Source organism: Oryza brachyantha, chromosome 5 (assembly GCF_000231095.2).
Source record: "Oryza brachyantha chromosome 5, ObraRS2, whole genome shotgun sequence".
Taxonomy (NCBI): domain Eukaryota; kingdom Viridiplantae; phylum Streptophyta; class Magnoliopsida; order Poales; family Poaceae; genus Oryza; species Oryza brachyantha.
Window position 1 is genome coordinate 10,366,993 of NC_023167.2, and position 71,855 is coordinate 10,438,847.

The window sequence follows — 71,855 nt, forward strand, 5'->3', positions numbered from 1 at the left end:
GTTGCAGAAATTTGAATCCGATGAGTTAATTTTGGGGTTGAATGTAATGATCTTCTTTATCGCGATTTATTTTGTGATATTTGACTTTAAATTGTTATGGACAAGTATTATTTTTGGTTGCTAAGTTCATAATTAGTTATGGGTGAAACGACACGACGAGGCTGCATCGTTTAGTGCTTAAACTATATGTGATCTTGTTAGATCAAAACATCTACTGTGTTGGACAGTACGTAGTTACGATACCACAGGTTTCTGCTTCGCCAGTGACTCGGACTTCCAGGGTAGCTCGTCTTTTCGCTTGGAAGGAGCCTTATCTTTTCGCTTCTGTTTCTTTTTATATGATAAAATTTAATTTTTAAATATTAAATTTAGAATTCATTTTAAGATTTTTTATTATAGTTTATTTTCTAGCTTTGGCTTTAAAATCGTTAAGAACACGTATATAAAATTTTATTCACAAATTATTTTTTATTTGTAAATATGTCGTTTAGCTTTTTTTTTTTCCATGAATAACCTAAACAACCACCCCTTCGTTTATATTTCTCGTTCCTATAACAAGATTGCAATATATTGTTTTATTTGATATAGTTAGTTCTCTTTAGCATAAAAAAGAGTTTGTGCTCCTGTCATAGTTCTAACAGTGTAGCTACAGTTATATTCCCTATGTCATAAAATATAAGTTTTTTTTATTTTTTTAAGGAGAGATTAAGGGCGCGTTCGAAGCTAAGTAAGCAACCAGTCTAATCAGCCGCACGTAAAACGGAGAAAGTCATTAGCATATGATTAATTAAGTATTAGCTTTTGCAAACTTAAAAAATGGGTTAATCTGATTTTTTAAACAACTTTCATATAATTTTTTTTTGCAAAAAATATACCATTTAGCAACTTGGGAAGCGTGCCCACAGAAAAAGAGGGAAAATTTACTCTCCTTGGTGGGTTGCAACGGGTCCTAAGAATAAGAATAAAGAGAAGGTGACGACATCCCTTGTGAAATTGAAGAGTGGTTGAAGCAGGGTTCCCTTTACCGTTCATTCTTCCCACAAAAAACCATGGTACCGTGCTCCCACAGATCCCGCAAGGTAACCGTAAAAACCACGGTGAATTTAAAAACAAAAAATTTGAATTCAAAACCGTGCTGTTTTTTTAGCCAAAACCACGGGTGTGATGTCAAATGCAAAAAAACATTAAAAAATCTTGAAAATACATGAAAAATATGAAAATATTTTGTGACTATATTTGTGAGTTGTGACATAGGAAAAATAGAAAAATAAAGCATGTTTAGGGAAAACAAGAAATATTTTCACATGACATTTTCTAAATTCTTGATATTGCAATATACAAACATACATCGTCATATCACTCTTCATCAAATAATTCACACAATAACAAGTAACAACAACTTTATTTTGATTGTCGCGTCACAAATATACCTACTACCAATTATTACTAACGTGCACGTATAATTTTTCTCCATACATATTTTTCATATATTCATTGTTGTATATTTGTATTTCAACATTATGTACCCTAGTGTCTAGTGTAAATTAATAATGACTTAACAACAAAATATTCTTAACCATCTTCGTATAAAATATTATTTGCAATAGGCTATTTTCTAATTTTGTTTCCTGAAATTCTCGTCTATGATTTTTAATTACACCGGAAATATATTTTTTTCATGAATTTCTTTGACAAAACTGTAATATATATCAACATATACAACATGTATTTTTTATTAAATTTTCTTATTTTTTTAAATTCTCCTCAAATTTAAATTCATTACCGCGGCTTACCGAAACAATGCCTACGCGGAGGGCGTGGTTACCGCGGTAACGCAAACCTTGGGTTGAAGAGCCTTTCAGTGATTATGGTTAAAATTGGACAATTGGTAAAGATTAAGCAGGGGCGACGTGTGGGTAGATATAAAAATAGAAGGGAGAGGGTGCACGAAATTTAGTACATGATTATGAACATGATTGTTATTGTACACATGCATTTTATTCATCGTCCACTCCGTCCAAATAATCACGTACTATATTTAACTTGTGAAACCAGTAACTGATGACGTTATTGTGTTACGAGCTGTTTCTATGCAAATGTTACGTAGAGAAACGTGATTATACGGATACAATACCCTAGAACCAGGGAAGCTAGGTAGCGGCGGCGGCGCGGAGGCCGGACCGAGCAGTCCCCGTCGACAGTACGCTGGTGCCGTGAGATTCACGTCTTTGAGAGGGAGGGAGCCCAATGGATGGATGCCACCACAATAGTAGTGCCAAAAAACTGGGCCCTCGACAAAGCTAGCTTTCTCCTTTTCCGTTTCTTCCGGCCGGATAGAGAGAAAGCAAAGAAAGAGACTATATTTTGCCCGGATATCAGAACGTTTTTTTTTTACACGAACGAAAGAACGGATATCACAGCTCGTTCGGAAATCACGAGATAAAATTTTTTAAGCATAATAAATTTGTCATTAGCATATGCGAGTTACTGTAGCAATTATGACTAATCGTGGACTAATTAGACTCAAAAGATTTGTCTCACGATTTCTCCATCACTATGTAATTAGTTTTTTTTATCTATGTTTAATGTTTGATTTAAATGTCTAAATATTCGATATGATGTTTTTGATAAAAAGAATTTAGAAGCTAAATAGTATATGTGGTATAAATGAATACATATCCTCCGCAACTACTCCAATAACCAGTGAGGCCATATATGTCAGCAGCTGTTACTACACGATCCTAAGTGCAAGCAATTTATGTAATTATGTCCACCCACGGTGGACAGTGCAATATACTTCCGGTGTAAAGGCAGAGCTGAGTGATGAGCGGGTCCAGACACTCGGCCTACAAAATTTTTAAGTTAGAGTTCATAGTTTAGCCTGATTTAAATTTATCAATTGATGAATGGATATAATTTATATATATCCATATGAATCTAGGTAAGACTAAAAAATCTTATATTGTGAAACGGAGGGAGTGAATAATCATCTCAGTACAAGCTTAAACATCTGTAGCTGTTTAAACTTATTTCAAAATAATTGAGTGGTACCTCGTTATATTTCGTAGTAGCTTCTCGTGCTTGTTCCGATGCTTGCTGTTTGGTGTGGTGAGGGCAATGTAATTAACCAGCTGGCCAGCTAGCCTAGCTAACTAACGGTAGTTCTAGCTAATTAGCTTAGCTGCGTCACCGTCGCGCGCCATGCTGCACGTCATTTTCGCTACAGGCTGGGATCAAAACACACACGTTCGTACGTACGTTCGACAGGCGCCTATCCCGTACCAACTTTGACTAGCTAGCGATATTTAATAATATTATTATAGGAGACAAACGATCCTTCTAAATTAACCTATATATAGTATATAGTAGTACTATGTACATATTGAGTATTATTTGACCAGGCCTAGCTACCGCTAATTAACACACTGAGGCCGCTTTCGGCAGGGTGAGACGAGAGGGGATCAAACGCGGAAAAAACAGTAATATATTAACACATAATTAATTAATTATTAATTATAAAAATATATATAATATATATAATATTATTTTTAAATTAACTTTCATATATAAAATTTTCGTAAAAATACATAATTTACTCAGTGTGCACAAAAAAAATGATGGAATCTGGGTAAAGAAGGGGCAGCCGAACACAGCCTGAGGCTGCGATTCTTCACCATCCATTACCGACACAGATTCCCACGTTGTTTGCAAAAAGATTCTATAGAAAATTTACTTTACAAATATATTAATTTATTTTATAGTTTTTATAACTAATAATTAATTAATCATTTACTAATCTATTACCGGGTAACTTCCCCTCCGCCGAACACGACATGAATGACAAAATATATTAGCAATACTACTCCCGTATTTAGCCTCTAGGTTGGGCCCATCTTTTGACTTTTGCTTAGTATGTTTATAAGCTAAAATTTAAATTTTTAACGTAAATTTAGAGTTGATTTGAAGGTTTTTCATCATAATTATTTTATAGCATTGACTTTTAGATCGCTATGAGCACGTATACAAAAGATTTATTCGTAAATTATTTTTTATTTATAAATATGTTATTTGGTTTTTCCGTTCAAAATGCGTAAAGATGACCACTTGCACACTGCGATCTTCTATCCATCTTATTTTTATCTTTTCTATTGACTTTTATATGTACATTTTCTGAATTGCTAAATGATATGTTTTTAAGAAAAATTATATGTATGTATAAGTTTATTATCTCACGTTTACAAAGTAGATTTTTAACTTAGTACTCCTAATTCCATTCTTTGTACCATTAAATAACTATAAAATTTATTTTTCATCCTTCATCAACAAAAAGAACACAACCTTTTAAGTTAAGGGTGTACTCTTTTAGTGATCGCTTTAGAGAACTCCTTGACTTAAGGATGCGGTCTTTTATAAGGAATAAAATTGTGAATAAACATGTTGTATGATTTTCGTAAAAGCTGTTTATATGTATTTTTAGAAGACTGTTTTGAATCTGTTTTTTTCAGTTACAATATTTAGTTTATTTGCTTTATACCCTTAAATAATTATCATAAATTATGCAGCTATTTAGCACAAAAGGACATGCGCTGTTATAGTATGCATTTTTTAGATATAAACGCAAATATAAACGCTCAAAAGAATCCTTAGTGGGCCTAGAAAGAAATCGGTAGTGGGTTAAAAACCAGAAGCCTCAATGGGCCGACCTCACAGAAGTACAACTACAGCTTCTTCTGAATTTGCTTTCTTAATTTAACTCGAATAGTCCAAGATGGTACAGCCTCAGCGCAATAAAACTCGCTTTACGACGAATGAATCTGAAATTTACACGATGGCACTGTAAAAAAAAGGATTTTCGTTGATGACCCACGCAATAAATTCTGGACGAAAGTTTAAAGAGTCTGTTTGCGAGGTGGTTAATTACAAGAGAACACGTAACTCGTACGTGAAAACTTATTATTGTATGCAGACTAATAATAGGGCTGCCTGGAAAAACAATGGTATTGTTGCAGGCAGGCCACTGGGAGGCTCGTATGGAAAAAGTTGTTATTGCAGACAAGTCTCTTAATGGCCCACTGCAATAATACAAATTTTAAAATAATATATATTCGCACCTAACCTTTTCATATAAAGTTAGAAAAAATACGAACTTTATATGAGAAAGGGAAAATTGTTGGTTTTGACGAGATCTAGTAATTGACATTTTTTTTCTTTGAGAAGTTTTACAAGCCCAAATTTTCAATATAATACCTCATACTTTTTTTACAAAATCTCAAAGCAATGTTTCAAATGACTTCAAATGAAGATATGATATGTATGAAAGTTATAGAACTTGACTACATCTATAAATATGTAATTGATTACTTTTTATTTAACATAATTTGTAGATTACAAGTTTAGAAGATGTGAAGTCAAAATAATAGCACCTTGTTTTTAAGCAACAAGTGCTTCCTAATGTGGTCGTATGGATGAGTATAAATACAAGGTTTTGGGTTTGAATCTTGTAAACAACACATGTGCATATGGTTATTAAAAAACATGATTGGTAATATACATGAGTGCGTAAGGTGCCTACTAAAACTAAAAATATTTTTTTTGTTTTGTTTTGACACCTTAAAAAAATAAAATACAAAAATTCATTTTCTTTTCAGGCAGGTGTGTTAAGTGACCGCCTAGAAAGATGCTCGTTATTACAGACAGAAAGAGCTAGGTCAGCGAAGTAGCCCGCCTGTGAAAATGAGTTTTTATCATCTGCAAATATGTTCTCTACAGTAGTCGAGGATAATTGGCCTACGGAAGGTCACAAAAGTAGATCCATGTTAGAAAAAGAAAAGCAAGATATATGTAATAAGGATTCATAAAACACTGCACACTTTATTCAGAAAACTGATCCACAAATCAGATATATGTAATATATTATTATAAAGATTCATACCTCATCAGAGTAAATAAAGTTCTTGTGCTTCGCTGGCAGTATTGTAAACTTGTAGTTAGAGAGAGGCCTCCCATTTTCTAGCTATGCGAGTCACTATGTTGTTGCCATATGGAACAAATAGATCCTTGATCAAAATTCTTGGTTTCTAGAGCACCATAAACTTCATCGCATATGTGTGGTGATCATTCATCCAAATGATAATTACAAATGGTAAATTAATAACTGAAATGATCATTCCTGCAAATGATAATCAAAAATGGTAAATTAATAACCGCAATGATGGCAAGGTTAATAAAAATAAAGTGCAACTTTTTACAAATGTATACAATGGACTTGAGACTTGCACATTGGATTGACAAGGAAAATAATGTTGAATTGAATCTAGTCATGTAGAACCAAGTTAAAGTGTTCTGTCATATCAGTAAAAAAAATTGAATGTGATATGGGGATAAAACTTAGAAAATTGGTTTCCTGACATTGAGCACTAAAAGACTAACTACACCGAACAAGTCGATATGATAAATTGTTAAGTTAAACAATACTTGTACTACAGTTGCACAACATAAGTATGTGCAACTCATACCAAAATTTGTTGCAATCGATGAATAAAATACTTTCGCTGCATCTACACGTTAGTCCTAAAAGTAGTAATCAACATATATAGGGGGTGAAACAACATATTTGTAAATAAAAAAAAATTTATGAATAAAATTATATATATTTGTTATTAGTGATCTAAAAGTCAATGCCGAAAAATAAACTACGATGAAAAAGCCATAAAATCTACTCCAAATGTAATATTAAAAATTCAAATTTTGGCTTATAAGCATAAACAAAAGTGAAGAGATGAGTGTGACAGAAAGCAAAAGTGAAATAATTGAATAAGAGGAAATTTACTAGTTAAAATAGTACTTGCCCCTTAATTTGATTTAAAGGTTCCTCTCGGTATATGATATCACCTTAATTCATTTCTGAACTTGTACAAGACAATCCATGCAATGTGCAATGGTAACGAATGTGAAAAAAGATCAACCCTAGAGATTTAACGGTTGATACAACTTAGAATATGACCATAGTGAATATGAAAAAGATGATAAGAAAAGCTTTAGAACAAACTAGCAAAGGTGTTTGAAAGAGACGTAACAGCAACCACATTTTAAGCTTATTATGTAAAACAAAAAATATAACTCTTTGTTACACATCACATATGTCGTAAGTGCACTGAAGATAATATATAAACTGAAATTAAACAAAAGTGCAAGGTATTGAACGTTTAGAAAAAAATGTGTAACATATTTTTGCATTTTTTTGTCACAATCTAAATTAGCATTTGTTTGGAGAACATTTGGAGTCTAAGCTATGTAATACTGCAAAAAAACAAATAAATTTTGATGTTAAGTATATGGTGAATGTCAACTCAAACAACTTGGTTGTTGTGCAGCAAGACCCAGGACATACTGGACAAAAGAAAAGACAACATGATATATCCATAGTTTCTTAAATCAATCGATAAAGAAAGAGCTAACTCATCTGTTCTTATGGAGTAGCACTAAAGAACTCAAAACACTAGAGTTGGACAAAAAAGAATATATAACTTGCTAGAGGATAAGTCCATGCATCGATTTATAAGTAATGCCACATCTAGATAAGGTCGGAACAACAATTTATCTTATTTATTGAAATTCACACCAGAATATAAGCAAAAAGATTCATAAGTGTATGGACTGACACACCGTTTAACTCACAAAAAAGCTCAAGACCAAAAAAACCAACAAGGTGTAGAGATGTAACATTGTGTTGCACCCCCAAAAGTGCCATCAAGATCAAATTTTCATTATTCGATTTACCCAAAAATAACTCAAACCAACATGGCAACATCAAACATCAACATATCAATTGCTCCACATCTTTTTGGGAGCATTCTGTCAAGCATGTCACATGCATGATTCAAAACCGCCCCCTCTCCCCACTTCAACTACATATGTCGAACAAAAATACATATCCCCAAGCTCCACCTACACACCCCTTCTCTGCATGTATTGATGGTACATCAGCCACGTTTGGCGCATCATACTCTTGTCCCCCAATTTCCACTAAGATGATAACTTGGCAAGTATAAAAATCTCCATCCGAAATTGAAAGAAATCTAAACTCCCAACCCAGCCAAAAAAAAACCAAAATTTGCATGTCTGCATAGGCCCTAATCCGACAAAAACACAAAAATGTATCTTTCTCCAATCTCACAAATAGACAACACAAGTGAATCAGAACAATTACTTAGGGACCGTGGTGGCATCGCAGATTTGCCATTCATCTCAAATCAACGATATGTCCATGAATCATCAACAAAAGTCCCAAATCCCCGTGGCCTTTTTGCCATTTACTGGGGAAAGATCACCTGTGAACTCCTTATGTTGTATTCATTTGGAACTAAGAAGGAGCAATGTTTTTTATATTAAAGGGGGGTAACAAACCAACCCGTTGGCCCAATTATCAATTCACAGAACCATCCACGTTTGAAGAAATGGCTAATGTTTTGTGAAAAAAACAAGCAACTGCTTGATAGCAAAAACCTTTTCTTTTATTAAAGTAACATTAACATTATATTTTGTTTTGCTTTCTATCTGTAGACTTAATTTAATCATACAAGTTTGCAGAGTAATTGATTGATGACACAATAGTTTTATATTGTCAATTCTTCTTGCGACCGTCTTATAATTATTTAGGTTGCAGTGAAGAAAATGGTACAACCCAATTCCATAGGAAGCCACTAGCTAGAATCTCGATTGTATTTAGGCCCAACCCATCTACCTCCTCTAGATCCAACAACCCAAGACATCATAGATTTTTTTCATTTCCATTATTTTATCTTTCTATGCAATTTTAATTATACAAGTTTGTCGAGTACTAGATGAAACAATGTAAAGTGTGTTGTCAACTATTTTCATGATTCCTTTCATAATTATTTAAACTGTATACTATTCCCCCACCCCCCCCCCCCCCCCCCCCCCCCCGCAAAAAAAAAACCAAAAAAGAAGAGCTAACTTGAGGATCCAAATTTATATTGAAATATACCTACATCTATGCACATCATTTTGACCATTCACAAACCAACAATCATTTAATTTTTCCACATATTTTTCATCTCAACCATCCTTTTATATAATCTCACCACATTCTTATCCTGGATACCTCAAAAGTATAAAGATATGTATATATTTTGAGCTGAGAGGAGCAGCCATATTGATACAATCTGAATCCACAACACGTCATTGGGGTAGTCTCATTCGCATTTTAATACATTCTTGATGGAGGGGTGATGCACCACTTGTCAATTGATATAGGATTACCACATTGGCATTCATGTGGACGTTATGTTGTATTTTGGACCAATGTTAGTAGCTTATAAAGATATATTTTTTAAGTCTGTGGACTTTGGTGACACCAACAAGCATGCTAACAACCTGTGTGTACATAATTTTGTTATTAGGGTTTAATTTTAGATGTCCTAGATGATGCACATCCAGGACATCCATTCAACAAAAACTTGAAAGTTCTTATCTCTAACATTTGTCTTTTCAAGCATATTTTTAATGATATGATCATCACTACTCACATGATGTGTGTACATGCAGTGTGAATAACAAATATGTATGTGTATCTTTTCATGCCTTTACTATGAAAAAATGGATAATCCCTTCTATACCCCTGAAATTTTAACTAATCTTGTCTATGCCCCTGAATTTTGCTTACTTCCTTGTATACCCCAAAATTAGATTCCATGCCCCTCCCATCAGTTGACCGTCTAATTTCTATAAAATCAACCATTTTATATTTGATGAACATACAAATTTATAATTACATTATTGAAAATGTAAAAGTTTATCGCATGAGACTATTAATAGTGATAGCTATGAGTTTGTTGTGCGATATATTATTTACGACAAAATATATTTTAGATCAGAAAATAAAAATGTGTATTTATTTTATTTTTTAAAAATCATAAAAATGAGGAGCGTTCATACAAAGAAAGGGCTACCAATGCTCACGATATTTTTTAAGAGTGCTCCCGATTAGAAAAATAATTTATTATATTTTTGTTTTTAAAATTTATGTCAAAATTTTCTGCACCAATTATTTAGTCTCATTAGTTACATAAAATGCACATATTATGCACTCAAAAAATTTCAATCGTTTTTCAAACTTATATTAAAACCTAAATCATCGAGGACATTAAAGACATTTTTCACAAACTTAATAGTAAAATAAAGAAAAATGTATCAGCATGGGTATGGAAGTGATCAAATTGAAATTTTAGGGGTATACAAGGAATCGGGTAATTTTAGGAATATAGAAGGGATTGAGTTAGTTTTTTAGGGTATATAGGGAATTTACCTGAAAAAATTTATATCTTCTCTGCGGACATAGGTAGTGTGAGAAAATAAAATTGATACAACAAACCAATGAAATGGCCACATGCATAACCAATTGCAAAGTGACCTTTCACAAAAAAAAATTACAAAGGGACAGTTGCAATGCACGAGCCTTGACAATGCTAAATCAAGCGCTCTCTTCTTGCATGCATTCCTTTTCTCCGCGCTCCTCTCCCCCTCTTTCTCTCTCTTTCCAGAGTTGTATGGAAGCCGGGTACATTGCCCGATCGGTGGATCCAACACAAGAAAGGTTAGGTGGGGAATTGATCTTGAAGGAAGGGGCGGAGTCAGGGGAGTTCATCGATCATGCAGCAGCAAATGGCGGCAACGGTGGAGGAGCAGATGATGGTAAAGGCAATTAGGGAGGAGCTCCCATGGGAGAACCTCCCCAAGCGCATCCAGGCCGCCCTTGTCTCCAAAGACGACTGGAACCGTAGGTATGCAACTTTCTGCGTTCTATCCATCCTAATTCCTAAGATTAATCTTTGGATGATTTTAGCTCCGAATCCGGTTATATGATTCTGCATGCAGGTTTAATTTGTTTGTTAGATATTTGGGTAAGTATCAATTACAAATTTAGGACACCATCTAGTGTATTTGAGAATATAGATGGCTTAGTTAACGTATTTATAGGATACTTGTCAAACAATTCATACCATATCCACAATTGCCAACCAAAATGTTTATATCCTAAAATTCTATATCTTCTCAATGATGCATGGTTAATAATATGATTTGGCTAATAATACTATTAAGTATGATAATGCAGTTCCATACAAATACTTGAACATGTGTTGCTTCCGAAGCTTAGCATGTACGGTTTGGCCAGTTGTTGGCAACATGTTTTCTACGTATAGTAGTAGGTCTAGTTGATGATCCATAGTCACTTAAGCAAACAAGTAGATATTGATCATTAATAAAGGATAAGTGCTAGCCCATTATCTTTTCTCATGTATGCATGCGAGAGTGTGCACTGTATCACATGAAAAAGTGTCTAGATTGCCCATCCAACCATGTACTCCCTCTATCAAAAAATTAATTATTTTTTGTTCGAATCTAGTGATAGCATATGTCTAAATTCAAAAACCCAGAAATTTGTTTTTTCTTGGCTGAATGGGGTAAATGGCAATTAACAAATCTTTAACTATTCTTAGAGATTAGAGATTGTTGTTCATTACATCTAACATGGCACTAATGGACATCACCCGTGCTATCTAGGTACAAGACATGATACTCATGGTATCAAATTTGGATCTCGAAGATGATATCCATTGGTATAATATTTGATATGTGTTATAAGTATTGAACCTAGTAGCTATGCATCAAACATGATACTTATTGGTATCAAAACTTGTGCCTACGCATCAGATATAATACCTATGGATATCATATATAGTACCAAACTTGGTACTTATATGTAGTACTAGTCTACTACCTTGTATCATTGGTATTGTTTGTATCATCCTAGTACTTACAAGTATCACCCATGGTGTCTTGGATCACTTATACATATATGTACAATATCACCACTGATGCATCCAAGTACGTATGAGTATTATCATTGATACCATTATATCACTAGTTCTTTGTATCATTGGTATGTACATGTATTCCATCATGTGTCTAGTTAATTTTGATGTGCTAGCACCATTTCCATAATGATAAACAATAAATTAATATAGAAACAATATAAAGTTCCAAACCTTGCTCGCTCCCTTAGAATGCATGCATAAGCCACCGATGCATGGGTGCTTAGCTTCAAGGCACCGATTCATTACTCCTTATGTGGCTCACCTCCTTACGTCACATGTCTATGAACACTTAATTGTTGGCTACAACACATCTCAATTAGTTGCTCCTCTCATCACTTAAAAAAAACAGTTAATCGTAAATATTGGATCAACTTACGTCCGTATTACAGGGACCAAAGACTTCATTAAACTATATTGTTTGGGCTTTTACTAAAATTTATGAGCAACAATTAAGCTTTTTCATGTATAGGGATAGCAAATTCCCTACTGGGGGCAGGGACCCACCCCAATGGGGCTCGGGCCGGGGACAAATATTGCCCCGCAGGGAATTGGGGCTAGGACCCCGGTTTTCTCGAGGTTGGGGTCAGGATCGGGGTCGGGGGCAAGTTTAACCCGCGGGGCCCTAGAATATTAAAAAAATAGAAAAAACATATTGGGGCCAGCGTGCCAGCCAGGCCCATAGGCCATAGTGAACAACCACAGTGGATGGAAAGAGCAAAACTGTAGTTTTCTATTCATGCACGGACACACCTCCTGCTCCCGCATCTCAAATCAGCTCGGCGCCTCGTCGTCTCCTCTTTGCGGAGCATGGAGTATGAACCCCGCCCTCCGCCGCCCTCCTCTCCTCGCCCTCTACTTCCCTACCATCCTTAGGCCACACAATGCCCTCGGCCGCCCGCCGCCCTCACCGGTCAGCCCGCCAACCGGCCACTGCCCTCCAAACCTCGTCGCCCGTTGTCCCCACGCTGGCCCGTGGCTGCCCTCCGCCGCCGCCTCCCAACACGGCAACACCGAGTCGCCGACTAGGCTCAACTGTCTAGTTCGCCCAGGGCGGTTCCACCCGACGCCGCCTGTGGCCCGTCTCTGCCCGACACCGGCGTCCTGCGACAGTGCGACTTCAATGACGTGCTCCCTCCGCCCGATGCAACCGAGGCGCCGATCTATTCAAGGATTTTGAGGCCCCGTTCGGGGGTGGGGGCAGGGGCCATTTTCCCCCGGTTTCCATTTCGGGGACAAGGTCAGGGCCGGGGGTGTTCCAGCCATCCCTGTTCCCTCCCCGCCCCGTTGCCAACCCTATTCATGTAGCACAATTCTAATAAACATAACTTGTTAATTAACTTTGGGTAAATACCAATAAAAAAGTTGAATTGCTTTAGGTTGTCGAACTAATTGCTATACTTGCGAACTGTTTTTCTTGTGTAATGCATTTGAATGTTTCCTAATTAAAGATGCATGCCTAACTACCATTTTACTAAATCCATTGTTGGCAGGATTGTAAATTATTGCATACGGAAACGATTGCCATGGACCTCCTCTTATGCGCGCAAAGTGTGCAAAGAGGGAGAATATTATGAGGATTTGATGCGGTATCTCCGCAAAAATCTTGCAGTATGTTGTACAATCTTTTCTCATTAGTTCGTTATTGTTTGATAGTTACTTTCTAGTAGGTTATTTGGAAATAGTTTTCTAAAGTACTCACGAAAATCTTATGCATATTTTTCGTTGTCATTTTTTTAATCTGTGAAATGGCATGTTATTCACTTGCCACCATTTTTGGTAATATTTTTTCTTCAACTTGTATTGTGCATTCCTCTTGTACCCATAACAATAATTTGTTCGGCTAGTGTTTTTAGAAAGCTTTCATGACTATTTCTTTTTATTAATTTTTTGTAGTTATACCCATACCATCTTGCAGACTATATCTGTCGAGTAATGAGGATATCACCCTTCAAATATTATTGTGACATCCTTTTTGAAGCTATGAAGAATGGTAAATACTTATTACTATAACATTCCACCAATTTGCATAATGCTAAAGTGTTATTGCTATAACATTCCACCAATTTGCATAATGCCAAAGTGTTGATTAACAAGCCATCATGAAAAGGTCGCTTTTACATTATTCTTCCAGAAACAAAGCTCCACATGAGTGATAGGATATACCTCACTATTTCTACAACAATATCTAAGATCCATTTATCTAGTTAGTAGTTTTGATTTATTTTTTACTCATAAGTCAAAACTCACTCTAAATAATTTTCTGCTCACCATGATAACTAAAGAGGAAATGATGTGTTTTTATTTTGGGTAAATTGACTATATACCCCTGAAAACCCACTCAATCCCTTCTATACCTCTGAAATTTACTCGATCCCTTATGTACCCCTGAAATTTCAACTTGATCCCTTCTATGCCCTCGCCGTTACATTTTTCTTCATTTCATTGTTAAGTTTGTGACAAACGTCTTTAATGCCATTGAAGATTTAGGTTTGAATATAAGCTTAAAAAAGATAGAAAATTTTGTTTGAGTGCACAGTATGTGCATTTTATGTAACTAATGAGACTAAATAATTAGTGTGAAAAATTTTGACATAAATTTTAAAATAGAACAATATAATAAATTAAATTTTTATTTGAAATATAATAGGACAATAGTTTTTTTTTGTCGGGTGCACTCTTAAAAAAATATCGTGAGCATTGGTATTCCTATCTTTGTATGAACACTCCTCATTTTTATGACTTTTGAAAAATAAAATAAATCCATATTTTTATCTTATTATCGAAAAATAATTCTTTTATAAATAATGCATCACACAACAAACTCATAACTATTAATAGTCTCATGTAAAATTTTCACTAATGTAATTCATAAATTTTTATGTTCATCCAAAGGGTAAAATGGTTAATTTTATAGAAATTAGACGGTCAACTAATGGTTATCTGATGGGAGGGGCATGGAAGGGATCAAAATCAAATTTTGTGGGTATACAAGGAAGTAAGTAAAATTCAGGAGCATAGAACAGATTAGCTAAAATTTTAGGGGTGTACAGGAGATTATCCCTTTTATTTTCTACTTGACTGTGAATCGGAATCAATTATAATGTGTAAGAATATGTACTAAGTTGTAACAATTCCTATTTATGAACCTGTTTTATTGCATGTCAATTAGTGTTGTTCATTCAAGTAAATATAGTTTAGTGAAAATTTCAATTTTGATATTCCATTTGACATAATAAAAAATATATTATTATATCGCACTTATTTTCATCCTTTGGTTCTTGTTATTAATGATGCAAAATTATCAATCAATTGGCATTTGGAAGTTTAATAGAGTAAGTGTTTGGCAATGTTCAGTATATCTTTTTTTGTGTCTTCGTCTGTGTGCTTCATTATTGGGAAATTATCAAAAAAATATTTTCTTTTATAACTAGACCGTTTTTTCATATGACTCTTACTAGTGATATGAGTTTTTTAATTAGTATAATATATTTTGTATATGTGATTACTGTACAAAAAATTTACAATTCCTTGTACTAAATACTATTGCAGATTATCTAGTTACACCAACTAAATAATGTCATCGTGGAGACATATGTTTTGTATCGTTAATACTTCTGTTTACATTTATATCTTTTTTGATAACATTGGCAGAGCAACCCTATGACAGTATTCCAAACTTTAGTGCTGCTGATGCCCTGAGGATCACAGGTGTTGGAAGAAATGAATTTATCGATATTATGAACAAGTGTAGATCAAAGGTATCATTACCTTCCATGTCATGGTCTGTCAACTATGACAATTGTAGGTGTTATATTCTAGTAGGATACAAGAATTAATTAGGGAATCCATGAGAATATTTTAGTATTATTATTATTATTATTATTATTTATATTTGTGTTGTTGGAATGGACTAATATTTGAACTAAAAAGACATGATCCTCTTATATTCATAAAATGAACAAACCTAACTAGTTTATTCATGTTATATATTCACTAATTCAATCATGCATTTGAAAGATTATGTGGAAGCTTAGCAAATCAATTGCAAAAGAGTTATTGCCTGCACTCCCCGTAGACCAAGCAACAGAACCATGGTGGACCGTTCGGTTTGTCAACTTCACATTGGAAGAGTTTAAGGTCAGATTCATTAGTGGCAAGGTTTCATTATGCAATATATAATATAGTGCATTTATTGTTTCTTTTGCTTTCTTACCATGAAGTGTTTATAAGTTTTAGTTAAACACATTTCTCTATAGGATTCAATAGTACTTTGTATTTGTGGAAATTGATAATATTACTTTACTATAGAAACTTTCAGAAGATGAGACTTCAGCAATAGATAAAATATCCAAGGAGGAAGTTAATTCATATGTCCTATTTGATCCAAATGTTATAGATGGTCTTTACAAGAGGGGAATGGTATACTTTGATGTGCCGGTTTATCCCGAGGACCGTTTCAGAGGTATGCTTTTAAAGAAAGCTATGTTCTTACATAATTACATAGTATTTCTATTATTAGGGTTTAGTTTGAAATTGTTGGAAGGTTAACTATAATTCATAGCATAGTTGCTTCAAGCTTTTAAAGATAAACTGGTGATGAGGAAAATATTAGTTAGAATGATATAATATTCTTACAGGCACTCACCATGTATGCAAGTTGAGGGTATTATTCCATAAACAATAAATTGTAGTACACCCAATTCTTCATAAATTCAAATAATATGTTTGTAATCCTTGTATGTACCTACGGTTCAAATATAAAATTATCTCATTATTTCAGTATCAAGGCTTGAAGGTTTTGTGTCAAATAAGGATCAATCTTACGAAGATCCAATCGAAGAGTGAGTACTTGCCTTGATTTTTTTTTGTGTAATGAGACTCATCCCATGTAAGACATAATGAGTTGCAAGAATTGTCTGCAGCTATTAATTTTTTATGTATGCTTTGTTTGCAGGCTATTGTATGCTGTATTTGTTGTGTCAAGTGAAAATGCCACAGTTGCTGAATTGGCTAAAACTTTACAGGCTGACCTATATCAGCTTCAAGCAGCGGCATCATTTGCTTGTCGATTGGGTTGGGCTGTAAAGCTTATGGATACCGAGTCTATTCTTAGAGATTCAAACTCATCAACAATACCTAGTAATATTCTTACTAATGACGATGAAGGTTCACATATGAGTATCAACTCAGAAAAGTCAGGTCATGAATTGCTCAACAATGATTCTGATGGGCCTAGGACAATATCCGGGGCTTCTTATGTGGGTTTTATTGTTGATGCCAATGTAACTTCATACTTGATGATGGGTTCATTATCTCCAGGTTAGATTGCATCATTACTCCCTTTTGTAACTGTAAACAAATAATCATTCAAAGTCATTTATTGGTAACGTTCTCCTAAATATATCACAGGTCTAAAGTCTCATGCGGTGACACTATATGAAGCCGGAAAACTCGGTGATTCTTGCATTGTTGATCTATGCAATGACCTTGCTAGTTTAGAAGGAAAGAGATTCGAAGGTGTGCTTCAGGAATTTGCAAATCATGCTTTTAGCCTGAGATGCTTCCTTGAGTGTTTGTTGTCTGGAGGGATAGCACCAGATGAAACTATTGAAGCAAATAATCAAGAATGTAGCATACAAGAGAACTTCACCAAAACTTCATCCAAGGAAAACATTGATGAGGGCATTGGTAGTGTAGATACTTCAGAGATTGATCATTATGATGAACTATCACAAGCAGTCCAGCCAATGGTTAACTCTGATGCTGCAGATCAATATTCATCATCACCCTCAAGTATTGTATCTGAATGTAAGAAAAGCACAGACAACAATGATTCTTATAACAGTAAGACTTCTCAACTGAATGGTTCAACTAACATTAATCCCTTGTCAAAAACTAAAAGAAGTTATCGAGTCAATATTCTTCGTTGTGAGAGCTTAGCTTCATTATCCCCATCAACACTCGAAAGATTACTTCTTAGGGACTATGACATCATGGTGTCTATGATTCCTCTTCCATATTCATCCATACTTCTACCAAGCACTACAGGGTTAGTACATTTTGGTCCACCTTCTTACTCTTCCATGACACCTTGGATGAAGCTTGCACTTTATACATCTAGCAGCTGTGGCCCAGTATCTGCTGTATTTATGAAAGGACAACGTTTAAGGCTACTGCCTGAACCATTAGCCAGTTGCGAAAAGGCACTAATATGGTCTTGGGATCATTCTGTGGTGGGTGGATTAGGAGGGAAGTTTGAAGGAAATTTAGTAAAAGGATGTCTTTTGTTGCATTACTTGAACTCAATGACAAAACATTCTGCGGTTATAGTGCAACCATTGAGCACAAATGATCTTGATGAAACTGGAAACCTCGTCACTGTGGATATCCCATTGCCATTAAAAAATATTGATGGGTCAATTGTGTCTACCATAGCCAGCATTGGCTTACCTGAGGAGCAAATATTAAATTTATCTTCATTATTATATAATCTCTCCAGTAAAATTGAGTTGGGTACAGTAGGTTATCTTAGTTTAGTTAGGCTTCACAGGATAAGCAAATCCAATGAAATTATATCGAAGAATGGCAATTATGAGTGGATACCTTTGAGTCTAGAATTTGGAATTCCATTGTTCAATCCAAAATTATGTGAAAGAATATGTGAAAGAGTCGTCGAGTCATGCATGCTTCAAAAAGATGACATCAGTGAACATTATGAGGCAATGCAGAATGTGAGAAAGAGATTGAGAGAACTTTGTGCTGAGTACCAAGCAACTGGCCCAACAGCAAGGCTCTTCAATCAAAGGGGTAATTCGAAGAATTCACCACGCCAACTAATCAACATTGTTAGTGGCAGATGGAGTCCATTTCATGATACACTAACACCCAACCAGGGAGGATCCCCACGTGAGCATGATAGGCTGAAAGTTGCAACACGCCAAAAATGTTTCACTGAAGTTTTAAGCTTCGATGGGAGCATACTTAGGTTTGTTCTATACACCACAAAAATATACCATCAATTATAGTATTAAAGTGCACTCGTGCTATGAGTACGCATTAGAATGGATTTGGAAAGGATGGACGAATGGTTCTATGGGGCTTGGTATTTATATTTTCGATTTTTTCTAGTGAATCATGAGAACACAATAATTTTGGGGGTGAGGTGATTTTTTTACATACAAGAAACACGATGGTTGGGGGGAGGAGGTTGACTGCACTTTTATAGTAGTAGAGAAGCAAATTGACTCCTCATCAAGGCTCGTGTATGCAACTTAATACATAAGTTTGTTATGTATAACTTAATATGCTCATTATAATCACAATTTTTGTTAACGGCTCATTACATGCTAAATAAATCAACAGGTCATATGCTCTCGCCCCTGTGTATGAGGCTGCCACAAGAACTGTCCATGAAGATCAACCCACCACACCTGTAGCAAAACCAGAACCTGATGATGCAGACACCAAAGATGTGGTCTTACCTGGAGTCAATCTTATATTCGATGGAGCTGAATTGCACCCCTTTGACATCGGTGCTTGTCTCCAAGCTCGTCAACCTATTTCACTGATAGCTGAGGCGTCATCATCTTCATTGGCTATGAAATGAGAAACCCATCACTAGCATTAGGGTTGCAAAGTTGCAATTGTCTTGTTTATGTGCTACTTACATAATTGGTTCTTTGATAGAATGCTTCCCAAAACTAGCAATTTTTAGAGCTTGATGTGGGAAGATCTTTTTATCATGGTATGGGTGGTGGCTCCTTTCTCTTACAAACAACAAATTTCTAGATATAGTTGTGATTAATACTAGGTAAGGTTTTTAGACACAAATGAAGCTTATTGGCTAATAGATGAAGATGCATGTTTGCATTAGGAGATAGCAAATTCTCATGCTGAACTCAATTGTCTGTTTGGTATGCATAGAAGGTGGTCAAAATATCCACCGCCAGATAGGAACACACAATTCATCAAGGCATCTATTTTCAAAATTTAGAGTTTTTTGTTTAGGCTTAAACATTTGAATGGAACTCCTATAAGTTTCTCGTAATATCTGATTGCCCGAACAATCAGTTTTTAAGAGAATTGAGTTCTAATCAACATGTTCGATCAAAATATTCTATTTGATTTACTAAATGGAATATCTTATAGTCCCAAATATTTGATATTATGCATTTGTTATCGCTCTGCCTTGTTCAAAATTGTCAATCCAAGTTTGCAATTTTGGTTGGAATATTTGATGTGCTATGTTTTATAAATTTACAGGTTTATCCATTGACTGAGCCAAGCATAACTCTAAACTACTTATCCATTGATCGATGTATATTGTTTATATCTATGTTTAGATTCATTAGCACCTACATATATAAATGTAGACAATGTTACAAAGTCCATATGGTGAAATAGAGACTGCAACCAATATTTGACCCGAGATAAAATTATTCAACCTATGAATTTTCCCCACTCCAATGCCTGAAATGGGAATCTAGTAGGAGCAGTAATTTTGCAAAGATGAATTAGTAAACCTACATTTGTCTACAGTTTAATGTAATTACCACACAACATGAAAAGGATTTACAATAGGAAAATAGCAACAACAAAATTCCACTGATGCAACACCGCTGCCTCCATGGTCATTAGCATCATAGACACAGGGTAGCCTAGGTGGGTTTCTAACTATCCCCAAAGTCGGCCTAGTAAAGAAGACACCCTAGAGCAATGCGGCCCAGACAGAAAGAAGAGGTTTGGGTTTTGTGTTGCTGGCGCCTAGCTGGGACTTGGGTGGGCGAGCGACGACTGATGGGTTGAGTAGAGGTGGCACCCCTCTATAGCTCGAGCTCTCCCAACGTCATGCGAAGCCGATGGCCAAGGCTCGCCCATGCAGTAAGCCAATGACGCTGACACCAAGCCAATGACGCTGACACCCAGCCTTCCCATCCCATGACTGCGTCACAATGTAGCGAACGGATCCAACAGCATGACCATCACGAGGCCACGAGGCCATGCAGTAGACGGAGATAGCATCACAGCGAACTGGCAACACCCTAACCAACGCGGCACCCACTTGCCCAGCGTCCCTGTCAATTGCCCGATGTCATCTTCCCCATGCTTGCCCTTCATGCCCTAGGCCACCCCGAACTACTCGCTTGCCCAGCGCCCTATGCGATGGCCATCGACCACAGACCATACGACATTGCCTGCCTTAGCCACAGTGGCTATTGCCAATCTCTGTCTACTACTTCTCTCCCACACAGTAAGTCAATAAGTTAATTTCAATTGCCCGTCTAAGTATCGAATCCCTAGTAATTACATTACTTCAATACAACTCATGCTCAAATGAAAATTAAAGGACTAAATGCAACGGCGTAGATACGGTAGTCTGGGTGGGCCTGCGAATACCCTCAGTCATCCGGCCTAGCCTAGCGACAGCGAGAGTTAGTGGCTGTGGAGGGGCACTAGGCGCTAGCGGCCGGCCGCACTACCGCAGCCCACACGGTGGACGCCTCTTCAGACTCCAGCTCTCTATGCTCGCTCTCAGCCTCTCACGGTGGTGGCATGCCAGCGTGCCCTTGCCGCCTTGACTACCCCGTGTGGCCAGGTGTGTAAGCAGGGGTGGTCCATGTAGGCCTCTAACTACCCCTAAAATCGGGGTTTTAACCGTTTGCCACTCTCCCGGAGTTGTACTCTTGAGATGTCACTCTTCTAAATTTTTTTTTGCAGAAACACCACAAGAAAGATTATTCTATACCAACTTTACTTAATTAGAGCGTCATGCTAGCTTTGATAGCTTCAAGGATGAGTTGAAATGACTCTTTTGTCATTGGTTCAACCATGGTAGAAGCTAAATATACACCAAATATTTAAGCAATATTTGAGAATTTATATACAAATACATCTTAACAAAATATGATGTATCATGTCTTAAAAATGGCTACCACATGACGAGCAAAAAGGGGTTACATAGGTTGTCATTTCCTATTAATATATTGTGATGAACTTGTTCAGTTTGCTCCATTTTATTGGTGATAACCTTTTTTAATACATGCTAGGCCCTATTTTTAGATATGTTTGTATATATTTTAAAATATTGTTTAAATATTTGGTGTATACTTTGCTACTTCAATAGTTAAATCAGGGACAAAAAGTCATTTCAAGTCACCATCCATACTGCCAAAGCTGACATGGCAATCTAATTAAACAAACGCCACGTTCGGAAATATATCGTACTAACCTAGATTCCCCCTTGTTCCGTACGCATGATTTCTAAACTAAGCGGTATATATTTTTTATAATATTATATATGAAAGTTGTTTTAATTATTCGGATTCATCTATTTTTTATTTTTTTTTAGTTAATAATTAATTAATCATATAGTAATAAATATGTTACTACACTAATAAATATGTTAGTGCGTTTTTCGCGTCGGCTAACAAAAACAACTGTCGTGCGGGGCCAAAGTCGCTAATTTAGAAAGAATAAATAAATATCTCTCCTATGGTGTTTGTGTAAAATTGTTTTGGAAGAGTGGCATGTCAGGAGGACCAACGGCAAAACCCCAAAATCGGCCCAGTCAGAGAACCCACAGCCAAGCCCAGCCCAGCCCAGCCCAGTAGGAAGAAATGCCAGAGCTAGGGTTTGCTGCCTGCCTGTGCACGCACGCGCTGAAGCACCACCGGCGGCGCCTCTCTCCCTGCCGCCCACCGCCGGCCGCCCGGCCTGCCCCGCCGCCCGCCTCCCTGCGGCACGCCTGCTCTGCTGCTCAACCTGTTAGACCAGATTACTCACCGAAAAATTTCCTGGCTACGCCATTGATGGTCGTGGCCGTTAAGCCCAAAGCCGCCACCACCACCACCTCCCTCCTCCTCACCGCCGCCGCCGTTCATGGAGACCTCCAAGTCGCCACGGCCGTTGCCCTTCTCCCCGCCGCGGGAACCCTCCGTGGCGACAGTGCTCCTCTGCCCGTGCGCGACGTTCCTCCTCCTCGCCCTCATCGCTGGCTCCATCGCACTCACGGTCCACTTCCGCCTCTACTGCCACTCCCCTGTCGCCCACCTCCTCTCCCCTCGGCAGTGCCCCCACCGCATCTGACCGACCGCCGGGGCCTGCTCCCGCTGCTGTTGTCGGTGAGATCCCACCCCCTGTTCCGGGCAGCGAGGTATCTTTCCACCTGCTCCGCCTCCGATGGTGACGAGGAGGAGGTGGTGGGGGACTCGCCGCCGCGGGCAGATCCGAGCCACCCGGAGCACGTTGGCCGCGTTTGCGCTGCCATCGCAGACGTTGTCGCAGCCGGTGCTGACGCGAACCTCGAGGCGGCGCTCACCGCGCTCTCGCCACCGCTCTCTGAGGCGCTCGTTCTAGCGGTGCTCGACCGCTTCAAGCACGCGCACAGGCCGTCCCACCGCTTCTTCCGGTGGGCTGCTGCCTCTGGTGGCTTCGCGCACACCTCCATCACCTACTGCAAGATGGTCCACATCCTCGGCAAGACGAGACAGTTCCACTCAATGGTGGCATTAATCCAAGAAATGGGGAAGGAAGGTGCCCTGTGCATGGACGCATTCAAGATTGCCATCAAGTCGTTTGCTGCTGCTGGCGAGATCAAGAATGCAGTCGGCGTGTTTGAGATGATGAAGACGCACGGCTTTGATGATGGGGTGGAGTCATTCAATTGCTTGCTAGTTGCTTTGGCACAAGAGGGGCTGGGGAGGGAGGCAAATCAAGTGTTTGACAGAATGCGCAACCGCTACACTCCAGACCTTCGGTCATATACAGCACTTATGTTGGCATGGTGCAACGCGAGGAATCTGGTGGAGGCTGGACGGGTTTGGAATGAGATGCTGGAGAATGGGATGAAGCCTGATGTTGTGGTGCACAATACGATGATTGAGGGGTTGCTACGTGGGCAGAGGCGGCCTGAGGCTGTGAAGATGTTTGAGCTCATGAAGGCAAAGGGTCCTGCTCCAAATGTATGGACTTATACAATGTTGATTCGTGACCATTGTAAAAAGGGTAAGATGGATATGGCAATGCGGTGCTTTGAGGAGATGCAGGATGTTGGGTGTGAGCCAGATGTTGCTACCTATACATGCTTGCTTGTAGGGTATGGGAATGCGAAGAGGATGGATAGAGTGACAGCACTGTTGGAGGAAATGACGGAGAAGGGTTGCCCTCCAGATGGAAGGACATACAATGCTCTCATTAAGCTACTTACAAATAGGAATATGCCAGATGATGCGGCAAGAATATATAAAAAGATGATAAAGAAGGGACTAGAGCCTACTATCCATACATACAACATGATGATGAAGTCATATTTCCTTGGCGGGAGGAATTACATGATGGGTTGTGCAGTGTGGGAGGAGATGCACCAGAAGGGGATTTGTCCAGATGTGAACTCTTACACAGTGTTTATTAATGGGCATATACGACATGGTAGGCCCAAGGAGGCATGTAAATACATCGAGGAGATGATCCAAAAAGGGATGAAGGCTCCACAGATAGACTACAATAAGTTTGCTGCAGATTTCTCTAAGGCTGGGAAGCCTGACATACTGTATGAATTGGCTCAGAAGGTGAAGTTTACAGGTAAATTTGATGCATCTAATGTGTTCCACCACTGGGCAGAGAGAATGAAAAAACGAGTCAAGCAAACTGTCCCTAATCAGACTGAGAGCAGGACGCTCTAATACTATCATCTGATATCAGAAATGTGGATCACTTATGATGGTGTTTGGAATTTGAGATATTGCTACTGCTTTTTAGGAGAAAGGTGCTAGTTTTTTTCTGTGTTGTATAGTAATAGTGCATGAAATATTAGTGATGCTTTCGTATTTGAACAAAATTATCGAGACAATTATTATGTTGCTTCTTGTAGTTTTATTTGAATTCAGTCTTATTTTATGCTAAATCTTCAGTCAAGAGTATACCTCTTCCATATCTCTCTTGTCTCCTTAGTATTTGTCGGTAACTCATACTGGATTATGCATTGTACAGAACTTAGTCTGTCAGTTATATCTTTGAATTTATGTTGAGGAGCTGGTGGCTATGTAATGCTGATGTGTATATTCTAAGTTTAAAGATAGCCTGAACTTATGAGCTGAAACTCCATGATTCCATCCAGTAGTTTATACTCCATTTAGTTTGTAGTTAGCAAAACTCATGTTAAAGCCACTAGGATTACTCCAAATCTTTGTGTTCTGAACTTTGAAATAAAGTTGTATGTCAAGATTTATTTATCTCTGAAATTTGACCCTTTACCTGCTTTGGGGTACTATGTAATCAGTAATTCTGCAGAGAAGAGCAAGTACGGAACCAGGTTTTTGTAGTCAATGACACTATTCCTGCATATATGCTTTTTGTTTTCTTTTTTGACAAGAAACAGAGATAGTTATGCTGCAGACATAGGGATGGAAATTTTCTGCAGATGTAGTTTTGGTACTTGACCACAACTTGAGATGTGATCGTGGCAAAGTTGCCAAGGTTTCTTTTGGCTATACTATCTTACAGTAGCTATGAGCATGAACCTGTCAAATTTATTCCATGTGGGCCATAAATATGGCCATATTTGTTGAGTATGTTGACCTCTATTCTAATTTAAAGGCGATTTGAACTTTGTTGCTGTTTACTGATAAGTCATTCCTCTTACGCATGTGAACTGAATTTTTGGCAGTTCATGTATGTCACTTGTCAGAAATTCCTATCAAACTACTTTAGAATGGTATTCTTTAGTATATGTGTATATACAAAGTGAATCTCACCACAGCAAACCTGCAGTCTGGTTATATGAGGGTTAATGTGCAAAGATGTTATCTAGAATTTAAGATAGATGTAATAGCCCATGCACCAGTCTTCACTGTCAACAAATTGTTTAAGATGTGACATGCTTGGTTCTGTTTATAGGCTATAGCTGATGTCATTCTGAGATTCTTGAAGACAATTAATGCTTGTCACTTACCACTCTTCAACTCTAAAAGTACCTTCGTATCACTGCTCACTTGTTCTGCGTCTTACCTAGATTCATCCATAGATCAATGTATATATTTTTTATATGTGTCTAGATTTCTTAGCATTCATATGAATCTCAGCAATACCAGAAAGTCTTATATGTGGAATGGAGGGAATACTTGTTTGCATGCTGTTATGAAGTATAAGCTCCTTGTATTGGGGTTTTTAACTTTTTGCTACTCTTCTTTCCCCCTTGTATGGTATCTTTATGTTCAATAGACACATCAATTATCTGGTTGCTTGTTTGCTTCTGTTACTATGCCATTGCATAATCAAAGGACCCATCATTGAGTCATGTGTTCAGAATTGGGGATAGATTTGTCAATTTTTATTAAGAAGTTTTGTGTATTACATTCTTCTGATCTGTTCACGTTGCGGTCAGAGATTTAGCTCTGTTACTATGGTTCTTTAAACATGAGATTGTTGGGCTTTTCAACATTAGATGTGAACTGGTTCCATCCTTTATTGAATGCTTATTACAAATATGACTTGTGTGTTAGAAATGCAAGATATTTCACATTGCTTATGAACATTGTAAGCTCATTATATTATAATTATTATTCTGTTCAGTTTTATTGTTGTGTTCCTTTTCTGGCTTTATATGAGTCTCAAACCTTACTATTGTCCCACAGCACATGGGAGACCTTTTTGGTCTATCAGGTTGTGATTGATTCCAACTTAGGACTCGGTTGGTAGGGGTCAAGGTGATGTACAGTATTCAGTTAGTTAGCTTTTAGTACTGTTACACCAAACATGAGACATGCAGTTTGATTCTATTGTACTTTTATGTTTGGCTAACTCAATTTGTTCTGATTCCTACTCTGTTGATTTAAGTTTTAAACCTGCGAGATATAACATGCTCATATTTCAGCTTCTGTGATGTGTTAGTATTTTCTGTCCTTTACTCCTAGATTAATCTTTCAAGGACATTTAATTAGCATGATATAAAAGAAAGTAAAACAGTGATAGTGACATGAATGATGAATCTAGCCTTTAGAGTTATGGAACATAAAACTTAATGCTCTTGTCCCAATCTTTCCTAAATTAGAATTACATAGATATTTGTTTGAGAGAAACTACATCTGGTTGAAATTACCTTATTTGGGTTTTACGGCTACAATTTTAGTTCTAAAGCAGCCCTTGTAAAGACTCTGGATATAGGTTTGTTTACACATCTGGTAAATGAAATGTTATGTCGATTAGTACAATGGACTTCTTGCATCAATTTATATCAAGATAGTGGGACAGCATCCCTTTTTTTTTGAAAGACACATGAATTGAGTACTGCTTGTCTCATGACTGATGCAACCTTCTGTTTCTTGAATTGTCATGTGTGGATATCCTTTTCATCTGATCATATCTTGGGTTTTTCTGGCTGCGAATGGTAAAGTTATCTTTTAAATTGGAGGAACAAGATTAAGCGCATTGCTTTTCAAATTTATCTTAGTTCTTTTAGTGTGTTAGCTTAGTTTTCTATAAATGCTGGGTTAATATCATCTTGATATATCAATACTTGGTCGTTAAAGAAAATAAGAAGCATGAGAAATAAGTCATTTTATCCTGTTACAATCTTCACTCTAGTTTGACTTCATATTCGAGACATTCATGGCACTGTGAAGTTGAAACGAGTCAGACTGCAGATTTTTAGTTTTCACTATGCCATCTATAAATATACTATAAGTTTACAAATGATACTCTTGTTGAACATATTCCCCTCAATACAGAATGCACATTTCTATGAGCTTGCATTGTAGAATCATTTAAATTCATCTGTTCAGTGAACACTAATTACAAGCTGCTGCTGCTCCTGGCCATGCATACTGTGCAGGTTTGGTGCATTTCTTCTCCGTTGATCCTGCAGAAACAGAGGAAGATCAGCATGACTTCAGCTAGCTATGATGGTCCTATAAGCTATTTGAGCAGGAGTCAGTCAGGACTAACCTGAAGCAGCTGCAACCGAAACTGTTGTTGGCCCTGCTGAATCATGCGGACCATCCGCATGATAGCATAGAACGGCAACAAGATTCCAGCAGCCCGAAGTAAGTACATCTGCAACGCAAGATTCTGTTAGTGAATTTCACATGATCAGTTTACTCTATTCCCTCTGTTGAGATAATGAACTCACCGTCATGAGGCTGAAGGCACAGTGATCTGCTGCTTCAATTGTCACCACTGCAATGAGATGCCACACAAGCAGCATAACGGTGAACTGCAGAGAGTCACAGATGATATCAGAATCCAGGAGACACCCTGAACAACCTGACAATTTCAGCTGTCTGCCAACTGCTCATACCGTTATCGTCAATGACCGGCACCATGAGGAGCAATCTCCATGACCCGTCTGTGCCTCGGATGCTGCATACAGCTCCTGATCCTCAAGGGGCTCCTCAGGGAGCATCTCCTCGTCACTGCAAGAAGAAAGCTCCGCATCAGGCAATACTACTGCAATAGTGAATTGTCCCATGGCCCCCCCCATCTAATCCGATCTGGTGGTTGTAGCAGGATGCAACTTCTGCTGCTGATGGTGTTATTGAGGCGTCCACGTTAGCTGGACGGTGTGGATTTGTGCATCGACACCGTGTGATTTGGACACACGCTCTTGACAGGACGCCTCGCCGATGCATCCACAGCTCAGACATTTCGTTTTGGTTCAGCTGCTTATCTGTTCACTTTTGGCATGATGCCCTCTGTGCCTATGAATGTGCAGTTTGCTCTAAATTTGTGTGAAGATGCTTCCAGCTAAAGCTTTTTTTTTCTCCCATATTTTTTTTTTGGAAATTTTGTATTGCTAGTGCTATAGCATTTACTTTTGTAATCTCATTGAGAGATCACTAATTAGGCCAAATCTAATACGCCAAGATGCATTTCTGCATTTGTTGTCCTGTATTATTGATAGATCTTGCATCTTAAGAGCTGTCACCGTGTCTCTGTGGTCCCTAGTTTTGGAAGGTATACTTGCCTTGTTGGTTGGGTCCTGTGATGAGGTAAGTAGTAGGTCAGGAGGATCTGCCTGAGTGGCCATCTTAACACTAATAAATGGCCACACAGATCATCATACATCTCTCATCAACCACTGGTTGTTAGCAATGCTAATCTTGTCTCTAATTGCATGATTGGTTCCTTGTTGAAAACAGAGTGTTACCTAATGATTTAAGCCTACGGCTTAAGGGCATGTACTGATGTACAGTACGGCATTACTGGTGTTGACAGTTGCATGGTACTGGCCAGCTAGGCTTAAGATTGGAAGTTTGGAGCCACCTTATCCTAGAGCATTATCTTAATGATCTTTCCTACCAGAATTGACAAGGCAAGAGAGAGAGAGAGGAACTAACCTGACAGTGACTGCCGTTTCAACAACATGCACTTTCTTGGGAGGGATGGTGTAATCTGACTCAAAATTCTGTCAAGAAAAGCAACTTTTATTTTAAAAACAAGCAGGATTATGCATGAAAAATGTTTCAGAATGTCTTATTTAGGCAGCTATCTGTATCTGAAGGTTGGCAGAACGTGACAGTGTTTACACAAGAAAACTGCACTTTGCTTATGATTAGAAAAAAAGCTTTAGCTACTTTCTTTAACACGAAAGAAATCTGTTACTTTATCTTCTAAACTGCATGATGTTGCACGTCTACACATAATTACAATTCATAAATAACAAAAAGGAGCTAGCTGTTTGGCACCTTTGCTGCACAAAATTTCAGCTTTCTAGCTAACCAGCAATGAAAAGCAACCCTTGCAATAAACACTACATGGACAGGCCGTGGTACACTACTAATCGTCAAGACAACTTTCACAAAAAGAAGGATCCTACCTGAAGGCAAATCTCACAGAGGATGCTTCCCTTCTCATCACACCACCTCTGCACACAACCCCTGTGAGCATACTGCATGCACAAATATACCAAGAACACATAATTAGCCACTGGTAACCAACTAACTAACCAGCTTATTAGTTGGGTTATAGGTAAGGTAGCATCATCACAAGGATCATCATGCATCATGCATGTTAAGAACACAAAAATGCAGGGATGGATGAATGCATGATGATCAGATTGATCAGATTTTAACTGTTACCCACCTTGAGAGAGCCGGAGCATCCACAGGGAGACTCGATTGCGGCACAGCATTCATCCTCCTCCTCATGGCAAATCCTGCACTGCCTCATCGACAACGACGATGACGATGAAAACGGAGGAGGAGAAGATTCAGAGGAAGAAGAAAGATGATGTTGTTCCATCACTCCCTCTCCTTTCCTTCGTCCCTTTCCTAACGATACCTTGCTTTCTTGGCTAATCAGATATGCTGCTGACAGCTGCTCTCTCTCTCTTTCTCACTTCCTTTTCTCCATGGCTGCCAATGGTGGTGATGGCCTTGTTTGTGGCTTGTGAGGGTTTATATAGAGCTGAGAATAACACCAAAGGCAAATCCATCACCTCATGGAGGAAGAGGAAGAAGAAAGGAAAAGAAAATCCAGGTGCTGTGGAGTGGGACCCACTGGCTGCTACTAGTCTACTGCCCACCACTGTTAATTGTTAAAGAGAAAAGGGGAAAGCTTTCATTTTGTTCCTAACTACTGTCATCACTCACATTCTCATCTGCCATTTATGATGAGCCTAACTAATGCACGTTAGGCGCGTAATCTTTGGCTTTAGATTCTTTTTTTTTATATATATACTGACTAGCACATATCCAGCTTGGTGGATAATTAATTCTCTTTATCTTTCTTCTTTTCTTGAGAGACGCCTCAATACCTAACTATAAGAAGGAAGGTGTCAAGGAGGAACACATTGAAAGGGCCAGTAACGGTCGCTAAATCACTAGAATGCCACGTCATGGCATGATGAAATGGCAAGGAGAAGATAACCCCCTTGTGCACAAATGCCTTTGTTTTTTTTTAATTTCCCACTTTTATGGTATTGCAAATATTCTTGAGGATACATTTCTTCTATAATTATTATTTTCTTTTTTCATTTAACGTCGTTGACTTCTGGGTCTGCATATGGCCGTTTGTCTTATTTAAAAATTATGCATAGTTATTAATTATTTTATTGTTATTTGATTTATTACTGAAGATACTTTAAGTATAACTTGTAATTTTACATATTTACACGTGGATTTTGAATAAGACGAACGGTTAAATATAAATCCAAAAGTCCACGTCATCCCAAAAAACAAAGAGAGTATTACAGCAAAAATTATCAATTTGTTGGAAATACTCTGTGTTTACGTATTTGTCAGAATTCGAAAGTAACTTGGGTTAATTAATTTATTTATTTATCAGGAGGTCCTTGTTGAGCGTGATTCCCTGAATTTAGGGGGAGAATTTTTGGCCATGGTCCATGTGGTCATCAACTCATGACTCTGAAATAGAGGTGGTCCTAGGACAAATTGAAGACACGAGTAGGAGTTTCCATAGCTGTAAACTTTCATTTGCTCTTCCCGTGCTTGTAATGAGATGGCTCATTTATTTGTAATGAGATGGCAATGGTGTGTGTAGTACTTGGCTAAAAAGGCCATCCATGAGGATCATGATAAGAGCTCTGACCGAACCAATGAATAAAGGTCAAGATCCCACGGTTTCTATCCGATCGATTCCCTCTAGCTCGCGTTGATAAAGTGCTGGGAAGTCGTCGGAACCGGTTTGGTTCAAAAGAAAACCAAACATTTGGTAAAATGTGTTCAAATTTCACACATTTCTATAATATTGCCAATGGGTAAGACATAAAGACAATGAAGAGCCCCTTAGAGCATCCCTCGTAGTATAGTCAGATGACTCTTCAAACTAAAATTTAGCAGATCTAACAAAAAAACGAGCTCCAACAAACTTGCTATCCAAGTTACCAAGCCAAATGATTGGACAAATTTCTCCCAAATGGGCTAAATCTACTTGAAACAACTTTCCAAACATAGGTCCCACCATCCCACCTTCTCTTTCCCGTTCCCCATCTCTCCCGAGCAAGCCATAGCCGACCGTTACACCGCGCTAGCCCACCAGTGATCGCACTACCACCTTCATCACCACATAACCACACCATCATTGTCGATTGTCGACCATAACTCCTTTAATCATTTTTAGTTGAAGTGATACTCGCGCTAGACGACCGAGGGCCAGTGACAGCACGCCCAAGGTTAGAGCTAGCAATTGTGTATGTGTTTCCATCAGCCTAGCGCTATCGCTACCCCTACAAGCGTGAGTGGCATTGCTAGCCCAGGTCACAACTGAGGTCACTATTCATTTCACCGTTGGCCAAGTCTCACATTGTCCTTATCTCCACATCCTCCCTGGACTGTCGTCCCTACTTTCGGTGACTCTGGATTCTCTTGCCCCTGCTCATGCCTCTGCCTCCTACTTGGACCAACTTTCTCACCGTTGGCAACTCTATATGTTGTTGTTGCCTCGGCGACAAGTAAACTTGGGTAGTTTGCTCGACTTGGACCGTAGAGAGGAGATGGATAAGAAAGAAGAAGATGGGTAGAGGCTAATAGGTGGGTCATATTGTTATTTTGGAGAGGTTAATAGATAGATTGTTAGAGTGAGTACTAGCTCTAGCTAGCCAAATTGGCTAAAGTCATGGCTATATTGACACTTGAGGATGATTTAGGTAGGTTGTAGGTTGTGGGAGATGCCCAAGGGTGGATCTATATTATTTCACTGGGGTCAGATGACCTTGACGTTATTTGGCTAATCAGTACATTTCTTCACATATTTGTTAGCAGTGACCCATTAACCAATGCTTGTTGACCCCGGCCCACTAAACTACAACAGCTCACACGTACTAAACGCTAGCAATACAGAGTTGCAGACTAGTGTGTGCATCTTTCAACTTCTTTATTATAGTGTCACCAACTCACTACCATCACAGAGCCTATTAGCATATTTGATTAGTTTACAAATTAGCTATTTTACTATGCACTAGTGTAATTATACATGCAATTAGGACGATCGCACAAAAAATGCAATTGCAATTAGGCTAGTAATCCTGCTGCTAATGAAGTACTACTACGCATCAGGCCTTTTAAAATAATAAACAACTTGGACAACATACTTTTGTGACCAAAAGAATTAGGTGTTGTTAGCCAATTTTATACTGTTCTAGCTCATAAATTACTGCTGATGTTGAGTTCATACTCTAAACAATTAAAGAGATTTTGCACTTTTTATTTAGTCTAAAATATTGGTATCTCACAAAAATAATATCAATCAATGCATAATTAATTTAGCTCCAAAAACTTATGAATCCAAAGATATTTAGCTTAAAAGCTTGACCTTAGAGTTAGAGCCATCCCTACCAAACACAATGTTTCTTAGAGCATGTACAATAGTAAACTATAAGTCAGTTATAAACATATTTTAAAAGAGATAAAAGAGGAGAGAGAGCAGTGGACTACTAATTTGTAGCCAGCTACAGCATAGGCTCCAAGACACAGTATATATATGACATGTGGGATCATGTATGAATTAACTATTAAATTAACTATAAATAAATTATAGCTAATAGTTAGCTATACTATTGAACTTGCTCTTAGTCTCCGCCCCCGGGGAGATGCTTTTCACAGCGGAAAAAGAAGAAAACCAACCAACCAGCACAACGGGCATGACACCCTGCACTGTGGGCCGCGAAGACCAAGCTCCAAGGGACGGTGCTTCAGCCCGCCGGGCCTCCTCTGGTCTGCATGTTTCCAACGCACACGGCCTCATCTTTTCTTTCTAGAATTCTCGCGATCTTTTCTCAGGATAAAATCGAGTGCATTTTTTCCCCCTAATACTCTAAACTTGTAGACTGAAATTTCAGAGTAGACTTTAAAAGAGTACTGCTATTATATTCGCAGTAACTTGAGGCGTCACTCTATGGTTAAACTGTAAGAGCATACGTGTCAGCGTCTTGAGGCGTGAAGCCCGAGCATATGAAAAAAATACTCGCTATTGAAACGTCCAATACTATTTCACAGGAATGAATACGCAGGTGTGTTTGTTCTAGTATACCATGTTCTTTCTCAGTGAATCATAAAATTTTAAACGTTAAAATTCTAATTTAGACATGTGACATGATAAATTTATACGTATAATTTTTCTATAAAGAGTATATTGTTTAGTAGTTTAGAATATATAATAAAAATTTAAAAAGAGGGGCAAGACAAAACATGTTAGACGTGTTCGTCTCTATTGTTATTCCAATAGTTTTCTTGAGGTTAAAGCACATATTTTCCGAACCGTCAAACGATATATCTTTCTACAAAAGAATTTCTATAAATATGATGATGTCAAACGATATATCTTTTTATAAAAGAATTTCTACACAAATGTTTATCATCTCATGTTTTTAAATGAGATGTTTAACTCAGCTAATTTTATTATTTATAAAAATAAAGAGATATTTCATCTTTTATATTTTAGCAACAAAGAACACCGCCGTAGTTACACAGGAATGAATAGATGTGTTTGTAATCTTGTGTCACTCACTCCTGACATGTTGCCTCTACAGTTGGTTACACATACTTAGCTCCTGGATCAACTATCATCCTTGCACGCCAAGCGCCAAGTCACCCAGGAACCAACGTCCGGTTTGATCCACGATAGCTCCCTCGCTGGCTGGAAGTATATGTATATCCACATGGGTTTTGGATAAGATCGTCAGCCCGGCCGGCCGACCTGCTGCAGCAGCTTCTTCTGGTAACTTAGCTACAAAGAAAAAATTACAAGAAACATCACTTCAGTTGTATCCATTTATTAGTCTCCTGACTTATTGTCTTGTTTACTTTATTCACAGTTAAAATATCAGCCTCATTTTTAAGATTAAAATAAGCATAAACAAAATGGCTTATCCATGATTACAAAATTATTTATGGGTAAAACTTTTATATTTTTTAGCGGTCTAGTAAAAGTAAAGTGTGATAAATAAAATCTAAAATTAACTTTAAATTTAAATTTTAGCATATAAGTATAAACATAAGCGGAAATATAAAGGCCTATGTTAGAAGTATAGATGATCTTTATACCTTTTTGTTGCTAAAATACTTTTTACTAAAACTGATACAATAATCTTTTTACACCTATAGAGGAAGAAGGTACTTCTCCATTTCATGTTGTAACATGTTTTAGTTTTCCAACAAATATTATATATATTTATTAATAATCACATAAATCTAGAAAAAAAACTAAAGTATCTAATAACCTGAAACTAATAACATTTTCTCACGCTGTCTCACTTGGCACCAATGAGCAATCTGCAGGTTTAATTGGACAATCGGCAGGCAGATATTTCCACCTCGCCGTCAGCTGCAAGCGTGCTTCCAGAAAGGGAGGTCCCTGTCTATTCTGTCGTTGCCGTGTCCATATTCCGGCGGCCTCGACCGATCGGCGGCTGCTTGTAAGCAAAACCGACGACCCTCTCTCGGCTTCTCGCCGCACGCAGTTTTCCCAACCTCTTGCCCAATTACCGGTGTGACCCTCTTCGAATCCAACCAAACCCTTGTTCCGGATAAAACCGTCCTGTTTTCTTTTTTTTTCCTTTTTTTTTGTCAAATCTTGTTTCTCTCCCTATCACTTTGTTTGTTTCTGGTACTTCCTATGTTTCACAAGACAAAATTTTTTAATTATAACTAGATTCATATAGAGAATAATGTATCTAAAACACACATGCATATACACATACACGATAATCGTGGTTATCGCATGATGGCTTCAGAATCAGTTTGAAGAACATTGGATAAATTTAAACAAGTCTTGTAATATAAAATACAAAATAGATGAGTATTTTTTTCATTTCTTTATTGCGAGGAAACTTGTGTCCAACTACTATATAATTGAATTTTTTGGACGAAATGTAAAGGTATTATCCAAATTAAACAAAAATGAGGGCAAGGGAATAAATAAGAGTACATAGAGTACATTAAAGCCTCCATCATATTATAACTAGGATAGCCGCTTGAATAAGTGTTTCTCTCCTTTTGTATTGGTGTGCCACAAACTTGTCGACTCAATCATTTTTTATATTATTGCACTTGATCAAACGTCAATTAGATAACTTTGTAACCGGGCTATTATCCATTATATTAAAAAGAAACCTCATTCACACGATCCTAGAACATACACTTGGGTGAATGGCTGAACGGAAAACTTAACAAAAGAATTCTATGAACCCCGTGTGTATAGTGATTAAATCAGCGCTAATGTAAAACATGTTCCCATCATATTAAACACATGTTTTAACTTGCAACTGATCTGGAAAAAAATACCTAATTAATACATTGCAAAACACAAGGGCAAATACTAAGGAGGTCATCTTTTGACTTTTTAATATAAAAATTTGAAACAACATATTTATAAATAAAAAATTATAAAAAAGTTTATATACGTGCTCTTAGCGACAAAAAGACCAGATTAGAAAATAAACTTCGATCCTAAAACCAAATTCAAATTTAAGGCTAAAAAAATTTAAATTTTAGTGTATAAGTAGAAGAAAAAAGACGAGTATATTAATTTTCTCCGTATAACATAGCGCTGAGAAGGGGTAGCAGGACAATGCCCTTAGGTTTCTCATAACCCTATTTAATTTTTAAAAAAAATTAGCTCAAAACTATATAAAATTTAGCTCAACTCATTTTAAACCCAACATTTAAATTTTATATGAAAAAATTTAGGCTAATTAGCACCTTTTAGGGTGGCCCCACCGAGGGCAAAATTGTGAAAGAGCAATGTTCGAAAGCATCATCCAAGCTTACTCATGCCGCCATCAGCTGAGCTCTTCCTCTATATATAGAAAGCTCTTCCATCGCGCACTCAACCCACATCGACATAGAACGAACGAACTCGAGTCGAGTAGGAGGAAGAAAAAAAAAAGAGAGATCAAAGAATCGACAGGTCTCAGCCGGCGGCGACCATGGAAAGCATCACCGGAGGAGCGGGGGCGGCGGCGTCCCCGCGGCGGGTGGTGGTGGCGGTGGACGAGAGCGAGGAGAGCATGCACGCGCTGTCGTGGTGCCTGTCCAACGTGGTGTCGTCCGCCGCCGCCGCGAAGGCGCCGCCGGCGGCCGTGGTGCTGGTCCACGCCCGGCCGGCGCGGCCGCTCTACTACCCGGTGATCGACGGCGCCGGGTACGTGCTGACGCAGGAGGTGATGGACAGCATGGACCGGTACATGGCCACCGCCGCCGACACCGTCGTCGCCAAGGCCAGGAACATCTGCACCGCCTTCCCCAATGTAATTAAGCCCCAAAACCAAAAGCTTCTTCATTCATTTTTCTTCGTTCGGCCATGGCTGACCTTGTTGCTTGGTTGCTTTTGGTCATCAGGTGAAGGTGGAGACGAGGGTGGAGAAGGGGGACCCACGGGAGGTGATCTGCGGCGCGGCGGAGAAGGCCGGCGCGGACATGCTGGTGATGGGGAGCCACGGGTACGGCTTCCTGCAGAGGACGCTGCTGGGGAGCGTCAGCAACCACTGCGTCCAGCACTGCAAGTGCCCCGTCGTCGTCGTCAAGAGGCCCGGCGCCGGCGACGGCAAGGCGCAGCCCCAATCTTGATTTGAAGCCAACCCAACACTGTGCTGGTGCTCTCCTGTCCAGATGAGATGCAATCCACATAATAATGTTCATATCAATACGGACATAGCTGCCTGAGTTGCTGCAGCGTTTGTATATATATATATATATATTACCGTTTTTTCCTTCCTGTCTGTACTCTGTAGTGAGTAGTAACCAGTATAGCATGAGTATATGCTAGGATTGCTACGGCCAGTTTGATTTCATGCATGACAGTATTAGTATCCAAATTTCGCTCGGTTAATCCCCTGGGTGAGGGTTCCCAGAGAAGCATATCGGTAGCTGGAAACCAACTTCCACTAATTTCGTTTCAACAAATTCGAATGTCCACGGTATAGCCGATTAAAATACAGTCCAAATTTGTCAAAAAGCGGTCACAAGTGTTTAAAACCATATTCGAACAGGGGTCGAAACCGTGTGGTCGATCAGTAAGGTAAACCCCGCCCCTGAGTCAAAAACAAACGCTTAAGAACCAATGAACGCAACAAACTGGTAATTGTAAATCCACGATTGCTACACTCAGAAAGATCAAAACAGACATTCTGACGAATCATGTGCCTAGTAAGATAGTGAGGGAAGGCATTACCAAATAACAGAAAATCCGTAACACAACAGATTGTTGTGATATGCCAACACAAACAAGACAACCATGGAAATGGATAACCAATTCTTTAAAGAAAATAATATCAGGTCTAATCCAACAGCATGGAGCTGGATGGACAGAGCCAACTACGCAGGATAACTTGAAAGTACCATAGTGATCTCATTTGTCCATACAGAAAAGCAAAACAAGTTCAAAACTGTAGATCAATCCTAGCGATACAAGAACATTCATAACAGAATCCCCTCCATCTTACTCCTCGGACTCGGCCTCACCGCTCTTCTTGTTGTGCTTCCTCGAGTACCTCTGGTTCCTGAGGAACTTTGGGTCCATCTATAAAAGCATTCACAAAGAGGATGCAAGAATCAGCAACAAATAACATTCCTACACATCATGAGTTCATAACAAAAGTCTTCAAGGCAAATGCAGTCTTGTAATTATATTGTCTATGTGCTGCTCAGTAAAGAATACTTACAGAAACAGAAGCTGTTTAGCTGTCAAGAAAAATAAATATGACTAGAGAATAAGGCTCCCATTGTTTCATTTTTTAGAAGAAAAAGCGAAAACACATTTTTGCAAACGAAAAATAATTTACGGTTAAAACTTTTATATACGTATTCATTGGTAACTCTAAAGCAAAAGTTGTAAAACAAACCACGATGAAAAAACCCCAAAATCAAGTCCAAAATTAAGCTTGAAAATTCAAATTTTGGCTTATAAGCAGTTGTAACTGCAGACCGATGGGAGCCTAAATTGCTACTGGCATACAGATATAATCTAACTGCCAAACTTCAAGGTTGAACCCAAGCAAAAACATCCAAGTCCACAAGGATGAGTGGCATGATTCCTGTCTAACATTATAATCTAAACGCAGTTTGAGCACAAATCAATGTAAGGGGGTGTTTGGTTGCCTGCATGAAGGCTGGCTCGCATGAGTGGGTGCAAATAATTGTTGTTTGGTAGCCTGCATGCTTTTCCCAGCCAGCCCAACTGCTGCAAAACTAGCCTCCCAGCCAGGCCCGTGGGAAACGCACCCCATGAGCTTCCCACTACAGCCAGGCTCAGCGCATGCGGGCGTGCGTCGCCCCCCTCCGCCTGGTCACCGCCATCCTCCGCCGCCCCCCTCCGCCCGGTCGACGTCATGCGTCACGGCCCCGGTCCGGCCGGTTGACGCCGTCCTCCGCCGCTCCCCACTGCCCGGTAGACGCCACCGTTCGCCGCTCCCCACCGCCCGATCGACGCTGTCGTCCTCCGCTTCCCACCGCCCGGTCGACGCCATTGTGCGCCGCTCCCCACCGCCCGGTCAACACCGCCGTGCGCCGCTCCCCACCGCCTGGTCGACGCCGTCCTCCGCCGCTTCCCACCACCCAGTCGACGCCGCCGTCTGCCGCTCCCCTCCGCCTGGTCGACGCTGTCCTCCGCCGCTCCCCACTGCCCGCTCAACGCTGTCCGCCGCTGCCGGACTGCTGTTTTTCTTTATTTTTTTCTTTTTCCTGTGATTCTTTTATAATGTATTTGTTTTATATAGTATACAGTTGCCTACAGTGACATTTTATCAATTGGGTATTTAATCTAAAAAACCATATAGGTACTCTTGTATATAGTATATGGAATCAACCAAACAATTTTTTTAATGTAACTCTCGTACAATAAACCAAACACAATCTCATGCGAGCCAACCTAATCTGATGCAAACAACCAAACAAGTACATGTGTACGTCCACAACCAGGCCATACTCAACCTGGATGGAAAAGATGGGCCAGGCTAGGGTCATACGAGCAACCAAACACACCCTAAGTGATTGCAGCAAACCAAACAGACCACCTAACAATTCCTTTCTAACATCAGACATCAACGCAACTTAAAGACAATTTCACAACAACCGGTACAACTGCACATTATAATTTGACCAATACACTGTAGAACAGATGGCAATAGCATCACATTGAAAATCTACAATTGTACTTTGAAGTTTGAACTTCTCAACAAGCATGAGATCTTTAGTCACATTTTTCTGTATAAGCAGAACAAAACAGCACATGATCACACTGAGACACTAAACCTCTAAAAAAAAGTTTGCATCCAACCACTTCGTCCACATGAACAAACGAACATTTCTGCAACAATCAATCAATATAATAGATAGGTATATCAATATAATAAATAGGTAGCGCAGGCAATCTGGATCTCAGGGGTGAATCGGCGGAGCAAGAGACGTACCCCCTTGGTGGAGGTCTGGCGGTGGCGCTTGGGCTTCTTGATGCCGTTCTTGTGCGCCTTGTACGACTGGTTGTGCGCCGTGTGGTTCTTCGACTTGGCCATCTCAGATCTCTCACTCACTCCACCTAGTAAAAATCACCCAGAGAAGAGAGCGGACGCGACAAATAAGAACAGAAGCAGGGGGGAGAGGGAATGGGGCTGCCGCAGGAGGATATGGATGAGGCAGGAGACGGGAGAGAGGCTAGGGTTCTCGGGCTCTTACCGGCGTCGGGAGAGGTCGCGAGCACGGGAGGTCGGCGGCGGCTAGGGTTTCGGGGATGGCTCGGATAGTGGAGGATCAATTTATATAGGGCAGGCCGGGTGGGGACGGGTTTTGCGAAGCCCATGGTTTTTATGGGCCGGAATTCGGCCCATTTGGAGGCTCTGGTCGATCAATTGTAGCCGTTGCTGCCTGATCTAGCGGTGTTCATATGGCATATCTACGGGTGGACAGAAGCTCGCTCGATTCGTGATAAACTCGGCTCGGTTCGACTCGGCTCGTTTTATTTTTTTAACGAACCGAGCTAGCATTTTAGCTCGTTAGAGATAACGAGACAACTCGAGCTGGCTCGTGAGCCTAACGAGCTAGACCAAAGACATAAGATTCACCGGTGTTCATTGATTTCACCCTAAAATGCATGTGTTCAGTACTTCATAGGTTCACCATATGATTTGTTGGTTCAAACTTTAATATTTAAATATAATTTCATATGATTTACATGTTTAAAATGAAAATTTGTTTGTATAACCTATTGAAAAATTGTTTAGGTTAACTTTTTATGCATGGCTCATGAGCCTAACGAGCCAGCTCGAGTTTTATAATGAGCCGAGCCAAGCTAGCTTTTTAGCTCGTTATGATAACGAGTCGAGCCGAGCCAGCTCGTTATCTTAACGAGCTGGACCAAGCCGAGCCGAGCTGGCTCGTTATCCAGCCCTAGGTATATCTAGAGATGCCAACTGGGACCTACGACCCGAGACCCGATGGGTATTTACTCCAGTAGGATACAGGTATAAACTTAAATATGTCATCCATAAGTACGTAGTCATGTAGATACATTCACCTAACAGGTACGCGGGTATGGGAACGTTTCTAAGAAGATCCTCATACCCATTTACCTATGGGTAATAAATACATGCAAGTTCAAATGCACGTTCTATTCTACTATTAAATTAGGCTAACCCAATTAACCAAATCCCTAGATATTTAAGTCATTCATCTCTTTTTCACCATAATGTAGGAGTGTGTGATATATTAAGGATAGTGTCTGCCATAATATATTATATGGAAACTATGTGACTTATATCGTTTTAAACTGTTGTGGGTATATGGGTGATCCGACGGATGAAGTTTACCCATGTGGGTACCGGTCTAGGGAAAATTTGAATGTAAGTTTATTCTGTCACTGCAAAGTATGGTTCATGCTATTTAAATAAGACAAATGATCAAATATAAGTTTAAAAATTAATGATATTAATCAACTAGTAACGGAGGTAGTACTGAATTTTGAAGTATATGTACTGAAAAATAGAGGCAATAGACAAGTAGTTGTTTTTCAAATATCCTAAATCTGTCTGTCATAAAAGCAATGGAAATAAATATCTCTAGAGAAATTCGATAGAAAAATGCTAAATTTACCCTTAAGTAGAGCCCAACAAATAACATCTTTCTGCATGATTTTTACAACATTACACGTGAGTCGGAGGCTCTATTCGTTTCCTCTTGTAGATTTTGGATTTTTGCTGGTGTTGCGTACCAAAAATGTTTATTGTTTGATATTTCTAAATAAAATTCTTTGATATTTTAAGTAGTTAATTCACTACCTCTTTGATTTGAGGAAAAACATAGGAATTTTGTAGGATTCTAATCCTATAGGAATTTTTTTTCTATATGACCATTTGAGAAACAAAACGGATCCTATAAATTCCCCTCATTCCATATAAGTTTTGGAGAAAAGTTAGCATGAGGTCCAATTTGATAAAAAAATTGAGTCTATCTCTTTCCTCTAGCTCCAATTTAACAGGTATATTCAAATGATCATTTATGTTTTTTTTTTGTTTGTACACATACATTTATGTTAAAATCCTATATTTTCTCTATTCATATGTTTTGTCAATCATGTATTTCGAAGACGGATTCGGTCGTTCATACCATCAATACCATCAAGTAACTATTATAGAACAAATAATCCAAAATTCCAAAATCTGCGTAAGAAAACACCATCTAAGGCCTCTTTCTTGGAGCTTGTTGTCAAACTCAGGCTTCATTTGGGGTTTGATGAAATTCTGGGCCTGGAATGGTCAGCCAGACCTTGCTGCAACGGCCCAGCCTGGTCAGCTCCAAAGTTTAGTCATGCCGGCCCATCAAATCTCCCAGAGAGAGTTTGGTAAGATTAGCCAGAGAGAGTTTAGTCAGGGAAAGTGGGGAAATAACTCACAATTAATGGAGTACAAAGTATAAGATTTTACTAAGGGTTGGTTTGGTTCAAGGCCAAAACAAGCCTTACCAATATCTTGGCAATGGTCACTTTTAGCATTGTCAAGCAGTGACGAATCCAAAATAGAAATTACCGGGGGTCCACTAATTATCTAATTTTTATACTTGTATACTAATTAATATGATATAATTTAGTAAGAATTGAGTAATTTACCTGGGGTCCGAGGACCCTGGATAAGTACATGTAGGTTCGCCCCTGCTGAAAAGTGTAAGATTACATTTGGTTTGAGGCCAAAATTAGTTTTGCCAAATTCCTCTCTTTGTTCGGTTGGTAGAATTGGCTAGTGCCAAATTTGAGAAAAAGCATGCCGGAATTTGGTCTTAAACCAAATATCTACTTCAACACCACTGAACTAACCAAAACTTCGGTTTGATCGATCACCTCGTAGCCTTAAACGAAACCGGCCCTGCATGTCTCGAACAACGGAAAGAATACGGTAGTAAAGATTTACCTATCATGCTGTGACGCAGGCAAGCCAAGAGTAGGTTTGAAGGAGTTTCTGACGGGTGTAGCTTCTCGTAAAATCTTTAGAAGTAAGAAGTACTTTTAAGTAACATTTGGCTTTCAATAATTTGGAGTTATAGGATTCATAAAATGAAATAGAAGCCATTAACTGAAAATCAAGCTTATCGAGATTCCGAGAAATTGACTTCTCATTGGCTGCTTCTCTCGTAATCTTTTAACTCGAATTAGAGCAAGTATAATAGCAGTTATAAGCTGGCTAAATGCTTATGTTGAGGGAAGATGAGACGAGGGAGAGTGTAAGTGGGCCGTAAGCTTGTAGCCAGCTCGGGTACAAGAACCAAGAAACTATGTAAGAGTGATATGTGGGTCCTGCATTAATGATAAAGAGCTAACTAGTATATGGGTGGGCTAAGAGCTGGCTACAAGAAGTCTTATAGTAGCTGTATTATTAGTCTTGCTCTTAATCGCAATCGCCGCACGCACGCGCTGCGGGTGCCACCTGGCTCGTCGCTGCTCGCATCCACCGTGCATTTCCGACCAGCTCGCCCTCGCCGCCGGCGGGAGGCACGAGCTCTCCGGACGGACGGAAACGTGCGATACATATATACTCTCTATTAAAAAAAATCAATTTTCCAGTTTTCGTGTCTAACGTTTGACCATCCGTCTTATTTAAAATTTTTTCAGAAAATTAGAAAAAAATTAGTCACATGTAAAGTACTATTCATGATTTATCTTTTAATAAAAATAAAAATATCAATCGCAAAAAAATTTTGAATAAGACGAAGAGTCAAAAATTATAGATAAAAAATAATTTAGAACGTGAGAGTGCGTGCAAGTGCATTTATATATAGCAACAAAGCAAGAGGGCCGGCGCCCCGGCAGGCAGTTGCTGGTGCTTGCTGGCTGATGGTCGAGCAACGGGTGCCATCTCTACGTTTTAAATTTAATGTTAAAAATTTATCCTTTAATTTATAAGCATAAACAAAAGCTAGCAGCACACGTAAATGATTATATCGTGTCTAGTCAGTCCTATTGTCTTATTTTTCTTTTCAAAATAAGATCATTTATGATCTATACATAAATTCATTTTTAAGGTCGCAATCATATCGCATAGATTTTTATGAAAATAGGAATAAATATATTAAAAGTAGGTAAAGTGAAGAATAGTTAAGATTTGATAAAGTGCAGGATATTCTAAATTTTTTACTTTTATATTGATATGTGCGCGGGATAGTTAAAAAGTAAAATTATTTTAAAATGGATCGGAGCAGCTAATTTTAGGCCTGCATGTACCGCTTGCTGCCAGCTCGATCGGGTGGTCGATCGTCAGTTAGGTGAGAGACCACCTGGAAATTAAAACCCTACCTAGCTTGTACGGTGTGGTGTTGTTCTAGAATGAATCGCTGTCACCTGCATGCATGCTTGGTCGTCTTTATAGGTAGCTCCTGCGCGCCCCCTGCTGCGACGATTTGGAGAGAAAACGCATCTCATAATCGATCTCTTGATCAACGATAAACGTACAGTAGGCGTTCATATGTCATAACACACGTCGAACAATCACCACTGTAAATTAAGGTATGCACGCACACTCTACCTTGAGTTAGCTATTAAAAGAATAAATAGCCGAAAATATAAGTACTCATATTAAATCTATTGTTTTAGTCCAGGTGAGATTCTACCGTAGAAAATCTAATCAGCTAAGCTAGGCCCTAAGATTCTATCGATGGATCGGTGCCGATGTTAATTAACAGGTAAATTCTCTTTATACTCTTAAAAACTCACTCAATCCATTTTATACCCCTCAAATTTATCCGATTCCTTCTATACCTTGAAATTTTAACTGAATCCCTGCTATGCCCTTGCCGTTATATTTTTCTTCATTTTAAGTAAATGTATTTAATGTCCTTAATGTTTTGGGTTTAAATATAAGCTTGAAAAATATGGAAAAACAATATGTACATTTCATGTAAATAGACTAAATAATTAGTGCAGAAAATTATTACGTAAATAGACTTTCAAATTAGACAGGATAATATATTATTTTATTGGGAGCATTCTTAAAGAATCGTGATCATTGTCTATCTTTGTATAAATGTTCCTTGTTTTTATGACTTTTTAAAAAATAAAATAAATACAATTTTTAATTTATTATATAAAAATAATTTTTGTCATAATGATGTATCTCAAATAGTCTCGGGCGATAAAATTTTACATTTTCAATAATGTAATTGATAAATTTCTATGTTCATCAAAAGTGTAAAATAGTCTCTTTTTTTGGAAATTAGACGGTTAAGTGACGGGAGAGACATATAAGGGATCAAAATCAAATTTTGAGGTATATAGAAATATTAAGTGCCACAGCCCACAGAAGGTATTAGCTAAAGTTTTAGGGTAAACCAGGATTTTCCCCTAATTAATTGCTAGCTATCGTCGTACAGGCAGGTAACACGCACGTACGCTGCCTACCAATTCTATGAGACTATCAATCCAGGTAGGTTCATTTGGGAGCTAGCTAGCTTCCCTTCGGACATGGATCGATCTGACCCAAATTCTGATGGTTTGGTGGCGGACGCACGCACGCACGCACGCATCTGCGTACACGTACGTACGTGCAGTGTTGCTCCAGGCAATAAATTTTTTTATTTCTAAATATTTTTAATAAATAATTTTATTACTAACCCTCCGGGAAAAATATTTCTACCGTATAACCACACCACCAACATTGACGTGACGAAACGGCTTGCGCCGTCATTGTCGGTGGTATGGCACTGACATTCCCATGCCACGCCGACCAGACTGCGTGACAGCGCTGGTGTGGTAAGAAGGTTCAGTTTTGGAAAAATTTTGCATGGCGGTTTAGTAATAAAATTAATTGCTAAAAATATTTATTTAATAAAAAAATTTCCCAGGCAATCAGGCATGCTTGCTTGAGGAAGGCAGGCACTCTCGACCGAGAGAGAAATTAATCGATGGATGGATATCTCGGCAGGTTGCGGTGGTTGCCAACAATCGGCGGGCGAGTCAATGGTGAGCTCAACGGCCGGCCATCCATCCATCGGCGTACATATGATCCCCGCCCCTAGCAAGCCTGCTGCATATGTATATGTATATATTAGTGCCTTCCACTCCTCACGCGTTGATTATATCTATCAGCCCAGGACTCGGTTTATACCTCTCCGGCCCCTTCGTTGATGATTCTGCCGCCGCCGTCATCACGTCTAAATTCACAATCGCCATCGCCGCCGCTACCCCGGCCGGCCGACGACGTGATATTGCCTTGGAGAAAAGCCCATATATTTTTGCCCTTTAACTATAGGTATATGTAGCTTTGGCTCGGTTTTTGAACCTTCAATTGTACATCTGAAACCGTTTACTGTTCACTGCCAAAAATGAAGTCAGTTTTTGCAGGCGGTCAGATTTTATTTTCGCACGCGAGTGAAGTACTGTAGCTTCATGTGTCTATGAAAATCAGTAATTTCGCTGGCGGAGGACCCCTTCCTATGGAATAATCGATTTTCGCAGGCGTGGCACTTAACGCGACCATCTGGAAAAATAATTTTTTGCATTTTGATTTTTAAGTGCCAAATCAAAAAAAATGTAGATTTAAGACAAATATATGATATTTTGTCAAAATAAATCAGAGATGCATAATGAATACTTGGGTCTCTAAATAATCTCAAATTAAAAAGTATCAACTATGAATATTTTAGATCTCGTCAAGACCTATAATTTTGATATAAAATCGAGCTTCATCTAACTTTATATGAAAAAGTTAGAGGTGGATATGCATTCTTTTTTCAATTTTGATTTTGTAGGCAGGCCATTCAGAGGGTTGCCTACAATGATTTAGTTATTTTTTTTAGGTGGCTGACTTAGTGATCCATGTACGATAATGAATTTACACAAGCAGGTTATTATGAAGGCCCCTAGGACCAACCACATCACATGGAAGCTCTATAATGAGCCATCTAAGATCTAGAGACGGTTCGTTCGAATAGATCATTTATGTGCTAGTGATTGATTCTAAAATGTTTTAGTCACCCTAATAAAAACCATGGTGGATTTTCATGTGGTATTTACGTGGAGCCATATCACCGGAAACAGTGATAACATCAATGTAATAATAAATAATATATTAATTAAAAATAAAAGAAAATAACACTCATATAGGTCAATCTTGTCTCCTCTTCCACTTCTCTCCCATACCCTATCTATAATTTGTTTTAATTGATAACTAGGATACCACGTAATGCCATGTCACAAAGACCACCATAGGTATGAGCGAGGGATCAGAAGTGAACGGTTTATAGTTGAGGTGCCAAAATCGAACCAATGCTATAGTTGAGGGATTAAATGTGGACTTTTCTCTATAAATTTAAACAGGAAAAAATACTCCAGAATTCTCTAATTACATTTAGCTTAAAATGATACATAAAATATTAATTATTTTATTAATATTGTACGGTAACTTTTAAAAATCTTAAATAAATACTTAAAAATCTCTAAAAATAAAAAATGCACGCTACAAGATTTTGATACGAAGAATGTATTAAGCCATATAAATCGAAATTTGGAGATATTTTCATAAGTTTTTAGACCATAACTCATGGAGCAGCCCGTGAGTTATGACTCGCTGTAGCTAGTCTCTATGTATATAAATATATAATCATCCGTCATGTGGACGCATGTATCCCGAGCACCCTACGTCAGAATTACCAGAACCAGACATAGAACTCGTCTACCATGGTAGAAAACATACACTCAATTTGACATTAATCATTCTTATGCGGGCTTGAATTAAGCTCATTGGAAGCAACTGAGACATCCAAAGTACAGCAAGGTCCAGCATAGTCAGCAGAACTAGGCCGGAAAACTTAATTAGAAACTAGTTAATTAATTCCCCAGTTTAGGTGTGATTTGTGCACACTCCACACAGGAACGAGTCTTGGAAAACTAGTGAGGGGTAGTTGGTTCTTGTGTACCAAACACCTGCACAGAGCCATGACACACATGAGTTTTTATAGCAGATGAGACTAGCTTGCAATCATCTCCCAGTCCCAAATTGCCTGAATATTAGCTCTCAAATGGTTCAAGGGGTCAGATTTTGCTTTGTGTTCAGTAGCCATCCTGAGTTCCCCAAGAAGCAAGGCTGCCATGTTTGTTTAAGCCATTGCTGCATTTTGTAAGCAGCTTCTGTGGCCAATTCAACTGCACATCCTGCAGATATAAAGGGAGTGCAGGGTAGTGTGCTAGAAGCATCTCAAGCAGCCTGTGAAGGAGTAACTGAACTTGATCAACTGCATGCAATGGCCTCCTTCAAGCTCAGACATGTGTGCCTTACAGTGGTGATCCTCTCCATTGTTGTCTCCAGTTGCAGAGGTAATTAGTCTATCTTAGCTCCATTTAACATGGCAAGCATGGCTCGTAGTCTTTTTCTTCAAAAGTATAGGACTTTGGTCTTGCCTGACTTTAAACTTGAAACTGCCTTAGTTTTAAGGTTCCCAAATAGGGGTATTTGAGGTATTTCCCAGCATGAATCAAAAGGGAGTTTAGGGTTCTTGCATTGAAAGTTCCATACCTCCATTTGTTTGGTTCTAAGTAATTAGGTAGCTGTCTGTATGAACTCTGAACAATGCAGGGCAAGGAGGGGGAGCAGGTGGTGCTGCAATAGTTCCAGGAACACAGGATGCAGTTCAGATTGTGGCACAAGCTGCTCTCTGCTTTGACAATAGACAAGTAAGTATCATTGTCTTCTCTGCACTTTTGCAATTCACCAGAACAACTTTTCTCTGGATCCAGAGGTTCTTACTGACCAAAAAAAGGCCCTTTCAATCTCCAGTGAAATTATATTAATTAGTTCAACCCCTTTGGGATAGATAATATGCATTCAAACATTAAACTGGGGTGTCACTACTGAAGAATAAGCATTGACCTTCAGCCTCAAAAGTGATTCGTACACTTTTCAACTGGGCGTAACTTAAGGCTGATGTAGCTATATTAAAGGATGGAGATGTTGACATTATTTTGTTACTTTAGTCTAGTATACCATGTGCAATCATTTCTCACGCAACAAGCAATCAATACCTAAAAATTACTATATAGTTCTACAACAAAGTAGCATTTTTCTTAGTTAATAAACAAATTTTTAATATAAATAGACTCTCTAGTAACTTTTTTCTTTTAAAAAAATCCCCATGTCCAAAAATGTTTATTTTTAAGAGAAATTTATCAGAATGTTTTTTAATAAAACGAATCGATTTTGTTTTTAATAATTCAATTTTGACAGAATTATCACGTGCAGTTGATCTCTATAATCTGCCATGGATAAGAATCAACGTAAAAATGATATTGTATTTTTTGCTAGGTAGTTTAACATTTTATTACAATAAGTGATGCCTGGCCGGTGATCTCTGTCTGTATGGGTTACCAGTGTCAATGACTTTCCGAGTGTCAGTGATACGTCATCAATCATCATCATTACCCAACTAAACTAAAGAAGTTGGAGTAATCGCGTCACGTGGCAGGTGATCAACGGGTGCCTGCAATCAATGGGCATCAACGTCACCGGCGGCGCCGCCACCACCAACACGTCGGCATCGGCTCCGGCGCCGGCGCCGGCGGCGGTGGGGAACGGCTCGACGGCGGCCATTTGCAGCGCGCCATGCTTCGGGCAGATGAACATGATGATGGGCTGCGTGAACGGCATCTTCAGCAACTTCGTCGGATACAGCCCGGGGCTCATGCAGGGCGTCCAGGCCGTCTTCCAGATGTCCTGCGGCAACGTCAACGGTCAGGGCGGCGCCGGCGGTGCTTCTGGTGGCGCCACCGGCGGCGGTGCTACCGGTGGCGGCGGCACTGGGTCGACCAGTGTTTCTTCTACCTCAGGTATATAAAGTGGTGATAGTAGAAAAAAAACAGACTATATATTTACAAATTAAAAATAGTTTTTATATATATATATATATTCTTTGTAATCTAAAAGTCAAGGCTGATAAATAATCCTTGGTAGAAAAACTCAAAATCAACTCAAATTTTAAGTTCAAAAATTTAAATTTGGTTTATAAGCATAAGCGGAAGCAGAAGCGAAAAGATAAAGATGATAGAAGCGTTTTGCTAGTAGATTAGCTAAATTTATAAATATTTAGTTTTCAGAACAAATATTTGAACAAATCTTTAGAATCTTGCCTATCGATAATTTTTTATATACTTTAGTTTTGAGACAAGAGAAAAATATACAAAGAATTGCCCCGGGAAGCACTATAATAATAACACAATCTCACTAAATTTTATAAAATCATTCTAAAATAAAATTATCTACCAAAATTTGATAGTTTAAATAGCACTTCTGGATTACTTATTTTAGAAAAAGTATTATTATCATTAAACATTTAATATTTATTACCAAATGGATATTTCATTTTCTTTCATATTATGCCTCACATTAGTCTCCTAAAATCCTAAACATTGTTGTTTGGTGGATGTGTACATGTAGGCTCACACGTGGCGGTAGAGCGTCCAGGTTATTCGGCCAGCGGAGCAGCTGGGCCCACTGTCAGTCTCACGAGCATGCTATCTTCTCTGCTAATCGTCTGGGCTGGCCCAATGCTGGTGGCCTGATGCTGTATATCTAGCTTTCGACAGGCGACAAATGAAAGAACGTTGCAGAAGAAATTAAGATCAAACATGTGCTGTGTTTTCCTTCTCCTGGATAGTGAATTGTAGCATATTGATATTTAATTTTCCGCCACCAGTGCTGATTTCATGTAACAACAAATCTGTAATTTGTGCGTCTTATGATTTGACGAATAATAAATTTGATCGATGCGTGTTTGTTTCCTTCTGCCTTAATCTCGTCTGTCGATATAATGAACTGGATTATTAATATTTTTCTTGGAGTTGATACTGCCCACTTTTATTCGAACTAGCCAACTGCTCGTGCGCTATAATAGGTGGTTGAAAATAGCAAAATTAAGTTTTGTTGAAAAAATATTTTTAACTAGTTGAAACAAGATTACATGTGTGCTATATTGTATTTAAAATAAAAAATTTCATATAAAAATATCATCTTTAAAAAATAAGCTGTGGATATATGCAAATACAAAGAACAGCTAGAGTATTCAGTTATGTTGTTCTATAATAACACATATAACCACGTTTTTTATAATAGTATAAATGTGGCACAACTCTCATATCCACAATTCAAAACAAAATGAACGGAAACTTGATCATATTCCACCACATGATTTATCCACAGCTATAAGCATCTTAATTAACTACATGAAAATAATACATGGAACCATTGTAAAAAAAAATAATTTTAAAATTCCAGTATCATTGACAACCAGACCGGCCCAACCTACCTAGAATGGTGTTGGAGTGTGCTTTGCATGTTGGCCCAGTTCTGACCCTTGTTTATAGATTCTTGAAAGAACTTATATCAATTGGCAGCGGTTGTCTGCAGAGAATTTTCACAGATGGATATGTGCCCTTTCGTGCAAGACACTATTTTCATGGATCATGAACTTGATTAATTACACTGATAGAATTGGCAAAGATTTGGGCAAGAAAAGTTGCAAGTTCAGCCAAGGTATTGGATTTGACTTGGGGCATATATATATACACTCTAACTTGAACCACACTTTTAATTCTCCTTTACTAGATGTTAGTTAATGGGCAGCCTCAAGTAGCAATTGCCCAATCTGTTCAGTTCTTTTCAGTTACTTCACCGGAATGTTACCGCAGGTTATTTATTTCACGACTAAAAAGATTATGTTGTCTTGTAAAACTTTCCTGCAAGGAGTTGTTTAGACCACTTGTTGTAAGCTATTTGAGTTTATTTTTACAAATATCTAATTTATCCGTATAATCAAAGTGAAAAATCTACTATAATATTCCGTTTCAATCAGGGCATGGAGAATTCTCCAGCTAGACACAACATGTTCTGCAAGAAGAATTGCTGCAGCTAGTTAGCTAATGGCATTGTTCAAGGCTAGACGACAGTGATTTCTTTTGAGTGAAGTTTAGCAAAAATCAAGAGTGGACAATTGGGTATCCTTTGGAGTGTTGGTAGGACTAGTAATGCAGCTAGCAGATGGTAAATCCTGATAATTAACAAGCATGTTTTTGTTCAAGAAAAACAGCAAGCAGCTTGATATATAGAGAACTAGCCACATCTCCCTAATGCAGAGGCACTACTACACTAGCCTGAACAACTCTGCTCTAACTACATCACCTTCTCTGAATTAAGCAATATGGCAACATCGTTTCACCCATCACCAAGCTGTGGCTGTTGCTTGGCCTTGGCAGTTGCATTGTGCCTCTTGCTCCCATGCTGCTTTGCAAGTGAGCGTGTGCATATAATTCTAATTCTAGTTTATTTGCTCTGCTACGAGCCCTGACATTCTTTCATTCTAGCTCATGGCATTGATTAATTAATTAATTATGTTAGGATATACTATATGAGCAATAAACTCTGAAATTAACTTGTTCTCTAACCTACACGATTTGTTACAGGCAAAGAAGCCCTGGCAATGTTCGAGAAGGCTTGCCATTGCTTTGATGATCACAATGTAAGTGCGACATCATTTATTAATCAGACATTTTTTCCCCTTAAAGAGACAAACATCTCTTATTGTTGAGACATATAAGTTTTATATTTTCTCCATTCTAAAACATAAATGTTTTCTAGAATTCTAACTGTATACTATGATATAAACATCCACGGCTCTGGTTCTCATGATTTCCCTAATTCCAATGATGCTACAACCAATTAAGTGTTTGGAAAGGGAACCGATCTAAGCAATTCAAATTTTCACCACTTAAGTACTAAACAACTTATAAATGTATATATTTTGACACATATACAATGTGTTGGAATACGACTGAAAACTCATCTTTGCATATTTTCGTTGACCTTTTCTACTAACTTTTAGGGGTACATGTATTTATGTTGGTACTCCAGCTATATACCTATTTGATTAAATGATGATGTATATATATATTTAAAAATTATATAGAAATTTATTATTTCATGTTTTTAAGTAGATTTTTAACTGTATAATAGTTAATCCATCGTTTTAGCTATTAAAAGCCTATAACTATGTATAAATACCTTTGTATACCTCCCAATTATATTATATTAAAAAAACGTACAGGTGTACCGCGAGTGCAAGGAGGAGATGAGGCTGAGCGTGGAGGGGGCGTTCCACGTTGGGAAGGAGAGCGTGGACGACTACTGCGGGGGGCCGTGCCTGATGGAGACGAAGATGGCGCTGCAGTGCGTGGAGGAGGTCGCCGACGAGGGCTTCCGCTTCTACAGCGGCGCCTCCGTCCCGGCCGTCAAGGCGGCGCTCGACACCGGCTGCAGCTACACTCCCGAGAGAGGTAAATTAATTAATCACAATATACTCCCTCCATCCCTAAAGGTTTCACTCCGTTGATTTTTTATGCACGTTTAATCGTTCGTTTTATTTAAAAAATTTACGTAATTCTTAATTACTTTTATATTATTTCGTGCATTGTTAAATATATTTTTATGCATATATATAGTTTTACATCTTTGATAAATTTTTTTTTAATAAGACGAATAGTCAAATGTGTATAAAAAAGTCAACAGCGTTAAATATTTAGGGATTTAGGGACAGAGGTAGTTATAAGGTCCACACTTTCTATGATATTTTCTATTGATTTTGTTTTTGTTTGTTTCTCATCATTATGAGTTGATTTTCCCCCAATAACGTACATGCGTGCAGGGACATTTGAAATCCGGGAGCGTAAGCAGTGCGGCGACGAGTACTACCACTACAGCCACCACGAGCAGGAGCAGCAACAGACCACCGGCTATAACTACGGCGACTACGGTCACCACGGGCAGCCGGCTGCTGGGTATGACGGCGGCCAGCAGGAGGGCGAGTACCCGACCAGCGTCCCTGAAGCTTCAGACTACTGCTACGGCGCCGCCGGCGTCAGCAGCCTAGGCCTCTGCTGTGGCCTGCTGCTGCAGATGCTTCTGCTATCCTCTGTCTCTATGGTGTTGTTGCTTGTAATATGAAGATACACATTTCTCTATGATACAATTTAAGTGAATCTATTGCACTCCTTTCTCTGGTATAGTTTATATGCATGTGTGTTGATATTCTAGCATGATCAATTGCTTCACAGAGACATGTTTTCTTTTGCAAGGAACCCAAGACAAAGTGGCGGGCCCACCTTTATTTCAAGGGTATTCAAATGTATACCCAAGAATTTTGATATATATATATATATATACACGCAGACACACCAGGTATTTCATATGTATAATCAATAAAATAGAAAAAGTACCTATTTCAGCCAAGAAAACGAAAGAAAAAGTGGCATAAAATGGGCTGTCTTACTACTCCCCTTGTGTTGGCCCATTTAATAGAAAGCTCAGCCCCGTGGCCCATCATTCCCTAAAAGCCTAGATAGATACTTGTTTGGAAGGCTGTGGCATTTGTTTGTGGGAGGCTGGGAGAATGGTGGGCGACGTGCTTGCGGTTGTGGGGGCGGTGGAGCGGCGTCGCTGCGCCGGCCGGGACCGGGAGAGGGCCAGAGGGTGTGCGAGTGCGAGTGCGACACGTTGGGAAGGCGGGTCGTGGCCGACGGGAGGCCAGGCGGGGCGCCGCGGCTGCTAGGGCCGGTGGATGGATTGATGCCTGACGGAGTTGCGTCGCAGCCACACAGGGGCAGCCGGCCAGCTGGGCAGGGCTGTACCGCAGTAGATCTACCTTAACCTTCTCTATTTTTTTTTTGTCTCTTCTACGAATACAAGTATGAACTATTAATTGTCTTAATTTTTGATAGAAGTATGATTAATGATCCACCGCTACATTTTGAGCTCTCAAAAGTCAAAATGAAGAGAAAGAAGAGGTATCTGATTTTTTTTCTTTTTTTTTTGGAAATAGTTCCTTCAAAGAAGACAACTCAAAATAAAAATCATGGTGAAACTCAAGGTGAGGGCAATCTCAATCATTTTTGCAATCATACTCAGATGCAATTGGATTAATGAGTTCAAATGGCTCTGAGTATAGTATGCATAAAGATTCTGCATATTGCTTTATTTGCTATTTGTTCAGAGATAGTAATCATGATGGAGATACTTTTGTCAATGGAGGGTATAAAAATTTTCTTAATCGTTAATATTTTGAATACCCAATCTCTAAATCGTGTGCCGGCCACTGCCAAGACATGCATTACCATGTTCTTAAAACTACATATTAGTATGATTACTGTATATATCATCACTCGTACCTAGTTGAGGTACTAAACTAACAAATATCATCACCTACATGTATAATCACTGTACCTGAAAGCTATTGTATCATCACTAGTCCCTATATGTACCATAACTAATAGGTATCGTTATTGATACCATATGCATTATGTTCGATACATCATTGTATTACCATTGGTACCCTACAATTAGTGGTACTATCACCATCACCAGTACCTATAGGTATCACAGGTACCCAACAAGTATCTTCGGGTCTTGTTTAGTTCCTAAAAGGTTTTTTAAAAACATCACATCAAATTTTCGGACATCTAAATAGAACATTAGATATACATGAACATTAAAACTAATTACATAGTTATGGGGGAATCGTGAGATAAATCTTTTAAGCTTAATTAGAACGTGATTAGCCATAAGTGCTACAGTAACCTACATGTGCTAATAATGGATTAATTAGGCTTAAAAGATTCGTCTTGCAGTTTCTTGGCAAAATCTGTAATTTATTTTATAATTAGACTACGTTTAGTACTTCAAATGTATGTCCGTATATCAAATGTGATTTTTTTTAAAAAAAATTTGCAAACTGAACAAGGTCTCACTAGTGCCTACATGTATCATTACTAGCAGTCTAGCACCCGATAGGATGTCATTTACCAACAGAGATATTACCACCGATGCTTGTAGGTATCATAACTAGTGTCTATAATTACTAGTAGTATCGAAGGAAGGTACCTGACTAGCTCACTACATTATATATATATATATATATATATATATTATATGTGTATTTGTATGTACGGGGTAAGGTTAGTATAAAGATCCAAACAAAGATGCAAGGAGACGTTATGAATTTTTATATAGGTTCAGGTCTCTTAGAGGCAGCAACGACCCTACTCTTGTTTGACAGGAAGGCTGATGTTTTAAGCTATATCAATCTCATAAGTACAAAGTAAGGAGAGAGAAAACCTAATATAGTTTACCATGAAATCGACGTAGTGCTCTGACATGGTGGTTAGTGGCAATTTGTTGTTATTGGTCTCCTCCCAAATTAGCTCGATGAGATTGAGCATGTGGCTTGCACATTGCTTTGGCTTTTCTCAGGTGAGACCAATTGTTGTCCTTCTCCTAAGAGGTATTGTATTTATATCCTCGGAAACCCCATGTCCAAATAGAACTAGGGCAGTAAGTATGGATATAACCTAAGAAATACTGAGCAGGCCTAAGTACAACTATGTATCTCTTTTCAGTGGTGGAGCCAGGACAAAAATCTAGCTATGGCGAACTTAATATTATTAAGACCGCGTTCGGTCTCCCTATAAGTTAACTTATGCTCCTCGTTTTCTGCGCGCACGCTTCGCGAACGGGTAGACGGTGTATTTTTTGTAAAAAAATTCTATATGAAAGTTGTTTGAAAAAAATCATATTAATCTATTTTATATTTTTTTAAAAATTAATAATTAATTAATCATGTACAACCTCTGTCCCAAAATAAATGAATTTATGAGTTTTCAGATAGAATTTTTGAGTCTTCGTCTTATTTGAAAAGTTATGATTAATATTTTTGTTATTATTATATGATAAAACATGAACAATACTTTACATGTGACTAATTTTTTAAAATTTTTTAATAAATTTTTCAAATAAGACGGATGGTCAAACGGTCTATACATAAAACTCAGAAATCTTCTTTTTTTAGATGGAGTAGTGCTAATTTATTACCACGTTTTTCGCGAACTTATCCCCTTACCCTGAACGCGACCTAAGTTCTAATTTATATATAAGAACCACATATGTAAAATAAAATGAAGGTATAATGCATTAACTTATAAGTCATCATGCGAATGATACTCCATATAAATCATAGTACTTATAAATCATCTTTTACGCGACGTACAACACTGAGTATGGCGATGGGGTGGGGTTCTGCCAGCGGCGAGCTATGGCGGCCGCCATAGCTCGCCATATTGGTGGCTCCGCCACTGTCTCTTTTGTTCTTTGGGGCATCTAACTTATTTGCTTCGGACTATATCCATACACATAGGGATTGTTTCCATATAGAACTTGGCAAGTAGTATTCAATCAAGTTATATCTATGTATACAGGTATACTCCCTCCATATGAAAGTGTTTGATGTTGGATAGTTCAAAAATGAACTATCCAAAAATGAACTATCCAACGTCAAATAAAAAGTTGGGAGGTTATATCATATAAGCGATCGACTAAATTTTCAGTGGTAGAACTGGGATTCTTTCAGATTTTAGAAAGCACAATTTATTATATAATTGCAATACATTGTATAAATTAAAGTATATAATATTGATTTTGGTAAATTTCATTCACTTTTTGAAACTTGAACATACTTATTCACGATATTTTCAGTCCACCTTATTCTAAAGAGAAAATCTAAAAATGTCATTGGCGAACACTTAATTCTAAGAAATAAAAGTGCATCTAGCCCCTAAACGAAGTTTTGGATGATTAATGACAATGTTAGCCAAGCATGTATGCGCTAATGAGCTATGATTGCAGAGAAGTTTAAAGGATCAATTCGATTGAAGGATTACGCGACTTACTTGATGCATGTGTGACCTGGAGCGACCATTCTATGAAGATGAAGGAGATCAAAGGAGATTTTATTTTTTATTTTGAGTAATAGGAACTCCGTATTATTAAGAGGGGTCACCAGGAGCTAAGCATGCATCCAAGAGTGGTCAGAGTTGAGTCAAAGTCAAGGGGAGTCTCGGTGCTATTTTTCCAAGCAGCAAGGACCGGACAGTCCGGTGGCAGGACGGTCCGGCCCCTGCTCTAAGTGAGTGAGTTAAGTGTCGGTCGGACGGTCCGGCCCCCTAGCCGAACGGTCCGGTTAGGTTTTTTTTCCAACGACTAAGTGACGTCTGCCAGCCTATAAAAGGGGCACCTGAGATCTAGCCGTTGGTGAGGCTTTCTGTTCGAGTTTTCTGGTTGCTAGGGCAAGTTTAGCACCTCTCAAGCCTCCCCACTAACCCAATACATCTCCTAGAGAGATTAATCGTTCGATCATGTCTTAGAGAGAGTGTTAAGGTTAGTGAGTGATAGAGTGTTCATTCTCGGGCGTTGATGGATGCATGTGGAGTCAAGGTGGCCTATTAGTCTTGGAGATTGATCTCCTAGACGGATAGGCGTCACCCGCGAGCCTCCGATTCATGTGGATCACCCGAGAGCAAATTGTGAAGGTTGGTGCCTAACCTCCGTAAGAAAATATGTAAGATTGATAGTGGATTCTTGTGCTTTCTCATAGAAGGCTGCAGGGTAGAGCGAATTGCAATCTAGGGCTGGGCAAGCCGCCTTGATCTTGACCTTGGTGGTCGATCGAAGGGGTTGCTAGTCCCTAGGTGTGAATTCGGAGACCTGTGTTGGCCTTGTGGGTGGAAGCCAAGAGAGGGAAGGGATCGAGAGAGATCTGGCTCGCAGGAGCGCCTCAACGGAGAGTAGGATCAAAAGATCCGAACTTCGGGATGAATCCCTCGTGTTTTTGTTCTTGTGATTTCGTGTTCTCTTTGTTCCTGCGATCTTTCTGCTGTTTTATTCCACACACAATCACATCACGTTCCCAGGAACATCACCGAAAAGGTAGACTGTTAAGTCTGCATTTTTCACTGACCGGACGGTCCGGTGTTCTAACGAGGACGGTCCGGCTAGAGCTCTCGGCCCAACCCGAGAGTGCTGACCGGACGGTCCGGCCATAGGCCTGGACGGTCCGGCCCCTGTACTGATTGATATGATTTGAAAGAATTTTCAGGACACCTATTCACCCCCCCTCTAGGCTGTCTCTCTGGGACTTCAATTGGTATCAGAATCTATTCTTCTGAAAAGGCTTAAAAGCTTGAAGTGATCTAAGATGGAAGACAAGACTAGCGACGTTTCCAATAACAACCGTAAAGATGAAAATGGTGGAGAAGGCTCTAACAAAATGGGAGCCTCTATTGAGTTTGATTACTCTAAACTCAATACTTCATCATCTAACATTTATATCTCTTCCAGTCGAGCACCTTCCTTTGATGATACTCACTATGGGGCATGGAAACATAAAATGAGATTTTATCTAATCTCCTTGCATCCAAGTGTTTGGAAAGTTGTGTGCACAGGTGTGAAGGATATGCCGGAAGATGAAGAAGATCTCACTTCGGCGCAAGAGCTCCTCATCCACCGCAATGCTCAAGCGGCAAGCGTGATTCTCAACTCCTTGAGTCCGGAGGAATTCAACAAGGTTGATCAACTTGATGAAGCCAAGGAGATTTGGGACACACTCCACATTGCTCATGAAGGATCAAGAGGGGTTCGAGAATCCAAGATTGAACTTCTTGAAGGGAAGCTAGGGAGGTTCGTGATGGAAGATGACGAAACACCTCAAGAGATGTATGACCGGATGATGGTCATAGTGAACAAGATCTGTGGTCTTGGGAGTGAAGACATGACGGATCATGTGGTGGTAAAGCGTTTGATCCAGGCAATTTCACCAAGGAACCCTACCTTGGTGACCTTGATCCGTGAGTCAAGCGGTTTCAAGAGAATGACTCCAAGTGACATGCTCTCAAATATCATCTCGCATGAACTCTTGGAGGAAGAAGCCAAGGAAGTTAAGAAATACGCCACCAATGCCGCTCAAGCCAAGAACAAGGAGATTGCATTCAATGCAAAGAAGACTAGCTCCAAGCTTCAAGAAGAGAGCTCAAGTGACTCGGAGAGTGAGGATGAAAAACTCGCTCTCTTGGTCCACAAATTCAAGAAATTCCTCTGCAAGAAGAGCTATGGGAGAAAGGATGAGCATCGATACAAGAGACAATCCAAGAAAACATGCTATGAGTGCAAAGAGTTTGGGCACTTTATAGCGGATTGCCCCAAGCTTGCTAAGAACAAGTAGGGCAAGGGCAAGACCAAGTATTTTAAGAAAAGGCCCGGGAGAGCTCACATTGGTGAAGAGTGGTTCTCAAGCGACAATGAGAGCGACAAAGAGGAGGAGCCCAAGTCAAGCGACACCAAGAGCAAATGCGTCGCTCATGGCCATATCGTCATCAAGCACGGAGTGGCTCTTCTCCAACTTGAGTGACGACGACCGTGATCATATGCCATTGTACCTCATGGCTCAAGGGCGCAAGGTATATCTAGCTCCCAAGCATCATGTTGACTCTAGTGATGATGATGATATAGACCATGATAATGATGACGCTTGGCTTAGAAATTTTAGCAAACCCGCTCTCATTCATATCGCTAAACTCATGAAAGTGCTAGAAGAAAAGGAAGGATCTCTCGAGAGGCAAGAGGATCTCCTTATTCTTGAAAAGGTCCTTGCCATAAAGGATGAAAAGTTGGTTGATTTGTCTAAGGAACTCACGCTAGCAAATCAAACCATAACCAATCTTAAGGATGTCAATGAAATTCTTGAGGAAACTATTGTGTCCATGAATGTGAGGCATAATGGTCTTGAGAATGAAATTGACAATCTTAAGCACAACCTCTCCAACTCTAAGAACAACACAATAGTCAATACCATTCTTGATTGTGAGAAATGCAAAACTATTGACTTAAGTGTTGTTGAGACTAACAATGCAGCTCTCAAGGAGTTGAAGAAAGAGAATGAGAGGTTGGAGACCTTGGTAAAGTTTGGATGTATTCGAACTTACCAATCTAAGGATGCTCTCTTCAAGACAATCACCTCTTATAACAACAAGGATAAGAGGGGTCTTGGATATTCCCCCGACTCAAATGCAAGCCCAAAAAGAGTAATGATCAATGGTAAACCATGTGTTGCATTTGTGAAGGAAGGAGAGTCAACTGCTGAAGAGGACGCAAAAATCAGCCCTAAAGACCGACAGTCCGAACAGGGCTAGACAGTTCTGCCTAAGTCCTCTGTTCAACAGAGAAGGCAGGTCGGACGGTCCGGTCCGGCCCGGACGGTCCAGTCCGGCCCCTCTGTTCAACAGAGAGGGTAGACCAGACAGTCCGATCTGGGTCGGTTAGTTCGGTCAGACTTCTCGGTCTGGCAGAAGGGTCCGGCGGGACGGTCCGAACCGGACGGTCCGACCTGAGCTGTCTGCCTACCAGAGAGTACCAGCCAGACTGTCTAGTCCTATGGGCCGGACAGTTCGACTCTAGCAGGGTAGAAAGGCTGACTCTAAGCTCTCCTCAATTCATGAGGATTCAGCTCGAATCAAGCTTATCTATGGCTCTCATGTGATAATGAAGAACAACCGTGGACGTGTGGTTGCTGTCTTCATTGGATCAAATCAAGAGAAGCGAAGGCCAAGCATATGGATCCCGAAAGAGTTGATCACTATTGTTAAGGGACCCAAACTGAAACAAGTTTGGGTACCTAAATTGCATGCTTGTCTTGTTTCTGATAGGCATACTCCTCTGGTGGCTTGAGTTGGCTGATCGATAGCGGATGCACTAATCATATGACCGGAGAAAGGAGTATGTTTACCTCACTCGATGAGACTGGAGGAAATTGCGACGGCATTATCTTTGGAGATGACAACAAAGGAAAGGTAATAGGCCTAGGTAAAACTGCTATCTCCAAAGACAATTCTCTCTCAAATGTCCTTCTCGTTGAGTCCCTTAGCTACAATCTACTCTCGGTTTCTCATTATGTAAGCTTGGATTTAATTGCCTCTTCATCGATATAGATGTTACCGTCTTTAGGAGAGATGACAAATCGGAGGTGATTAAGGGAAGATTAAATGGGATCTCTATCTTGTCGAGTTCGACAATGGTAGAGTTAACTCTGAATCTTGCTTAATCGCCAAATCGACTCTTGGATAGCTTTGGCATCAACGCCTTGGTCACTCTGGGATGAGAAATTTGTCAAATCTTCTAAAGGGGAGCACATTCTTGGCTTATCTAATGTCATTTTTGAGAAAGACCGAGTTTGTAGTGCTTGTCAAGCGAGGAAGCAAGTTGGAACCTTTCACCCCAGAAAGAACATCATGACGACTACAAGACCATTGGAGTTATTGCACATGGACCTCTTTGGACCAATAGCTTATCTAAGCTTGGGAGGTAACAAACACGGTCTAGTAATTGTTGATGACTTTTCTCGCTTCACTTGGGTTTTCTTTCTCTATGACAAGAGCGAAACTCAAGAAATCTTCAAGAAATTTGCGAAGAGAGCGCAAAATGAGTTTGAAGTGAAGATAAAAAGAGTTCAGAGTGATAACGGAGAAGAATTCAAGAATACCCAAGTTGAAGAGTTTCTTGATGAAGAGGGAATCAAACACGAGTTCTCCGCTCCATATGATCCTCCTCAAAATGGGATTGTAGAGAGGAAGAACCGGACACTTATCGAGATGGCTCGGACAATGCTTGATGAGTACAAGACTCCGGATGTATTTTGGGCCGAAGCCGTCAATACTGCGTGCCACTCCTTGGGCGGTCTCTAGTCTCATGGTCATCCAAGAAACAAAATTCCATAGCCTTATCCATTGCCGAAGCCGAATACATAGCCGCTGGTGCGTGTTGTGCCCAACTCCTATGGATGAAACAAACCCTCCAAGATTTTGGATACACCATGACTAGGATCCCCCTCCTTTGTGACAATGAGAGTGATATCAAAATAGCCAACAACCCAGTCCAACACTCAAGAACCAAACATATCGATATACGACACCATTTCTTGAGGGACCATGAAACCAAAGGAGACATTTCTGTAACCCATGTGAGAACCGAACACCAACTAACCGACATCTTCACCAAGCCCTTAGACGAGAAAAGGTTTTGTGAGTTGGAGAAATGAACTAAATATCATGGATTCTCGCAACATTGCATGAAAAACGACTTGACTTTTCAAATAGTTAAGTCAATTTCATACACATGTTAGAACAACATGAGTCTTCGTATTTCTAGAGGTCAATTCTTAAATAGAATTGGTCTTAAATACCAGGAGTAAGGCTCAAACATTCCTAAACAAAATTTTAAAATTCTTGTTTCTCAAACTTGTTTGCGAAAATTGTTGAGTGCTTTGCGAAAACTTGATTTCTAGATTGCGAAAATGGTTGTTGACTTGAGAATCATAGTTTTGTACTGATTGCTTGATCTGATTCTCAAGTTGAATAGCCAAATCTTCTTAGAGTTAGTTTCGCTTCAGCCTCTTTTACTTCCACCAGAGTCCAGTCTGGATCGGACAGTCCGTCCCCAGCCGGACTGTCCGGCCAGTCCCCTCGGCCTACTTTGCAAAGTCCCAGCCGGACGGTCCGGCCACTACCCGGACGGTCCGGCCGACGACTCCCTTAACTGCCCCCAGGCCGAGCAGAGAGAGAAAATCTCCCTCATTTCCTCTCTCCCTCAAACCCTAACTCCCTCTCACCCCATAGAGGCGATTTTGGGTTTGCACCGTTGGAAAGGCTTCGGATTTCACATTTTTCACTGCATTGGTGGTGAGGAACTCGCCCCGAACGCGGATTCAACGTTCCCCAACTCCAGGTATTGGTTTCAATCTTTTTTAGCGTTTTCACCTTGTTTTAGCCCGATCTCTAAATCTGTTAGGTTCTAGTGTCTTTCGACCATAGAAAACCACTTAGTTAGATGTCTAGTTTACCGATCTATTGGCTAAAATCACATGCACAACCATCTGTTCTTACCTGGATAGTCCGTTGTTATAAGCCGGATGGTCCGGCCGGCCCTCTCGGTCGGGCAGAGAACTTGGACTGGACGGTCCGCCCCCCTGGCCGGACGGTCTGGGTCAGCTTCTTTGGCCCGACAATGAGATCCGACCGGACTCTCCTGTGTATGATCGGACTGTCCGACCGATAGCCAGTCAGTATCGTTCTTTGGCTCCACCTTCCACCATACTTTAATTCTTTCATGCTTCTTGATTCTCGCATTTTTTGTCCTCAGTCATGACTTCAGAAAAGCGTTAGAAGGCTCGTCAGGAGCTATCTACAAAGATAGACAGTGAGGAATCCTCTTCGGTTGAGTTGCCACAAGGAAAAATGACTAAGGGCAAGAAAGTGGCAACCAAAGGGGGAGGCAAGCGAGCTGCTATCCGTAAGCGCTCCATGGGGATTGTGATTGACTCTCCTCCGCATCCCCGCACTCGCAGTCAGACAGGGCGAGAGACCGCTTCACCTGTCTCTCCCTCATCCTCCCCTGGCAAGAGCAAGAAAGCCAAGAAAGCTAAAAAGTCCAAGAAATCCAAGAAGCAGAAGGGGAAGGAACCAGTTGGTGGTAGCTCCTCTCGAACCCCCATCGTGAGTCGAGCGGCCGCCCTCTTGAGCTAAGAAAAAGAAAGGTTGTGGTGCGATGCAGCCAATTCGAGACCCTCAGGAAGAGTGTGACCTAATGAGGTGCGTGGGGAAGACCAGAATTGATCGGTTGAAGGTTCCCGAACAACAGTATCTCTGTGAAGCCGATTATAGGTTCAAGACCCAAGTTCAAGTGGACTGGTATAATTCAGTATTTCTTGGCAGGACCAATTCCTTGACTGAGATGAAGTGGATAAACTGGGATTATTTGCAGGCCTCTAGGAATCCAGTGGCGAGGCAAGTGATCAAGATGTGCGTCGACAAGGATGTCAGCGGCATCATGTGCTTGGAAATGGATTGGAATGAGGAGCTAATTGGGTAGTTCTTTGCGACTGTATTCTTTGAGGAGACGGAGGATGAGACTGAACAGCAGATACGGTGGCTGACTGAAGGGGAAGAGTATACTGTGACCATGTCACAATTTTCCACCATCTTGGCACTCGATGCACTAGATCTGAACAAGCCTAGCATTCATGCCGAGTCCCCAATGTCTTCGGAGGTGGTCCGCACTTTGTATGCGGATCGGATGTCGGTTGGGGCACTTGGCTCGACCAAGGGGCTCCTTCCACATTACGATCTGCTACTTAAGTTGATGAAGACTACTATTTCACCCAAGAGCGGTGACAAAACAACACTTATCTCCAGACACCATACCTTGTTGTTATGCATGAGGCAAAATGCGGCCCCCTTCAGCATCATGAAGTATATTTGGTATGAGTTGCAGCAGATCATCTTGGATGCTTCTCGTGGCTTGACTTATGCTCCTTTTTTGCATCTGATGATTGAGACTTTTACTAGACTAAGGTTTGTGGCTGACTGTGCTCATCGGAGTTATAAGCCCATTCTCCCCAAAGTCAGCAAAGCGAAAGGAAAGTCCAGCGCCTCAGCTCGCCTCTCCACTTCGCAGATTCTTGAATGCCTATCTTCAGGATCGCTTTCTCCTTTCAAGAAAGCGCTCTCTGCCATCTTTGGGATCTGCAAGAAGACAGCAGTGAAAATAAAATCCAACAAAAGAAAGATCAATCAGCTTCTTCGTGAGTCTGGACATGAGATCCCCTCTGAGTCCGAGGATGAGGTCTATGAAGATCCTTTTGCTGCCTATGAGGCCGCTCGCACCATAGTCAAAGACGCCGGCGCATCCTCCTCTCGCCCTGCTCCTGTTAACAGTGATGTCGACACCGAGGAGGAGGAGTACGTTGAGGAGGGCGATGAGGAGTCCGAGGTGCCTGCAGCGGAGTCATCAGACGAGGCAGAGTCTGATGAGGAAGAGGCAGAAGCAGATGAGGAGGTAGAAGCTCAGGCAGAGGGGGAGCCAGCGCAGCAGGCAGAGCATCAGTCAGCGCAGCCGCCAGAGCAGGAGGCCCTAGAGCCTCAAGTTTTAGGTGGCCACCCTACTCAGCATGAGTTCGTGTTTGGTAAGCCTCAGGTAGAAGAACCAGCACAACCCGAGGTTGCTGTAGAGGCAGAGGTCACCGAGAGTGATGGCGTCCAGACAGAGGACGAGACTGCGAGCGTCAACTCCGGTGCCACTGAGATTATCGTGTCAGATGATGATTGACCATCTCATTCCCCTGCTTGCTCCCTTTTCTGGTGTATTGATGCCAAAGGGGGAGAAGTTGCAGAATTGAGAGGGGTCAAATTGTTTATGAGTCTGTGTCGGCCGGACCGTCCGCCCTCCGGACAGTCCGACCCCTCTATCCTGTTTCCTGAACTTTTGTGTCGCTGGGATGTTCTGATTATAGGATAGATCGTACTTTTAATCCTCTGCCTGTGATGTGTGATGATTGCATGAACTTTGTTGCTGTGTGTTGTTTTTGGTTAAAGTTCATGCTTATTTGTGTATTGATCTAGGGGGAGTTAGATTTATTGTATCTCTACATATATTCTGTTTTATTGTCATGCGTTGACTAGTATTGTCATCAATCACCAAAAAGGGGGAGATTGACTATCCAACGTTAAATAAAAAAGTTGGGAGGGAGTATCATATAAGCGATCGACTAAATTTTCACGAAGGCCTTGGAGCTGTTAAAACGTTGACGCATCACAAACGAAGGCGTGGGAGTCAATCTTAGACAGCTCCAGTGCGGGACCTAAATTCTTAGAATGCGCAGGCGTGCCAGTCAGTTTGATCCTTCAACTGACAAGATGAACTGTAAAACAATCCGATCGGCTATCAAGCCGATAGGTGACTAAATATCCAACTGATTGAACGTTGATGTTGCAACAGTTAGTTGATGATCGGCTATCAAGCCGATAGGTGACTAAATATCCAACCGATTGAACGTTGATGTTGCAACAGTTAGTTGATAGGGAAAACGACCGCTGTAAAAAGCTCAGATCGGCTAGAAACTCAATAGAAATAGACTGGAATATTAAGCCAACATAACCCACCAAGTTACTTATCAATCTTAGTCGATTGGACGAGCCCCTATAACCAGATCGAACCAAACGTGCAGAGATTGGACTTAACCAAGACAGTACGCAGTCGAGCACGATATGATTATAGAAAACATAAAGATCGATAAGGCCAATAAATAAACCGATGAATTACTTGGAATAAACAATGAATCATATGCTGCTATCAGCTAAAACCAATTTGCATGCAATGCTCATAAGCCGATACAACATAAATAAGTGCCGATCTAACTAAATCAAGCCGATTGGTCTAGAAATAACACAACAAAGCAATCAGCTACTCTATTGATGTAAATGTGATAAGCATGTAGATCGGCAAAAACCATCGGCTATGGACGGCAGACAAACAACCAAGATCTATAAAATATCTAGCCTAGATTGCTAAGAATAATCATAGAAGATCAGACCCAACCGAGACAGTTTAAGATTAAACCTAGCAATGTCAGGATAGATACTAAACAGATCTAGATTGCTATCAAACCAACGAGCCGATGACCGGTAACTTATCGGCTGGTACTCCGACAAAACAATGAGTAAAATACATCGATCTGATATAAACCATCTGACAAATGCAATCTACTAGGTAGGACCTAACCGAGACTGTACTAGATTGAATATATCAAATAACAAATATCAAACCAACATAGATCACCTAAAGTGGTCGACCAGATCAACTCAAAACACGAAAGTGATCTAAGTTGAAACTGATACGATAACTAGTAATCACACAACTAGATTAGAAGATTAGACTGAACCGAGACAGTTCTAATCTAGTCGAACAATTAACATTGCCCGACGGAACGATGTACTTACCCCTCCGCTGGAGATCGAGACGATGCAGCCCTGCGTCAGGTGCCAAGTTCTGCCGGAGTTGAAAACCTCGGACAAGAGGGTGGCGATGCGCCGAAAATATTTGATCTAATTGATGTGTAGATAATCTACAATGACCCCGGGCATACATATTTATACCCTTAGGTTGAGGCTAGGCCGTGTTGGACACGACATACAACTCCTAATAGATAACAAGAAATAACAAACTAGTCATATGTGGAATCTATCTCTAACTTCTACTAGATAAAACACACACAAGTCCCGATCGGACTCTAATCTCTTAGAGATAAAATAAAATCCTAACTAACTCTAATTAACAGATAAATTTACGCTGCCAAGCCTTGGTCTTCATGATTCTCTGTCGGATTCGAACTCTTCCAAATAAAATTTGTATCGGCGATTGCACCTTTCCTTATCCAAATCCAATACAGAAATTTACCAAATTTTGGTGTTAACAACTATTAAGAGGGGTAACTAGAACCTAAGCATGCATCCAAGAGTGGTCAGAGTTAAGTCAAAGTCGAGGGGAGTCTCGGTGCTGTTTTTCCAAGCAGTAGGGACCAGACAGTCCGGCCCCCTGGCCGGACTGTCCGGTGGCAGGACGGTCCGGACTTTGGTCCGACCCTTGCTCTAAGTGAGTGAGTTAAGTGTCGGCCGGACGGTCCGGCCCCCTAGCTAGACGGTCCGGTTAGGTTTCTTTTCCAACGGCTAAGTGATGTCTGCCAGCCTATAAAAGGGGCTCTTGAGATCTAGCCGTTGGTGAGGCTTTCTGTTCGAGTTTTCTGGTTGCTAGAGCAAGTTTAGCACCTCTCAAGTCTCCCCACTAACCCAATACACCTCCTAGAGAGATTAATTGTTCGATCATGTCTTAGAGATATTGTTAAGGTTAGTGAGTAATAGAGTTTTTCATTCTCGGGCATTGATGGATGCATGTGGAGTCAAGGTGGCCTATTACTCTTAGAGATTGATCTCCTAGACGGATAGGCGTCGCCCGCGAGCCTCCGATTCATGTGGATCGCCCGGGAGCAAGTTGTGAAGGTTTGTGCCTAACCTCCGTAAGGAAATAGGTAAGATTGATAGTGGATTCTTGTGCTTTCTCATAGAAGGCTGCAGGGTAGAGCGAATTGCAATTTAGGGTTGGGCAAGCCGCCTTGTTCTTGACCTTGGTGGTCGATCGAAGGGGTTGCTAGTCCCTAGGTGTGAATTCGGAGACCCGTGTTGGCCTTGTGGGAGGAAGCCAAGAGAGGGAAATGATCGAGAGAGATTCCGCTCGCAGGAGCGCCTCAACAGAGAGTAGAATCAAAAGATCCGAACTTCGGGATAAATCTCTCGTGTCTTTGTTCTTGTGATTTTGTGTTCTGTTTGTTCCTGCGATCTTTCTGCTGTTTTATTCCACACATAATCACATCACGTTCTCCGAAACATCACCGAAAAGGTAGACTGCCAAGTCTACATTTTTCACTGACCGGACGGTCCGGTGTTCTAACCAGGACGGTCCGACCAGAGCTCTCGGCCCAACCCAAGAGTGCCGACCGGACGGTCTAGCCATAGGCCTGGACGGTCCGGCCCCTGTACTGACCGCTGCGATTTGGAAGAATTTTCAGGACACCTATTCACCCCCCTCTAGGCTGTCTCTCTGGGACTTTAAGAAATACCATCGACAGGTACTAGTTAAACAAAATGTCATCGTGCAAATAAATTTATCTAAGAAATATCACCGTCTTCAGGTTCCGTCAACAGTACTTCGTTAAATGCTATAATATAAACAATGTATTTGAAGAGATGGACGGAACCATAACGACGATGACATTTTCTTAGACAAAGTCTTTGTATGATGACATTTTGTAAAACTTTTACTTGTCAATGATATTTCTATGAATTGGATGTTTGTCAATGATATTTTCTAGATCTTGTCTATTTTAAATCATATTTCCGTAGAATCTTGAATTTCCAGTGGTGAAGCTACGTTCACAGGATGGGGTCGGCTGACACCGACGAAAATTTGCTATGCCTCGTACCAGTAATTTTCTGACCAGCTTAGACCCCACTAAAAAATTTGTACGACCCCGGGTCCGGCAAGCTAATAAAAGCCCATTAGAGGCAAGCACACAGCGACCTAAATAACTATGTAATTATTTGCTTGGCAGCCCAGAAACCCATCTATTGATCCATTCACTGGTTAGTAGGGGTGAAAATGGGTCAGATTCGGTCAGATTTCACCTTTCCCGTATCATAATCCATATTTTGCAATCGGGTTCAGATCTAATACGGATATTATCGAATACGGATAAAATCATGGATAATACCGGGTACAAATAGGATACAAAATACGTACCAAAACAGATACGAACACTTATGGGTACGAATATTTATGCGAATATACATATACATATACCCAAAATGTGATGATGTTAGGGGCTAGCAGCATATTGCAAAATGGCAAACCCATAGTCCAATACTCATGTAACCAGTGGAATATCACAATAACCAGTGCAAACCCACATCATAATAATATTCAGACAAATATCACAATAACCAAATAATATGAGTCCCAAAATGATGTGTAATCAAGCAATCAAATGGGTTCTAAGTTCTAACAGAGAATCAGACGGGGAGATGGCGATGAGATGCGGACGCCAGACTGGAGGACGGAGGCTCGAGCGGCCGGCGGGGGGAGGAGGTCGGGCGGCGCCTCGACGACGGGAGGCGCAAGTCGGACGGCGCCTCGGCGGTAGGAGGCGGACGCTGGCTCGAACGTCGCCTGGACAGGGGGAGGCAGACGCCAGACACCGCCTCGGCGGGGAGACGCGGCCGTCGGATGCCGTCTCGGCGGGGAGATGCGGACGCTGGACTAGAGGATGGAGGCTCGAGGTGGTCGGTAGGAGGCAAAGGCCAGACGGAGGCTGGCGCTTGGCGGCGGCGGGCTGCGTGCGGCAGTGTGATAGCTGGGAGGCGATGAGCCGAATAGCCGATGCCGATGCCACGTGCGTGCGTGAGGCTGTCCCATGACCGCCCGTGGCCATGACTCTGCCGCGTGCGTGAATTAGGGTTGGTGTTTCTGTGGGCCTTGAATTTGATGGGCTGAAATTAGCAAATGTCGCCATTTAACCGGATATTAATTCGGGTATAATCCGGATAGTATCTGCAATATATTCCGGATAATCCGTATCCGTTGGATATTGACCTCCCGAACCCAATCTCATATCCGCCAAAAAATACCCGGATTTGGATCCGGATCCGCGTAAAATCCCGGGTACCCGAATAACTGACCTGAATTTTTTCCAAATTAATATGGGCGGGCGGAAAATATCCGTCCCGTGACCCCTACTAGTTAGTGATTAACAAGTCAAGAATACCAAACGATTGCATGTATCCTGCCTCCGATCCGCAAGACCGCAACCTGGCTGCTTGACCCTTCGTCTTCCTAGTCTGGCATCAGTCCATCACAAACACAAATCCTGAGTGGGTGGTGGGCACAAGCCACAAGGGTGGACTCTAGCAGCTGCAGCTCCGCCGACGCGCGACGCAAAGGTATGAGTTTAAATACGACAGGTCATACATATAAAAGGTATGAATTTATGGCTTTTATGTATTTTGCTGGACAAAATTATGGTATTTTAATTGTATATACAAGGTATGAATTTGAGGCATTTCAATTGAATATGTTAGGAATTACTGGTATATGTGAAGTTGGGCAATATGTTAAGTTGGAGAGAATAGGTAAAGTTGGGCAATATTTAAGTATTTGTGACTTACCTGTGATTTTTACTGCTATGTATATGTCTATTCTTCAAAGGACATGGCTAGCGAATCCTGAGGCTAGCCAACTTT

The 71,855-nt window shown here is 39.9% G+C and overlaps 6 protein-coding genes across 6 annotated transcripts; 5 read left to right on the forward strand and 1 right to left on the reverse strand.

Annotated features, from left to right (window-relative positions):
* Positions 1–10,604: 10,604 nt before the first annotated feature.
* On the forward strand, positions 10,605–20,044 carry LOC102708442 (protein FAM91A1-like). Its single transcript, XM_006655162.2, has 10 exons — positions 10,605–10,802; positions 13,388–13,505; positions 13,791–13,887; positions 15,549–15,655; positions 15,915–16,034; positions 16,206–16,359; positions 16,678–16,738; positions 16,852–17,216; positions 17,307–18,882; positions 19,260–20,044. The coding sequence occupies exons 1-10, from the start codon at positions 10,672–10,674 to the stop codon at positions 19,501–19,503; spliced, it is 2,973 nt and encodes a 990-aa protein (XP_006655225.2). The 5' UTR covers positions 10,605–10,671; the 3' UTR covers positions 19,504–20,044.
* Positions 20,045–22,537: 2,493 nt separating this feature from the next.
* LOC102708721 (pentatricopeptide repeat-containing protein At3g62470, mitochondrial-like) lies at positions 22,538–24,798 on the forward strand. The gene has a single exon (XM_015837075.2). The coding sequence runs from the start codon at positions 22,706–22,708 to the stop codon at positions 24,575–24,577; it is 1,872 nt and encodes a 623-aa protein (XP_015692561.2). The 5' UTR covers positions 22,538–22,705; the 3' UTR covers positions 24,578–24,798.
* Positions 24,799–27,388: 2,590 nt separating this feature from the next.
* On the reverse strand, positions 27,389–30,305 carry LOC102719386 (E3 ubiquitin-protein ligase MARCHF5-like). The gene is made up of 7 exons (XM_006654227.3): positions 29,973–30,305; positions 29,707–29,778; positions 29,228–29,295; positions 28,189–28,303; positions 28,021–28,104; positions 27,837–27,944; positions 27,389–27,750 (listed from the first exon to the last, which is right to left on the reverse strand). Exons 1-7 carry the CDS (start codon positions 30,129–30,131, stop codon positions 27,670–27,672), a joined length of 687 nt encoding a protein of 228 aa, XP_006654290.1. The 5' UTR covers positions 30,132–30,305; the 3' UTR covers positions 27,389–27,669.
* Positions 30,306–36,690: 6,385 nt separating this feature from the next.
* On the forward strand, positions 36,691–37,566 carry LOC102709000 (universal stress protein PHOS34-like). Its single transcript, XM_006655164.3, has 2 exons — positions 36,691–37,095; positions 37,187–37,566. Exons 1-2 carry the CDS (start codon positions 36,775–36,777, stop codon positions 37,412–37,414), a joined length of 549 nt encoding a protein of 182 aa, XP_006655227.2. The 5' UTR covers positions 36,691–36,774; the 3' UTR covers positions 37,415–37,566.
* A 10,372-nt stretch (positions 37,567–47,938) lies between these two features.
* On the forward strand, positions 47,939–51,075 carry LOC107304186 (PE-PGRS family protein PE_PGRS47-like). The gene is made up of 5 exons (XM_040523954.1): positions 47,939–47,999; positions 48,441–48,632; positions 48,892–48,989; positions 49,778–50,138; positions 50,746–51,075. The coding sequence occupies exons 1-5, from the start codon at positions 47,939–47,941 to the stop codon at positions 50,868–50,870; spliced, it is 837 nt and encodes a 278-aa protein (XP_040379888.1). The 3' UTR covers positions 50,871–51,075.
* Positions 51,076–52,453: 1,378 nt separating this feature from the next.
* LOC102719673 lies at positions 52,454–54,340 on the forward strand. Its single transcript, XM_006654228.3, has 4 exons — positions 52,454–52,595; positions 52,767–52,822; positions 53,408–53,636; positions 54,005–54,340. The coding sequence occupies exons 1-4, from the start codon at positions 52,505–52,507 to the stop codon at positions 54,301–54,303; spliced, it is 675 nt and encodes a 224-aa protein (XP_006654291.1). The 5' UTR covers positions 52,454–52,504; the 3' UTR covers positions 54,304–54,340.
* Positions 54,341–71,855: the final 17,515 nt, after the last annotated feature.

Coding starts and splice junctions, on each gene's coding strand:
- LOC102719673 (XM_006654228.3), top strand. CDS start 52,505: ATGGCAACATCGTTTCACCCATCACCAAGCTGTGGCTGTTGCTTGGCC. Junction 52,596..52,766: donor GCTCCCATGCTGCTTTGCAA/GTGAGCGTGTGC, acceptor GATTTGTTACAG/GCAAAGAAGCCCTGGCAATG. Junction 53,637..54,004: donor CAGCTACACTCCCGAGAGAG/GTAAATTAATTA, acceptor ACATGCGTGCAG/GGACATTTGAAATCCGGGAG.
- LOC102709000 (XM_006655164.3), top strand. CDS start 36,775: ATGGAAAGCATCACCGGAGGAGCGGGGGCGGCGGCGTCCCCGCGGCGG. Junction 37,096..37,186: donor TCTGCACCGCCTTCCCCAAT/GTAATTAAGCCC, acceptor TTTGGTCATCAG/GTGAAGGTGGAGACGAGGGT.
- LOC102708442 (XM_006655162.2), top strand. CDS start 10,672: ATGCAGCAGCAAATGGCGGCAACGGTGGAGGAGCAGATGATGGTAAAG. Junction 15,656..15,914: donor TGAACAAGTGTAGATCAAAG/GTATCATTACCT, acceptor TGCATTTGAAAG/ATTATGTGGAAGCTTAGCAA. Junction 16,035..16,205: donor TCACATTGGAAGAGTTTAAG/GTCAGATTCATT, acceptor ACTTTACTATAG/AAACTTTCAGAAGATGAGAC.
- LOC102719386 (XM_006654227.3), bottom strand. CDS start 30,131: ATGGAACAACATCATCTTTCTTCTTCCTCTGAATCTTCTCCTCCTCCG. Junction 28,304..29,227: donor GAAACGGCAGTCACTGTCAG/GTTAGTTCCTCT, acceptor TTCTTCTTGCAG/TGACGAGGAGATGCTCCCTG. Junction 27,945..28,020: donor GTGCCTTCAGCCTCATGACG/GTGAGTTCATTA, acceptor CTTGCGTTGCAG/ATGTACTTACTTCGGGCTGC.
- LOC107304186 (XM_040523954.1), top strand. CDS start 47,939: ATGTATCCCGAGCACCCTACGTCAGAATTACCAGAACCAGACATAGAA. Junction 48,633..48,891: donor TGTTGTCTCCAGTTGCAGAG/GTAATTAGTCTA, acceptor TGAACAATGCAG/GGCAAGGAGGGGGAGCAGGT. Junction 50,139..50,745: donor CAGTGTTTCTTCTACCTCAG/GTATATAAAGTG, acceptor GTGTACATGTAG/GCTCACACGTGGCGGTAGAG.
- LOC102708721 (XM_015837075.2), top strand. CDS start 22,706: ATGGTCGTGGCCGTTAAGCCCAAAGCCGCCACCACCACCACCTCCCTC.